General features: G+C 44.7%; 3 protein-coding genes and 1 pseudogene across 5 annotated transcripts; 1 reads left to right on the plus strand and 3 right to left on the minus strand.

The window, feature by feature from the left end:
• Window positions 1-12,084: 12,084 nt before the first annotated feature.
• LOC109196336 (uncharacterized) lies at window positions 12,085-30,411 on the minus strand. Of its 2 annotated transcripts, none has more exons than XM_025902099.1 (2): window positions 27,704-30,411; window positions 12,085-12,096 (listed from the first exon to the last, which is right to left on the minus strand). In XM_025902099.1, the coding sequence occupies exon 1, from the start codon at window positions 30,282-30,284 to the stop codon at window positions 27,972-27,974; it is 2,313 nt and encodes a 770-aa protein (XP_025757884.1). In that variant the 5' UTR covers window positions 30,285-30,411; the 3' UTR covers window positions 12,085-12,096; window positions 27,704-27,971. The 2 variants fall into 2 exon arrangements, with proteins under 2 accessions (XP_025757884.1, XP_019205860.1); XM_019350315.2 differs by lacking the exon at window positions 12,085-12,096 and adding an exon at window positions 26,487-27,073.
• A 467-nt stretch (window positions 30,412-30,878) lies between these two features.
• LOC102076650 (uncharacterized) lies at window positions 30,879-35,741 on the minus strand. Of its 2 annotated transcripts, XM_025902097.1 has the most exons (3): window positions 35,389-35,741; window positions 31,520-34,758; window positions 31,254-31,422 (listed from the first exon to the last, which is right to left on the minus strand). In XM_025902097.1, the coding sequence occupies exons 2-3, from the start codon at window positions 34,535-34,537 to the stop codon at window positions 31,369-31,371; spliced, it is 3,072 nt and encodes a 1,023-aa protein (XP_025757882.1). In that variant the 5' UTR covers window positions 34,538-34,758; window positions 35,389-35,741; the 3' UTR covers window positions 31,254-31,368. The 2 variants fall into 2 exon arrangements, with proteins under 2 accessions (XP_019205920.1, XP_025757882.1); XM_019350375.2 differs by having other exon boundaries at window positions 30,879-34,758.
• Window positions 35,742-41,260: 5,519 nt separating this feature from the next.
• LOC100706328 (toll-like receptor 13) lies at window positions 41,261-48,553 on the minus strand (annotated as a pseudogene).
• Window positions 48,554-69,536: 20,983 nt separating this feature from the next.
• Window positions 69,537-71,615, plus strand: LOC109196450 (uncharacterized). Its single transcript, XM_019350445.2, has 3 exons — window positions 69,537-70,071; window positions 70,153-70,435; window positions 70,550-71,615. Exons 1-3 carry the CDS (start codon window positions 69,815-69,817, stop codon window positions 71,207-71,209), a joined length of 1,200 nt encoding a protein of 399 aa, XP_019205990.2. The 5' UTR covers window positions 69,537-69,814; the 3' UTR covers window positions 71,210-71,615.
• Window positions 71,616-71,927: the final 312 nt, after the last annotated feature.

A 71,927-nucleotide genomic window follows, 5' to 3' on the forward strand; every position in this document is an offset into this window, starting at 1 on the left:
AGACAGGGCTGAGCACTGGGCGAGGCTCTGGGACACTTCCAGGCTATAAACAGGAGCGAACACACTGTTCCTGGATCTGCTGCTCCTACTCGCAGCACACATTTCACTGTCTGTGAGTGAGGATGAACAACATGCACAACATGGCCTCACAGCCGTGTGTGTGTGTGTGTCTGCACAGCACACATGCAAACACACAAACATACATCCATCTGAGTGTGAAGCTGCATCCGGGAATCACAACAATCACCACAACGTCTCACACACACACGTACACACACACACACACACACACACACACACACACACACACGTACACACACACACACACGTACACGCACACACACACAGTAACCCTCCTGACTGACAGGTGAGGATTCACTCAGACCAATCACAGCTGCTGTGGCTTATCACAGGACACCAGAAACAATCATCACTCACTTGGTTGAGTCAGACACGATTGGCCCACAGCTCCTAAACTCAAACAACCTGAGGACCACAAACCCTCCAGTTTCTTTCAGCTGCAGTAGAAATGGGCTGGCTGTTCTCCCGGGCACAACAAGCAAACTTCACGTCCCTGAAAACAGGATTTTGAGTTTAAAGTTGGTTGGCAGTTGTCTAAGGAGCTTCTGAGAAGCTTCTTCAGTTCTAAGAGAAACTGGTGGAGGGTCCCAGATTTGTATAGCATCAAATCACAACAACAGTGGCAACAACACAATTTTGAGTCCACCTCAGCCCCCCTTTCTTGTGGGGTGCCCCAGGGCTCAATCCTCGGCCCTCTTCTTTTTTCATTATACCTGCTCCCTTTGGGGTCTATTTTTAGGAAACACGAAATATCCTTTCACTGCTACGCAGACAACTGCCAAATTTATTTGCCTTTAGCACCAAATGGCCCAGGCTCCATCCAGATCCTTTTGAACTGCCTTGAAGATGTCAAAGCTTGGATGGCTCTGAACTTTCTGAGTTTCAATGAGAGTAAAATGGAGGTGATTGTATTTAGACCCAATAATATTTCATACAACCTGCTTGGGAATTGTGGTTGGCTAGGGTCTTATATCAAACAGCATGTGACAAATTTGGGAGTCATTATGGATTTTAAATTGGACAAACATATTAGTTTTGTGTTGCAAAAAAGCTTTTTCCAGTTGAGGCAAATAACAAAGCTGAAGCCAGTATTGTCAAGGTCCTGGGTCATGCGACCCAGTGTTTCTGAGTTTCATGTTGTTTTGATATTTCATTTGTATTCCAGTTTCTTTTCAGTTATCTAGTTATTCGGCCATGCCTAGTTTGCAGTTTAGTTCATGGTTTATCAGGTTCCCCTTGTGTCACGTCTACGTCTCTATGTTTCCTGTTTTACTTTGAAAGAGTCCAGTATGTTAATGTTCATTGTATTTAGTTTCACTTCCCCTGTCCTGTCATTAGGTTCATGTGTGTCAGCTGTGCTCCCATGTGTGTCCACTTCCCCTAATCATCCCTGTAGGTATTTAGTCTGTATGTTTCAGTTCAGTCTTTGTCAGATCGTCTGTTATCATCACCATAGTCACAGTCATAGTGTTTCATAGGTTTGCCTCTTTGTTTTGTTGTGTTCATAGTTTCTTCATGGTTTATTCACTGAGTTTCATAGTCTTTAGTTTACTCAGCGTTCTCAGTCTTCTTTGTTTCTTAGTTCCATGTTCTGCTATTGCTTACAGCCAAATAAAGGCTCGCTTTTTATTAACACCTGCAACTACTCTCTGTGTCTGCTTCTAGGTCTCATAACAAACACACCAGCGCACCCCGCCGTGACAAGTTTTGTCATGACGTGACATGGAGAAGGTAATACATGCCTTTATTTCAACTCGGCTTGACTACTGTAATGCACTTTATGTTGGAGTCAGCTAAGGATCTCTTGCATGTATTCAGCTCATTCAAAATGCTGCTGCCCGCCTCTTGACTGGTACCCACAGGCATGAACATGTAAAACCTATCCTGTCCTCTCTTCATTGGCTTCCTGTTCTTGACAGAATTAATTTCAAATCCTAATGCTGGTTTATAAATGCCTTAATGGTCTTGTTCCCCCATACCTTTCAGAGTTACTTTAGTCTTATATTTCTTTGCGGACCCTCAGATCAGCTGACCAGCTGCTGTTGGTTGTCCCAAAATCTAGGCTAAAACGTAGAGGAGAACGAGCCTTTTCAATTATGGCCCCCAAACTTTGGAATACGCTGCCTTTAAATATAAGACAGGTATCTCCATTTCCTGTTTTTATGTCGCTTTTCAAAACACACCTTTTTTCGATAGCCTTCAGACTGGTGTGAGTTGATAAGTTTATTATGTGTATTATTATGTTTTAATGTGAGTGTCAGTGGTTTTATCTTGTGTTTTACCCTTTAATTTCTGTACAGCACTTTGGGCAAACCTTCTGTTTTTAAATGTGCTATATAAATAAATTGGATTTGGATATATTACTTGGAGCCACACAGACTTTTCCCCTCTGTAAGACATGTTGTTTCCCAGAACATGCAAACCAAGTAAGACGGCCTTTGATAATTTTGCCTGTGGCTCCACTCACACATGCTGAAAGACAAAAAACTGTAACGTCCATGTCCAGAGCACTGACATGTTAGTGCGGTGCTGCTGCGGGTGGATGAACTGGAGAGTTTGAATCCAGAGCTCTGCAGCAGCAGGAAGTGACAGAAGAAAACAGAGGTGTCACATAAACATGGGCAGAGTTATTCCAAGAGCAAACAAAAGTATGACCAAAGTACCTGAGAAGTACCTGCCAGAAACAAGGAGACGTTCTCTTCACAGAAGGATGGAGGAACCTCCCCCACAAAGACAACAGAAGAAGCTACATCAGTGTCCTTGACTGCAGAGGGGATACAGGAAGCGTGGTGTTGACGCTGGCCAAAACATAAATCTGTGGAAACGGTAAAAGTGTAACATCCACCGGGGCAGTGGCCCAATGCCCCCGGGCCCCGCAGGTGGGTTGGGCCCCTCTTCTGCATTACACGGTAAAGAGGACTGGTTGTGGGAGGTGCTGTTGCTGTCACACTTCTCCTAATGGTGAAACTGCAGGGGAGGGGTGGAGCAGCGGCTTCAGGATGTGGTGTCGGGGGAGGCTGACCCACACAGAGCTACTTCATCATCTGGTCATGCCGTCGCTGTTTCAGTGGGCTGCTGGGACTGACGGGTTGTGGGTGGTGTGGCGTTAGGAAGGCAGCTGGAGAGCAGCAGCGGTCTGATGAGTGTGTGTCTGTTAAGGGCTGAAACACACCTTAAACACACACATACTGTAATGTGTGTGTGTGTGTGTTTGTGACACAATGGGAGCCACTCCGGCCGCAACACTCAGAGCACAGCCTTAACTTCACACAGGACTCTCACCTGAAAACAAACTGTTTGTGTCTCTAACAACAACACAATCTGACTAAACCTGCACACGTCAGGGTCCTTTTAAACATCCATCCATTCGCTTCCGCTTATCCTTTTCAGGGTCGCGGGGGGCGCTGGAGCCTATCCCAGCTGTCATAGGGCGAGAGGCGGGGTACACCCTGGACAGGTCGCCAGTCTGTCGCAGGGCTAACATACAGGGACAGACAACCATTCGCACTCACATTCACTCGCACATTTACACCTAGTGGCAATTTGGATTATCCAATTAACCTATCCCCACAAGCTGCATGTCTTTGGACGGTGGGAGAAAGCCGGAGTACCCGGAGAGAACCCACGCAAACACGGGGAGAACATGCAAACTCCACACAGAAAGACCCCGGCCTGATGGTGGAATTGAACTCAGGACCTTCTTGTTCTTCTTCCTTTTAAACAGTATCTGTTTATTTGGGGCATCACCTGGTGATGCCACAGGTTAATTAGCATATCTCACGTACACACGTGTGTGTGTGTGACTTGATCCAAGTGCTGCGGATCAGCAGCATCTGTGGGAGCCCACACATGAACTCTGTTACTGTCTGCTGGGAAAAGTCGGATTTGCTGACAGCCAGCTTCTGACAAATGAGCACTAAACAGTGTCGGGGCATTTGTGTGGCTGCAGCGAGTCGAGCTTCCTGTGCAGAGAAAAAACCCAACTGTGCTGCCAAATGAATTAAATCTGGAGTCAGTGCTGATTACAACAATGATACGCTGCTTTGTATGTGACTTACTGCAGTTATGGCTCACAACAAGCTACGTGCATGAGATTCATCGGTATTTGAGTTTGATACGAGCTCAAATTTGTTCCTTTATCAGAAAACTGAATAATATCATGGTTCACTTCCACTGCTATTAAATTCACTGATATTTGAATTGAGTCTGGTGCAGATCCAGGTTTCTCATTTGTGATCAATAAGAAAATATGTCAGATTCATGATCATGTTATTGATCAGTTTTCACATGAATCTGATCACTACAATAAACAGCATCAACAAACTGATATTAAATTAGCTTGTATTTGAACGGAGTCTTTATTGATTGATCAGAGAACATATGAAATGTTAGTGAGGTCGGTTTTCATGCAAAGTGATTTAAATGAGCAGGTTTTGACTGGAGTTTGGTGTGTTGATACTTCTGTCTTCTGGATTTGAAGAGTTATCAGTGCAAATGCACACACAAACACTCACACACACACACACACACACACACACACACACACACACACACACTGTGAAGGAAGGTGAATAAATGGCGCTGAGCTACAATCTGTTTCACAGATGACTCTCTCACACCTGTGTGTATTTGTGTGTCTGTGTGTGTGTGTGTGTGTTTTTCATGGCTGGTTAGGGACCTGGGATGGCATTATGTCATCAAGCGTCCTCACAGAGATAGAACGACAAACGTGTGTGCTCTGGCATCCAGACGGTGCCTGATGACTCATAGCAGCACTGATCAATTACAACCACAGATCAATAATCATTACTGCCCTGTGTGTGTGTGTGTGTGTGTGTGTGTGTGTGTGTGTGAGTGTGTAATGAAATGATGCTCCATCAATATCATCAGTGTCCAGATTATGCAACTATTACTGACTGCCGTTACTCTCTGCTACTGTCCAATAAAACTGTGTGTCTGAGAGTGAGTGTGCTGATGTCATAGGAGCATTGATCTGTTTCTTGTCACTTTTTGGAGAAAGACCCTTTAAAGTAAAACAACTTTCTGTGAAGTGAATATGAGTTATATGACCCCCTATGAGCAAGCACTTTGGCGACAGTGGGAAGGAAAAACTCCCTTTTAACAGGAAGAAACTTCCAGCAGAACCAGGCTCAGGGAGGGGCGGGGCCATCTGCTGTGACCAGTTGGGGTGAGAGAAGGAAGACAGGATAAAGACATGCTGTGGAAGAGAGACAGAGATTAATAACAGATATGATTCGATGCAGAGAGGTCTATTAACACATAGTGAGTGAAGAAGAAACACCCAGTGCATCATGGGAATCCCCCAGTAGCCTACACCTATTGCAGCATAACTAAGGACAGCTAATAAAGGAGAAATATGCTCTCTCTTTCTAGTCTAAGGATCAGGAGTCCTGATCAGACCTGCACACTGTTAGACCTCTGCCTCACCACCACATATTTTAATAAATACAACGAGGGATATTACAGCCAGAAACACAGCTGTGCCATGGCCTCCCCGGTGTCACCTACTGTAGCCAACCTTCACATGGAGGAAGTGGAAAGAAAGGCTCTTGGCTCTTTAGTTCACCAGGGAGACACAAAGGGCAAGTTTGCCATTCCTGGACTGCGCTGTGCGCATTGAAAACAATTGCAACCTCATCTCCGTTTACCGGAAGCCCACACACACGGACCAGTACCTCCTCTTTGTCTCCCATCACCCTCTGGAACACAAACTTGGAGTAATCAGGACCCTACACCACCGGGCAGAACATGTTCCCTCTAAGCCTGAAGGGAAAAAGAAGAAACGCACGTGTAAAGGAAGCTCTGAAAAAATGGTTTTCCAAGTAGTCAAAACTCCTAAACACAAACTTAACAACGTGGTGTATGCTGTACAGTGCAGCCAGGAATGCCCAGACCTCTACACTGGAGAGACCAAAAAGCCACTTCACAAACGCATGGCACAGCATAGAAGAGCCACCTCCACAGGACAAGACTCAGCGGTCCATCTGCATCTAAAGGATAAAGGTCACTGTTTCAAGGATGCCAATGTTCACATATTGGACAGAGAGGACAGATGGTTTGAAAGAGGAGTGAAAGAAGCCATTTACATCCACTGTGAGCGACCATCTTTGAACAGGGGGCGGGGCTTATGACACCAACTGTCTGCCATCTATAATCCAGTTTTGAGATCCTTCCCAGACGCCTTAACGCCCACTCACACCCTGGGCCATCTGACCTCACAGGGAAGGATCCCTGGGCCATCTGCCCCACCCTATCATGTGATTACATGATAGGGTGGGGCTAGGGTGGAGCTCACCCGAAATCCTGGCTGATTGTGAACTACACCCGTTTTCACACCTTGGCTCATGTGATTAGGTAGAGGATCAATAGGGGGTCCATGACCCTCTTGGGGGGACACTCCCACAGGGCTTAAATCTGGGAGGAAATGGTGGAGCAAAAGCTTCTCTGATGAGAGATGAAACATCTTCAAGAAACTTAACGCTTTTCTTTCTGAGCACCTTACACTATGATGACCTGGATGATTGAGAACCTTCACAGACTCTCTTTCTAGTCCCTGTCAGGACTCTTGCTGCAGCATTTTGGATTAACTGAAGGCTTTTCAGGGAGTTTTTAGGACATCCTGATAATAATGAATTACAGTAGTCCAGCCTGGAAGTAATAAATGCATAAACTAGTTTTTCAGCATCACTCTGAGACAGGATATTTCTAACTTTAGAGATGTTGCGCAAATGGAAGAAAGCAGTCTTACATATTTGTTTAATATGTGCGTTGAAGGACATGTCCTGGTCAAAAATGACTCCAAGGTTCCTCACAGTGTTACTGGAGGCCAAGGTAATGCCATCCAGAGTAAGAATCTGCTTAGATACCATATTTCCTTTTCATCTTTGGAGATTTCAATCATGTTTCCTTGTCCTCAACGCTCCCTACTTTCACTCAGTATGTGGATTGTTTTACCAGGGAAAACAAAAGACTGGACCTGCTGTATGCAAATACTAAGGATGCATATACATCATCACCCCTCCCCCCACTGGGTCGCTCAGACCATAACCTGTTCCATCTGGTTCCCTCATACATACCTTTGGTGTGTAAACAACCCCCCACCACAAGGTATGTGAGAGCATGGTCTGAAGAGGTGAGCATGGCACTGAAAGACTGCTTCCAAACTACAGACTGGGAGGTGCTATGTAGTCAACATGGGGAGGATATCGACACACTAACCACCTGCATAACAGACTATATCAACTTCTGCGTGGACAACACTGTACCGACCAGGAAAGTACGGTGTTACTCCAACAACAAGCCATGGCTGACTCCAGATCTGAGGACCCTGCTGGAGCAGAAAAGGAGGCCTTTCAGATCTGGAAACAGAGAGAAAATGAGGAGAGTCCAGAAGGAGCTAAGGAGAGAGATAAGGAGGGGAAAAGACAGCTACAGGAGGAAGCTGGAGGAGCAGCTCGAGCAGAGCAACACCAGAGGTGTGTGGAGAGGACTGAACACCATCGCTGGACCGAGCACTTTGAGCGGAGGAGGTCCAGAGTCTGGAGACCAGGTTTGGGCTAACAGATTGAACCAGTTTTTTAACAGGTTTGATTCAGAAGCCCTTCTCTCCCCCATCCACCAGAGCTCTTCACACCTCCTTCACACCTCACCTGCCCCCCTTTTCCTTTTCCTTCAACGACTCTACTGCCTCCTCCCTCCACGCCAGTCATCAGGAGACACCTACCCACACCCTACACTGCAGCCTCTCTGATAGGTTCATAGCATAAACCTATTCGCTGGAACGTTCAAGACAATTCAACTACACAGCAAAAGCATTGAACACCAAGCAGAGCTCTTTATGATTCTCGTATACGAGGGAGACCAACTGGACAAACGCCATTCCTTCGTTTGACCCCAGTTGCTCTCGTCCGCTCCCCCGTAACACTAATCTTTTATTGAAGTCACATGAATATGCATAGGTTCTTTAACATATGATGTCTTACATAGGTATACACGTGAACAAAGAGTACTGTCTGTGTGTGTGTAAGTATGCGTGTGTGTGTGTGTGTGTGTGGGGTCAGTTTGTGACCCCATAAACGACTTCCCTAAACCTGCTGGTCTGGAAGTCCAGCAGTTTATCTAAACAAAAGGCACTTATACTTAAACAGATATACGTGTTTGCTATACCATATATCAGTAAGAGCAGATATAACCTCTCTCCTTTTCTTAAGTTGTGTGTGCATGCCAGAGTGCTCTGGGAGGCACACAGAGTCTCCACAGACTACTAAGGATCAAACCTCTACCAACATGACATTGATTATAAAACTCTAAACATATATGAGTAGATATTTCTAAGCATAAATGACAATCAACAATACAACTCTAACATTCTCCATCACAACTGACCAGGTGTGAAGTCAGCTGAGGAAGTTGAAAACCAGGAAGGCCACGGGTCCGGATGGAATCAGCTCCAGACTATTGAGGGACTGTGCAGATCACCTCTGTGAGGTTATCACATACATGTTTAACCTCAGTCTCAGCCTGGAGAGGGTCCCCATTCTGTGGAAGACCTGCTTGGTGCCAGTCCCAAAGACAACGCATCCCAAGGAGCCGAACCACTTCAGACCCGTTGCCCTGACTTCACACCTGATCAAGACCATGGAGAGGATCATACTACACCACCTTCGCCCACTAGTCGGGAGAGATGCAGTTTGCCTACCTGCCGAACATCAGGGTGGATGACGCGGTCACCTACCTGCTGCATCGGGCCTTCTCTCATCTGGAGAGCACCAGTGCTAAGGGAGAAGATGCAGGGAGCGGGAGTGGACCATCAGCTGTCCTCGTGGATTATTGACTACCTCACCAGTAGACCCCAGTATGTGAGGCTGCAGGACTGTGTGTCTGAGGTGGTAGTCTGTAGCACGGGGGCCCCACAAGGAACAGTACTCACCCCTTTCCTCTTCACCCTGTACACTGCAGACTTCAGTTATAACACGGACACTTGCCATCTCCAGAAGTTCTCAGGCGACAACGCCATTGTGGGTCGGGTGTCGGAGGGAAACAGCTGGCACGAACAGAACCAACTTCGCATCAATGCCAGCAAAAAGAAGGAGCTGGTGACTGACATCAGCAAGAAGCCACCTCCTATTACACCAGTGAACATCCAGGGTTTGGAGATTGAAACGGTGGAGGAGTACAAACACCTGGGTGTTCACCTCAATAACAAACTGGACTGGTCCACAAACACAAATGCACTCTACAAAAAGGGTCTAAGTCGTCTCCACCTGCTACGGCGGCTGAGACCCTTCGGGGTGAACAGGACACTCCTAAGGATGTTTTACGACACCGTGGTGGCGTCTGCTATTTTCTATGCTGTGGTCTGCTGGAGTGGTGGAATGGCAGAGAGGGACGGGGAGAAACTCAACAGACTGGTCACCCCTGTCCTGGACTGTCCGCTGAAGTCCATCGAGCAGGTTGGGGAGGAGAGGATGTTGTCTAAGCTAACATCCATCATGGACAACACCTCCCACCCCCTGCATGAGACAGGGGGTGGGAGCTCCGTGACAGCTCGGACTTTTCCTTTCTCTCCCTCCCTCGCTCACAGACACATAACGTGTATGGCAGTCCATTCTCCCTGCAGCACGGACTACACTGCCCATGAGGCTACATTCTTTAGAGCTATGCCTGTAGCATTCTGCCTATTAGCTTAGCACAACAACAACAACAAAAAGGCGCTCTCTCACCCAAGAAACACGCAGAGAGAGAGCGCGTCACCCTGTAATCATGGCAACCGTAACGCTGCCGCCTGGAACAACAGAACAGCTGTCAAACAAAACCCAAACAGTCCTGACCCGCGACAATATGAAACAGGGAAGTACCGCCGTGTAATCCATTTATTTCAACAAAGTAACTGTATTCTGAATACCACCGTTTTAAACGGTAACTGTAACAGAATACAGTTACTCATATTTTGTATTCTGAATACGTAACGGCGGTACATGTATTCCGTTACTCCCCAACACTGTCAGCATAGCAGTGAAAATTTATGCTATGTCTTCTAATGATGCTGCCTAAGGGAAGCATGTATAATGTAAACAGAACTGGTCCTAGCACCGAACCCTGTGGAACAACATAATTGACCTCAGTGTGTGAAGAGGACTCTCCATTTACATGTACAAATTGGAGTCTATTAGATAGATATGATACAAACCTGCAAGACTGCAGAGTCCTGGCCTGATGAGGTAGCTCTTCTGTGTTGTAGCCAGAGGTTTTTTGGTTTCCCCGATGTATAAATCCTGCCAATCCTCCTGGCACTTAACAGCGTACACTATGTTACTCTGTTTGTGTCAGGGGACCCGATCCTTGGGGTGAACCAGTTTTTGGGGTTTAAAAGCCAGAGACGCGGTGTTTAGAAAAAATGTGTCTCAGCTGTTCCGATATTCCTGACACGTACAGGATCACTACAGGTTTTCTCTTAGGCAGCGGTTGTCCTTCTCTCCTGGATCGACTGGAGCTTTCTTTAGGAGCCTTTCCAGCTTTGACAAAAGTCCAGCTGGGATAACCACATTTACTCAGGGCCTTCTTGATGTGATGTTCTTCTGCTTCCCTGGCTGCTGTGTCAGTGGGGATGGTGTTCGCTCTGTGTTGTAGCGTCCTGATGACACCCAGTTTGTGCTCCAGTGGATGATGAGAGTCAAACCTTAAACACTGATCCGTATGCGTAGGTTTACGGTACACATCAGCTTTTAGATGTCCCCCATTACTGATGGAAATCTCACAGTCTAAGAAGGCTAACCTGCCACTTTTCATATCCTCCCTGGTGAACTTGATGTGTCGGTCCACCGAGTTAATGTAATCCATGAAATGTGGTCCTGAGATTTGATTTTCACCCAGGTGTCATCCACATACCTGAACCAATGACTTGGTGGTGTTCCAGGGTAGGATAACAAATCCTTGTTTACTCAAAATCCTGCTCCTCACATACAAGGTCTTAAATAATCAGGCCCCATCTTATCTTAATGACCTTGTAGTACCATATCACCCTATTAGAGCACTTCGCTCTCACTCTGCAGGCCTACTTGCTGTTCCTAGAGTATTTAAAAGTAGAATGGGAGGCAGAGCCTTCAGTTTTCAGGCCCCTCTTCTGTGGAACCAGCTTCCAGTTTGGATTCGGGAGACAGACACTATCTCTACTTTCAAGATTAGGCTTCAAACTTTCCTTTTTGCTAAAGCATATAGTTAGGGCTGGACCAGGTGACCCTGAATCCTCCCTTAGTTATGCTGCAATAGACGTAGGCTGCCGGGGATTCCCATGATGCATTGAGTTTTTCCTTTCCAGTCACCTTTCTCACTCACTATGTGTTAATAGACCTCTCTGCATCGAATCATATCTGTTATTAATCTCTGTCTCTCTTCCACAGCATGTCTTTATCCTGTTTTCCTTCTTTCACCCCAACCGGTCGCAGCAGGTGGCCCCGCCCCTCCCTGAGCCTGGTTCTGCCGGAGGTTTCTTCCTGTTAAAAGGGAGTTTTTCCTTCCCACTGTCGCCAAAGTGCTTGCTCATAGGGGGTCATATGATTGTTGGGGTTTTCTCTGTATGTATTATTGTGTGATCTACTGTACAATATAAAGCGCCTTGAGGCGACTTCTGTTGTGATTTGGCGCTATATAAATAAAATTGAATTGAATTGAATTGAATTGAAGATTGGGGAAACCTGCAGTCAGCTGAGACTGAAGAAGTCACTTGGATTAGTGACGAAACGTTTCTCCCACTGAAATCGTCCAGATGAACAGAATCAACCTTTGGAGACCTTCTTCTGTCGCTTTGAGAAAAGCTACTCTGTGTTTTTATTTTCTATCAGAGGAAGGTTTAAACAGCAGATGCTTTAAAGCAGTGCAGTCATCAAGGTGACCAAAAATAGGAAATCTTTATTTACGGTGCTATAAATAAGAAAAATACAACAGCAAATGTTTCCCAGCTTTCAACAGCAGCAACGCAACCACTGTATGTGTTTCCTAATGAGGAAAAGTGATTGTTGCCACAGCGATGCCCGACAGCTCGTCGATAAGCCATCTCAGCAGGTGGACGGCCGAGAGACCGTCACCGCCACAGAGAGCAAGGAGGAGGATGGGGCCCAACATGCAGATGTTCTCTTAGGTCCAGCTGTGCTTCACACTGCAGGCTGATCGTGGTGCTAATCATCGACACAAAGTCGTATCAGTGTGCGCAGACGTGGCAGCAGCACTCACTGGGCTCAAGAAAACAAGGGTAATGGAGGATAATGGCACAAACTCTCTGTGAAGTGAGTGGTTACAACAATTCATAATAGACTGAGCCTTCCCCACATGCTTCTTATAAATGGCTAAAAGCCTGTCTTGCAAACACCCTGAGAGTTTTCTGGCAGTTTCTACCAGACGTTCCAGCCAATTCGTGTTCTTCAGAGTCATGTTACCAAACCAAGCAACGTTTTAGACGAGACATTACAAGTTCTAATTTCCTTCAAAAAGAACAGACTGTACTGAATGTTTTGGTGCTGGCCTCAGTGTGAGGCTCAAAGCACAGTTTATGGAACAACGCCTAAATACCTGTCCACAGTCTGACTGTCTGCAGCGTTAAAGACAGCAGGTGGGGAACTATGACTTCCTGAAATCAATAATCATGTCCAGGTTTGAGAAGGTTTGTTTTTACAGACGAAAATAAGTCAGCTATTGAATAAAATCACTGTCAGGTTAATTCTAATGCACAGTATGCATCATCAGAACTGTTACAGTATGAACTGTGGCTAATGAGACATAGAGGTTAGAGGGTTTGTGCCTTGAACAGTCACACTTGCTTCAGTTTCATGAACTTTTCTTCAGGTTATCTGAGCCCTGCCTTCTCAGATCTGAATGTTTCCTTGTGTTTTTGTCACTCCCTCTGTTTGCAGATAATGACTTTGAATTCAGCTATTGGACCTGTTTATCCGTCTGCACATACACTTCATCTCACTTTATTTCAGCGCTGTAATTACTTTCTCTGTTTCTCATCTCCCTCCTGATGAAATTTGTCTCTCTGATAGCAGGAAGTGTTGCGCTGTCACTGCCCCTCTTCATATTTCAGGTTGATTGTGATTCTCTTGGATTAAACGCTGTTTTTGGGACCTGCACAGATTGAATCTGTCATCCAGTCTGGTGCTCCGTCTCAGCCACACCCGGCCCCCTCCACATCGAGTCCCTCTGTGCCCAGAACAGAGAAACTGTTTCTAATCCAACAGGTTTATTCAGTATGTGGGAAACCTGCTCTTACCGCCTATTTCTGCTCGTTTTCCATCTTTTACATTTTTTTATGTCTTTGAGGTCATCCTGCATCTCATGTTTTTCCTTTGTGTGAGAATGGGTCGTCTCCACATCCTTATTGTGTCTTTCTGTGTACAGTCCTGTGTTTTTGTGCTTGTTTGTTCATGTTTACTTTCTGCATTTCATGTCTGTGTGTTCTCTTACTTTACTGTTTTCCTCTTTACTGTTGGAGTGCGTCTCTAAGCTCTCTGTAACCCCTCCGTAATGTCTCTGTGACCCACCTGCATCTCCTCATTTTTTGGCTAATCTGTTAATGTCTCCCGTGAAAGGTGAGGAGGACCCAATAAAGAGAATTGCACTGAATCAGAATCAGTGCAAGTATAAAAATCTGTCCTGTTTCTGTGTCCATTTTTTTCTGAGTCTATTTCTGTGCGTCTGTTGTCTCAGAACTGTAATTAAATATAGATCTCACACATGGATCAGTTCATCTAAATATAAATGAAGTTAAAACAGGACGGTGTGGATATAAATATTCTGACAGCTCCTCTGTTCTGCCTCTGTCTCAGGTTGGTACTGAGCATGTGCAGTCCACACTCGGACTGTTTTTGGATGAAACACGTCGACAGATTTGGCGTCAGCATGGCTCACAGTCTGTTTTAACACTTTTGCTTCTGATGGTGTGAAAAACATTTTCATGCTGCACTTTCTTTAAACTTGTGATGGGAAGAGCTTCACACGTCAATCACAGCCTTTCATATGAAGTAAGCTCGACGGCGGTGTTGAGATTCAGACTCAGATCAGCTGATAAACATGTGAGCAAGAGGACAATCAGTTCAGTCCCAGAAACAGCTGATTCACTCTGAGCCTGGAGACGTCTTCACCATCACCGTGGCTTCAGCCAACTCCAACTCTTTGTCCCTTTGTGTCTTTGTCTTTTTGTTAGTGCTGTCAGTGTTAATCTTGTTAAAATGACGTTAACGCCATAACCGCATTAACGCGACAAATCACCATTAGGGAGTTAGCTCGGATCGCCCTGTGCTTGGAGCTGCGGGGCATCAACGTGTTAGCACGGTTAGCTCGTTAATGCAGCCCCACGCACGGGGCGGTCCGTAAATCCGAGATTAACGCTGACAGCACTACTTTTTGTCCCTTTGTGTCTTTCTCTCTTTTTCTTTTTGTATCTTTGTTCCTTTGTGTCTTTGTCTTTTTGTCTCTTTGTGTCTCTGTCTCATGTCAGCTCCTCCCTTTTCCTTGCTGTCACATTACGCCCCTCAGACTTTGCAGTGAAGTGTTTATTAAAGTCATGATTCTGTGACCTTTCCAACAAAACGAAATGCACAAAAATGTGCTTACCGTGTAAAAAAATATCACAATTACTTACAAATGCCAAGAAATGAATAGCAGTCACCCAAACTGATATACTTTATGGATTTCAGAGCAGCAGACATCTGCGGGCGTGTTTCTGCTCAGCCTTTAAAAATCCATCTCTTTGTGTTTGTATCTGAGTGAAACTTAAAAAGTGTTTTTTAAAAAGTCAAAAGTTTCACAGCTGCTGGTTAAAAATGTGTCTTTGGTGGTTTGGCAGCCACACAATGTTCACATTTGATTTAACTAGCAATAAAAGGACTGCTTCTTATGCTTATCTGAGCACTCAATACAGCTTGCCACGTTCACCCACTCATACAAGCACGTTTTCTGTGCTTTGTAGCTAACATTCACACACATGCATCAGAGAGCAGTCTGATGTAACATCTTAGCCAAGACATGGTGACTGGAGCAGACAGGAATCGAACCACCAACCTGCTGATTTGCAGATAACCTGCTCTTACACTAACAAGGTGCCCTGATGATGTGTCATGATCTCCCATCACACTTTCAAATCATAGCTGAGGTGAAGTGTGACCTTTGACCTTCAGTCCTGTGTTGTTTAGCTTCTGCTGTGATTGGTGCAGTTTAACTCTTTTGACACAATGTCACGGCTTCTCCACAAAGGTCAAAAAGGTCACAATGGTCATAAAGGTCATTTGACCCATCACTGCTGGGGTGGCTGTTCCAGTCCAGTTCTTCTGATCAGGTGTGTTGGTATCAGAGATGGGTGTGACTTCCTGTCCCCAGGTGATCAGTGTTCAATTAGTTTTATATGAGTAAGTGTATAAGTAAATAACTTACTCCTGCAGACATTCAGGAACTCTGTGCTGATGATGTAGTGATGATGTCACAGAGGCGTGGCTCTGATTCTGAGCACAGACCAGTTTCACTAAATGATGATTTTTAGGTATTAAATAGAGTTTCAGGTCTTTCTGTGTGCGAACGTTTGTGAATCTCTGTGAATTTATTTTAGATGCAAACTTCCTGTTCCCACAACGATCAGCTGATCAGAGCTCAGCTGACACCTTCATGATGAGTTTCTGGTCTCAGGTCCAACTGAATAAACCACAAAGGTCGAAGACTACGCTCCCATCAGAGTCACAAAGGAGCAGGAAGTGGGGTCACTACCCTATGAGCCTCTTAGTTTTTTTGCAATGATGGCAAAAGGATGATAGCCATTGTTTTTATACAGTCTATGGTTTACATCAGTGAGTCAAAGCCTCCCCTGGTGGCCATTGAAGGCACTGCAGGAAGGTCTGTTGGTATGTGTAACATATACTTTTTCCTTCTTTGACTAGTTGTTGATCCTCAGCTTGTTGCGTCTCGTCGTTAGCTTGAAACTTAATTTGGAGGTAAAGCTGCGAATGAAAGGAAACGCTTCTTTTTCCGCTCGCGCGATGATCACCGGCACGTCTGAATGTTTGGGTCACAGAAGGTGTGAAGTTTAGAAATGGGCGGGTTTGAAACATTTGCCTAACAGGCCGACGGCTGTGTCTGTGATCAGTGTCTGTGATCAGTCAGGTCTGCTGCCATTAACTCAAACAGAGCTGCAAACGAGGGCGAGAGAGCAGCACCCACCTGTAGCTGCCATTATAAAGGCACAGTCAAAAGACCACAGACGCACACACACACACACACACACCCCTCTGCTCTCCACTTTCCAGGTCTGTGGGTCTGAATGGTCTTGGGGATCAAACCTGACCATGGTGGGCTCCTCGGGGGTCCCGGCCCCTCGAGGTGAAACCTTAAACTAAACATATGAAATGGTTGCTATCACACGGAGACATCGTTGCTACGATGTCACAGAAATTAGAAGCTGATGTTTTGTGCCGATGGAAACGACACGGCGAGGTCTACGACACAGCTCACCTCGCTGCACCACACTGAACCCTGCTGCTCTGCACCCACAGGATGCCTGACAGGCACGATTCAGGTAGAATGAGATTGACAGGAAGTTGGACTCACCCTGCAGCGGCAGCAGGTGATGTCGGCACTCTCTTGCTCGGCGGCAGCAGGTTTGGCATCGGGGTCACTGCCTGCACTGAACAGACACTTTCCTGCATGAACAAGTTGTCGCCATCCTCTTGTTGCACTCCGAGACGCAGACGGCAGAATGCGGCCGTCTGATTGGATGCCTGATGTCTTTATTTTGCTTTTTGGGTTTTATTCCGGTGGCAAGGAGAGGAAAGTGTCTTTCTTCTTCTCTCGTCTCTGCTGCTCTGCACGCGCCGCGCCTTCTCTCCCCTCTGCCTGCCTGCCTCTCACAACAACTGCGAGGAGGAGGAGGATGCTGACTGGCGCTGGCTGTGTCTCGTTGCCCATGGCAACCCGTTGCTATAGCAATGGACCCGAGCTCATTGGGAGACGGAGCTGACGATGGAGACTGGGGGAGACCTACAGAGGGTCGGAGAGGAGCCGGGTTTGTTTACATTTTAGTTCAGACTCTGTTAACGACCTGCGAGCTCAGGCAGTCTGACACAGAGAGTCCGCTCAGGCTGAACCCATCAGTGGGAGCAGGAGGACGGTTAAAGGGTCTCTTATGGGCGGAGACTAACGCCACCATGTGACAGGAAGAAGACACTGGAAACAGACTTCAACTGAGCAAACTTCTGCTGTGACACGTCCACAGCTCAAAGTCCCTCACTGACCTGCTGCTGTAGTCTGGAAACGTCCTGATGTTCACTCTCAGCCACCAATGAGCTGCAGCCACGCCACGTGACGACCTTTGAACTCTGAGCTTACTGACATCCTGTTAGCACGGCTCTCCTGGATCCATCTCTGCCTGCCTCTGGCTCATGCTCACTCACACACACACACAGATGAGACAAACTTTCTGCTCTCTGTACTCAAAGAGTGCACAGCTGAAGAACCTTTAACTCGTGAACGCCCTCTGGTGGAGGAACGCTGCAATCACACTTAAACATCCAATCACTGTGCAGCATTTCTCTGTCAGTAATCAGCTGACTGTAATGGGTGGAACACACAGACACACAAAGCTAACCCAGGATCTAAGCCTTAACCTCCCACACCTGCTGCACATGCACTCAGGTAATCAGCAATGACACAGAAGCGCCACCCGGTGGTCTGAGATGGAAACTCAAACCAGATCTCTTAATCTGCTAGAGCAGACATGCTCACTAAACTCTGTCCCCAGCTGAAGCAGTGTGAGCGTGCTCAGAAAACACAGTTCTGTGGTGATGATCGACCGTTTAAACCTGCCAGACACTTCCTGTTTAGCTGTCCGGGTTCACCGTACTTGGATGCAGTGCTGTCACCATCAGCTCTGACCACACACGTGTGTGCACGCCCCCTGCTGAGCCTTGATGATATCATAGAGCGTAACTTCTGCAACTGAGGTGTTCTCAGGAATGACTCAAACACATGAGGGCGGGCGCCGGTTTGTGGAGCCGCCATGATGTCTCACTATGTTTGGCTAAAGTGGATGGACATCGCCCTTCCATATGTGGCTAAGGACAGGAAACATACGTGTTTCAGGTCCTGGAGGGACATTTGGATTCATGTCAGCACCTTCAGACTGAAGCAATGAAGGATCATACCTGTTACATCATCAGGGAAAGGCTCAGCGCCGCCACCATCTTTACAAAACCTCCTCCTCACCTCAAGCTTCTTCTCCTGAGCTGAAGTCAGCGCTCCAACATGAAAATGTGCTCATTCATTCATTGTCACAGTTGCTGATGCAAACGGTTTTATTCATAGACATGTTCCAGACACAACATCATGTCATGCAGCTCAGCATGTTTATTTATTAATAAGGGTTCAGGTGTGTCAGGGAGAGAGCTGCAGTAGGTGCCGGCCAATCATCATACAGCACAGCTGAAGTGTTCAAGTTTTCTTTATTTGGTGAGGACAAATCCTCAGAAAAGACAAAACACTAATAATTCGTTTGGCAGGAAACAGAGAATGTTAATAATAATATTAAAGAGGAAAAAGTTGTTTTTTAAACAATGACTGTAGCAAATAGCTGCACGGAGCTCCTCACTGTGAGCAGCCGATTGGCTTCAACTTTCGCCGACACGCTTGCCGCCTCACTCATATAGCGTTCTGTTTACACAGAGGCCGTCAGCTGACCTGGAGTCAGTCTGTGTGTCGAGGCGGGCTGAGCGGCAGCTTCAGCGCTCGGTTCAGCCTCACGGAGGTTTCAGTCATCACCACGAGCAGTGCAGCACATCAGGTTTAGTCCAATCATCTGTGACGCAGATGACCACACACACACAGGGAGTTTCAGTGTTCACAGGTTGGTTTGAGCATGAAGTGCAGTTTCTGCTTTCTTCCACCAGGTGGCAGCGCTGACTCAGTCTGAGCCTCTCCCTCTACAGAGGGGAGAGGTATAACAGAAACAATGACAGCAGCACACATCAGGTTAGAGAGTGTGGAGGAGAGGGTGGAGGAGAGGGTGGGGGACTTGTGATGGCTGTGGTTGCAGTCAGCCTGATTGGGAGTAAGTAACTAAGTAAAAGTAAAATTATAGCACATTTCACAGACAAAAATCACAAGGTGCTTCACAATAAAACCAGAAATACAAATAAAATAATATTAAACAATGAAAAACTTAATCAAAAGCTTGTATAAAAATTTATTCAGCTGCTTTTTAAAGGAGTCAGTGGAGTCTGGACAGCGTAAAGACAACGGCAGGGAGTCCCACAGCCTTGGTGCCTGAAGAGCCCGATCCCCACGTGTTTTGAACCTAGTACATGGGAGCAACAGTGACCTCTGACCTGACGACCTAAGTGCTCGGAATGAAGCACGAGGTTTCAACAGGTCACAGATATACTGGGGAGCTTCATCGTGAACAACTCTAAAAGTTACAACTCAAATTTTAAAATGAACCCTAAAATTTACTGGCAACCAATGAAGAGAAGCCAAAACTGGAGTAATGTGTGACCTCTTGTGCCAGTTAAGTCTTGCCGCGGCATTCTGTACAGACTGAAGGCAATCCAGAGCTGATTTGTTGAGACAAGTAAAAAGACCGTTACAATAATCCAAACGAGAAGAGATAAAAGCATGAATCATCATCTCAAGTTCTGCCTTTGACACCAGCAGTCTGAGTTTAGAAATGTTTCTTAGATGATAAAACAGTTCCGGACAAGTTGTCTAGAGTGTTTCTCAAGAGACATTGAACTGTCAAATATAACACCTAAGTTTCTGAGACTCGACTGAAATGAAGGGTCTAAAAAACTGATATGCTGCTTAATTTCTGAGAGCATGTGATCAGGTGCAATAATCAAGGTTTCTGTTTTATCTGCATTTAACTGGAGGAAATTGTCATTTAACCATTGTTTGATTTCTGACAGACAATTATTTAAACACAACAATTTATAAAACTCAGAAGCTTTGAAAGAACAGTATAACTGAATGTCATCAGCATAGAGATGATAAGAGATATTATTGTAGCGTCTGATCATTTGGCCTAGAGGGAGTATATACAGCAAAAAGAGAATCGGACCTAAAACAGATCCTTGAGGTGCCCCAGAAGGCAGAACTGATGTTTCAGACAACACATGATTGATACAGACAGTAAAGGATCTCTCAGACAGATACGACATAAACCATTTTAAAACAACACCAGTAATCCCAAACAAGTCCTTCAGCCTATTCATCATGATGCTGTGATCAACAGTATCAAAAGCAGAGCTGAGATTCAACAGAACCAGAACGGTGTACTCTCCAGAGTCTGCTGCCATCAACATGTCACTAGACACTTTAAGCAAAGCGGTTTCAGTGGAGTGCAATTTGCGGAAACCAGACTGGAAAATGTCCAGAACATTGTTCTTCTCCAAAAAGTTGTTAAGTTGTTCTGCAACTGTGTTTTTCCAAGATCTTTGACACCAATGGTAATTTTGATATTGGCCTGTAACTGCTTGGAAGAGATGGGTCCAAATTTGGTTTCTTTAATATTAGTTCAACAATAGCTTGTTTAAAATAGCTGGGAACTGAGCCAGTAGAGTATTAGACACAGGGGCCAATAGAGTCAAACACACTAATGAAAAATGGTGGAGGAAGTACATCAAGGTGGCTTGAAGTCAGTTTCATCTGACCAAGCAGAGCACTGATGTCCTGTAAGGTAACAGGAGTAAAAGAGGACCAGGTGTCAGAGGTAAGCAACGTGTCAGTGTGATACTGGGAGGATGATGGAGAAATATTAGACCTGATGGCAGCGATCTTATTAACAAAACAATCAGATTTAGTGTAGAGGAACATCAAGTGAGACAATGTTCTTTATTGTATCAAACAACACTTTGGGATTGTTCTTTTTTGAAGCTATTAGATTGGCAAAATATTCAGTTCTGGCATTTTTTTATCATGTCTTTAGTGAGAAAATTGATTCCTTGAGATGTACCCTATGGACCTCAAGCTTGGAAGCCTTCCATGAACATTCTAATTTGCAACAATATCTCCTAAAATTTCAAATATTTTCATTTATCCAGGGACAAAAGTTTGAAGAATGGACAACATTTTATTTCAGAGATGCCACCGTATCTAAAATAGATTTACATTGATTGTTAAAAGACAAAATAAGTGAATCCATATCATTATGAGCCATGGGAGGGTCAAACATGGCAGAGAACCTTCCAGCAGCATCCTGGTTTATAATCCGCCTTTGAATCATCAGTTTAGGAGGTGAAGGATCCATGTAAAATGACAAATTAAAGATTCAGCTATGGTCACTCACATCCTCCACACATACATCATGTATATTTAAACCCAGGGAGAAAACAAGGTCCAGTGTGTGGCCCTTTGTATGAGTGTGGCCAGAAACATGCTGCTTAAAGTTAAAAGACTCAGTGATAGTGATGAGCTCAGCAGCAGTGTTACAGGAAGCGTCATCAATATGAAGGTTGAAGTCTCCCAATATTACAACCTTCTCCAGTTTAATGATCGAAGTCAGAAGGTCGTTAAATTCAGTTAGAAAGACCCCAGCAGGTCCAGGAGATTAAAATACAGTAAAAGGTTTTCAGAGAACCGACCTTCATCATCTGTGACTCAAATGAAGAAAAGGCGTCCGAGGTCATCAGTCTGCATGTGAGTCTGTCCTGGTAAACAGCAGCAAGTCCCAATGACGGAGCAGCCAGCCGGGCAGACTTCATTCAAGTGGACATAATCCTTATTTTGCTGCCACGTCTCAGTCTGACATATAAAATCTAGAGACTCTTTAACAAAAAGATCATTTAGAATAAATGATTTGTTCGTTATAGAGCGAAGGTTAAGCAGGGCCAAACGAATTGATGACGGTTTATTTGCAAAATCTACAGCTGACTGCAGCGGCGCTTGAATTAAACACCAGTGCACACCTGTGGACCTGCCGGGCAGGGCGGTGACTCCAGAGCTGGGAAAAACCTTGATCGAGGAGCAGACATAGCTGTCATCAGCAGAACGGAGAATAGATGACGGACACAGAGTGAGCAAACTGCTTTCGAGCCACGGGGCTCGGGTCTCGGGCGGCGGCGTAACATCCCCAGCAAACGACAGGAGAGGAACTGGCCGCAGGCACCGAGAGTCACCCCACAGCCAAGCAGCTAGCCTCCGGTACCTTCTCTGTTTCACCTGGACGCCGGCCCTCGTTCCCCTTTTTCGTCTCTTGAGGGTGGAAGTCCCGCGGGTTGTGCACAGTAGCACGCACTCAGGTGAGGGACACACCAGAGGAGGAGGAAAGGTTTTCTATAGCTGTCACAGTAGCTCTCCATTGAGTCTCTGATGTTTCACAGTGTACCCCGATCATAAATTAGAGTAGCAGAAGCAAAGTCAGAATACAAAAGAGCAAAAGTTATAGTGCAAACGACAAGTGACGACAGTGAAAAACTAGACTGTCGCCTCCAGCGAGCTGTAGCAGCAGCAAAGCCAAACAGGCGCCATCTTCAAACAAGTTTAAGATCTGACTGAAGAGTGCTGCAGGGACATCTGTCCCACACAGAGGGAGGTTCCTGCTGGCATACTGAGACATCCCATAATGGTAACTGAGTTTAGTAAATAAATGATCTGGATAACTTTCTTTAAACCGATGTTGTGATGACCCATCAGTGTGAATGACCTGCAGCACTGGTACCAGATGTTTGACTGCAGGAACGGTGCATATGTAACAGCCACATGTACCCTCAGATCCACACACCAGTTGCCTGGAAGATTTTGCTTTAATGCTCCGAGACCACATTTTAAATCCACGGAGGAAAAAATGTAAAAGTCTGAAAATGAAACATTTTTAGATCAAAAGTAAAAACTATTTAAAATAAGTGAAAAAGAAAAATCAGCGACACGCACAAAATAAGCAGATTTTCATATTTATGGCGTAAACACTGGACCGACGTGCGGATCATGTCTATACTCGGTCCATGAACAAGCCTGGACGTCGTATGATGTTCAACATTTGAACTTTGGACAGGGTACGGTGTACATTTTAGGACATCGTCAGGTCTCAGGAAAAAAGTTGTCAGGTCTCAGGAAAAAAGGTGTCAGGTATCAGTCTCACACGAAAAATTGTCAGGTCTCAGACTCAGACGGAAAAATGTCAGGTCTCAGAATCACACGAAAAAATGTCAGGTCTCAGACTCACACGAAAAATTGTCAGGTCTCAGAATCACACGAAAAATTGTCAGGTCTCAGAATCACACGAAAAAATGTCAGGTCTCAGTCTCAGATGGAGGCTGCCATCTTGCAAATTTGGAGTAGTGACTTGAGGTTGAGCGAATGTGTAACGCTCCCGCCCACACACCCGCTGGTGACCGCAAACACGCCCCCCTACACTTTTTACTTAGCCCGGCTGCTCGAGTTCTTTTGCTGGTTTACCGCGACTGACGACTCCTTTAATTAAGGTAAATACAACCATGTCACTGTTATAAAAAAAAAAGACGCACAGCTTATCATCTTATAGTTCTAAAATCACTCTGTTGTTAATTCGTTTGCTAGATTAGCCGCTAGCATACGCACTGTGTTGGAGGCTTGTTGCTAGCTAGTTAGCGATGCTACACACCTGCTACTCTAATAGTCTGTGTTATTGAAGGATTCAGCACTCCTTGGTTTTGTTATACATTTTTAGACAGCGATGAGATCATCTGCACACTCTACAGAGGCCCAGAGTTACTGTTAATATCAAAAATATAATGCTGTCCTTTGAGATTTTAACATAAGACTGTGAGTGTAATGGATCTAAAACTGTTTAAATCTTCAGAGCCCTCTACAGCCTGGTAACATGGAGACTTTAAAAACATCAGCAGAACGTTTCAGTAGTGTAGTCTAATTTGTTCTTTTCATTTAATAATAGAGTCCATATTATATCAACAGCTACATTCACCCTGGAGAGAAACTAGTGAGGGAGACCATCAGGACCAAGCTGGGTTTCCTGGGTCCAGAGGTTTGGAGAAACTTCTTCCTTTTCTTTCATCACAGCTGTCCTGTGCCAGAAGTTCTGTTGACCTACTGAGAGAGGCTTCATTTAAGAAACACCAGGAAGACTGAAGCTCATCGCATTGATCAAGCAGGACTCATGATCATCACCAGCAGCTCCCTCACAGGGAAATCTTCAGCACTCCTCCGTAGGCCCGATCCAGGAGATGGATAAACCCAGCATTTCATGAACACTGTGATGGAGACCTTTGGTTTGTGTAATGTTATAAATACTCGGATACTCCCCAGAGGCTCCAGACTTTTACATAAAGATATTATATTCAGTCCTGTAGAAAGTTATATATTTAAAAATATATGATCCTCTCTGGTTACTCTGGTATGAACAACTCTGAATCACTTTATGGTAAATAACACACTATCTGCAAAAAACTGTGAAAGAATTCCAGATGACAAGTTTGTAGTTCAACATACAAGTGACGACCTTTGACCTTCATCAGGTTTTATTTAATTGTGTTAGACAAAATCTCATATGCTCTTCATGCAGCTGAGTACATCAAGTGTTTAAAACAGAAGCTGTGCAGGTCTGAGATCAGCAGCTTTGTGAAACACCAAACTGAGGTCCTGTTAATGCTGATATATAGTGACACAGTTACAGGGACGATTAATCCTTTTGTTTTTATGTCTTTAACTTTATCAATAAAGCTGCAGCTTTCACTACAGCACATGTGATACTTTAACCTTTGTACTGTTTTCATCAGTTCATTTTGCAGTTAACATGTTGGATGATCTGTCTGCTGTCACTGGGTGGTGCTGAGGTCTGAATCTGAGGGCAGCTCCTGTAATCACAAAGAGAACAGAACCATCAAACTCAGATATAAATTTTATCCCTCAAAATTGAAATAAAGCTGATTCTTCTGTCCTCACACACTCAGGATCTGAAGTTCTTCTCTTACATTTTTTCAGTATTACAGTACACTACAGTACTTTAATCCATAGTTCCTGATTAATGAGGAGTTACTGAAGTACAAGCTTTTAAAAAAGATGTTACTGTCTTTACAGATGTGGCAAGAGACTGAAAACATGCTGTTGTTTGCACATATTTAATAATCAGCTCTGCACAGGAGCTGCAGCAGGGTGCAGCCTGTTGCTTTTACAGTATAATAATAAAAGTACAGTAACAGTAATTAGTGACTGAGCAGCCCGGGGCGTTTCTCTTGATTTCTTTAGTAAGTTCATTCACCTGCACAGATTAGCTAAACGAACCCCGACAGCCGAGTGCTCATCTTAGCTAGCTAGGTCTCAGGAGCTAAGGACGGTAGTTACGGATTAGCTTACAAAAACGTTTAACTTACCGAAAAAGTGCAGCGGGGCCTCGGGTCCTTCTGTCGGGTAGTCCAGTTTACTGAAGAACACCTCAGGCTATCAGGTTAAAACACTGGTCGTGTCCAAATTCATGGGCTGCATCCTCCTGAGGCCGCATTTGTAGACCGATTACGTCACAGCGACGCGCCGAAGGCTGTCCAAATTCGTGGACTCCTCCGAATGCAGCCGACAAATGCGTCCTCCTTTTCCCCGAATTTGAGGATGGGTCAGGTGTATCCTTCTTGGCCCACCATATCCCAGAATTCATAGCGCGGCCCAGCCAAACTCTAGTTTCCGGCAATGGCGGCCGCTACTACGTGTTAAAATTACTTTTATTAATTTTTCTGGGTCACAAAATAAACTTTTAACATATTTTCAGATGAGAAAGTAGCTGTGTAAACATCAAATATCTGCTCGGTTTATCAAGATATCGCATATTTGGAAAAGTGCTTCGACATTTTCGGAGACGCCTGCTACCCACCAGCTCGATAGCTAGCCGATAGCTCGAGGGTCACTGAAGCCACCGAGAACGGCACAACTCCCGGCACATCATTTTCAGATCACCGCGGACTCTCGCTACTCCAGTTAGATGTAGTATATAAGTATCTGAGACAACCTAAAAATGTTATTGTTGGGCTTTTTCAGTGTTTTGTTTGTTCGTGAGTAAATCGGTTTGGCTGAGATTAAAGTGATTAGATTAGATTAGATAAAATAAAACTTTATTAATCCCCCGAGTGGGTTCCTCCTTGGTTTTCACACAGCTAACTAAACGTCAAACAGAAAACTGATTAAACAGAAGTGTGAGGCGGTCGGGAATTTACGCCAGTGTCCTGTTATATTTTACATAGCAAGGAGCAGACGGCCAAGTTTATTAAACTCCACCGAGACAGCGGTGACGTTAATCAGAAGGCTAGACCGTCCAATTTCACAGCCGTTTACTTCCAGCCTACCCGACCTTCTGAGGACCCGGCCCACGTAGACCGCAAAGGCCGGGTCCTCAGGAGGATGCAGCCCATGAATTTGGACACGACAACTAGGTCGTGTTTTCGTAGCGTAAACGCTGGCCCTCCTCTCAGAGCCTACGCTCTATCTGCTATTCCCGAACAGAGATACGCAAGTTTCTCCGTGACTGCAGCTGTCACTACAGTCATTGGTGGGACGTGACAACAGCGCCACCTGCAGGAAGATTTTCTCTCTGTCTGATAGCTCGTGTTCTGAGACCTGACAATTTTTCGTGTGAGTCTGAGACCTGACAACTTTTTTCCTGAGACCTGACGATGTCCTAAAATGTACACCGTACCCGAGGTGCACGTGTTCAGTCACACGTCAGCCTGGAAGCTTCATTTCTCACTGTGATAAACAAAGGCAGCACCAGGGGGCGCTGATGGCCTTCCAGTGTTACTGTAGTATAGTGGAGATATCAAAGATCGGCACGGCTGTGGCACTGATTCAACCTTGGAGCACTACGGTCACCCCGGTGTGTCGGCCAGAAAACCACTTGAGGCCAAATTGTCCCAGAGCGGGAAAGAAGAAGGGAGCTTGAGGTTCAGTTTGCGGCACTTTATTGTCGCCACTCAATTCCTGGGGCTGTAAACACAGCAGGTGTACATAGGTGTGTATGTGTGGTTTCCTACAAAAGAAATACACAAGGGAAATAATGGATAAATAAAGAGAATAGACAAGTAAAACACTCAAATATAAACATGATCCAACATAGTTAACATAATCACATATATAGAAATAAGACAATACAATACACTTCAAACTGCTCACACTATGCAACTAAACCGCATTAGTGCGAGGTTAAGTTACCGTCAGTACACAGGAACTACTTCCGGTAGTTGTACAAAATAAAAGCTTCCCCATTATAATCAGCCGTAATGCTCTTATTGTGAAGGGCAAGCGGGAACGCGATCCTTCCGGTCAAACTACGATCGCTATTTTATTAATCCTCGTACCTAATTGTACACTACAAACTCCGCTACTTTAAGGTAAACAATCACAAGCATCACATACAACATACAGAGAAGGTTTGATAACACAGGAATGACGTTATGGACATACGAGCGACCGTACATGTGTCAACAAAGCTAAACCAGGATAAGCTAACGACATAGGTTAGCATATGAAACGAGGGTGAACTCACGCGTTGCGTGCGTGGCCTACCACTCCGACTACGGACTACATTAGCTCCTAAATGGTAAACATACTACAGTACTGACACAAACAAAGGCAAAATACAACACAGGTCAATACTCACTTGTCATTTACGCACACATAACATTCCCCAGGAATTAGTGCAACCCCTCCAGACCAACACTGCTCATCCGACATTAAACTGCCCACCTTACTAACCGGATGATGTCACTAGAAGGTGGGCTGGCCCAAACTGACAGAAGACTGAATATTAAATGAACTTATATAAACTTATAAACACCAGTAAACTATTCTATGAACTTTGGGGCCTTTTATACAGCCGCCCCCAAATGTATGTAAGACATTTGCTCATCAATAAGGCAACAAAGGTTCTAGGGTTGTGGTGAGTTCGACGCAGAGCTGTCCTCATCTTCTCCAGAGGGCAGCGCAGGGAGGACAACCAGTCTGGCAACTGGCCGAGTGTAGACTCTCCCCTTCACCTTCACGTCAGCCGACCTGATGCGTCCATCAGGGCTAGGATGAGTTTTAATCACCCTCCCCACAGGCCAGAGACCCCTGGGAAGCTGTGGATCAGCGATCATCACCACAGAGTCCTCAGCCAAATCAGCTGCTGTCGATTGCCACTTCTGGCGAGTCTGCAGACTGGGAATGTACTGATGGATGAAACGTGACCAGAAATGGTCAGCCAACACCTGGGAATGCTTCCAGCGACGGCGACTGAGGAGCTCATTCTCTGGGTATACTATCTGAGGTAGGGATCCATCCGGCCGCCCCATCAGAAGAACATTGGGAGTCACTGGATCTGCATCTCTGGCATCGGAAGACACATACCCCAGGGGTTTACTATTGAGTATCCCTTCCACCTCAATGAGTACAGTGCGAAGCACTTCTTCTGGAACTGACTGAGCACCAACCGTGGCATAGAGGGCATACTTAACCGACCGGATCTCCCTTTCCCATGCTCCCCCAAAGTGTGGGGCACCTGGAGGGTTAAAGCGGAAGCTGATCTTCTGGGGTGCTAGAAGCTGTTGTAGTTCCGGGCACATCTTCAGAAAGGTCTCACGCAGTTCCCTCTCACCTCCCCTGAAGTTGGTCCCCTGGTCTGAAAACAGCTCGGCAGGTGTACCTCTACGAGCAACAAATCGCCAAAGAGCCATCAGGAATGCGTCTGCATCAATGGTGTTAAAAACATCCAAGTGGACTGCCCTGGTGGTAAGGCACTTGAATATGATTCCCCATCTCTTCTCAATATGCCGTCCAACCTTGACCTCAAACGGCCCGAAGCAGTCCATTCCCGTAGAGTAGAAAGCTGGTTTATATAGACGTAGCCGGGCTGCTGGCAGGTCTGCCATCTTCAGCACTGTAGGTCTAGCTCTCCACCTTTGACAATCAGCACAAAGGTGTTGGTAGCGCCGGACAGCTTCACGCCCTCGCAGAATCCAGTAGGAGCGCCGAAGCTCTGCGAACACCCGCTCTGGGCCAGGATGATGGAGGCGGCTGTCAAAGTCTTGGACCAGGAGTTTGGTCACTGGGTGGCTTGGGTCTAGGATAATCGGATGGAGTGTCTCCAGTGCCAAATCTTCAGATCGACGAAGTCGTCCTCCAACACAAATGAGCTGTCTGGTCTCATCCACCTCGGGTGACAGAGAGAGAAGACGACTGCTCCTGGGAACTGGCTTACCGACTTTCAACAGATTGTACTCCTCCGGAAAACTATCCATCTGGGCCCTCTGTAGGATTAGCCTCTCTGCCCTGCGATAGTCCTCAGCAGTGGGACGACCATCTGGTTGGGCCGCCCCATGTAGCTCCTGCGCTGTAACCTCTAACATCTCACTCCAGGTGCTGTAGCGGCTCAAATCTGAAGTTGGCTGACCTGACGGAGCAGCTGCAGTGGTCCCACAGAACACAGCTTTGCGCAGCTCCGCGGCATCATCTGCTTGGTCAACCGTGAGATCTTCTGGCCAGGAGTCTGGACTGTGCAGGAGAAAGGATGGTCCTTGGCTCCATCTATTTGGTACAGCGAGCTCCTTCAGCTTCTTCCCACGTGTCACATCATTGGCTGGATTCCTTCCAGAGTCGACGTATCTCCAGGAGTGCCTGTCTGTCAGCTCTTGTATCTCGGCTACACGAGTGCCAACGAAGACCTTGAATCGGCAGGATTCAGACCTCAGCCATGTCAGCACTGTTGTAGAATCAGACCATAGGACCGTCTGGTCGATTCTAAGGGTGAGCTCCCTTTCCAGCACTTGTGAGAGCTGGGCCCCAGTGAGTGCAGCACAGAGCTCCAATCCGGGCATAGAGTGAAACCGCTTGGGGGCAACCCTGGACCGGGCCACCAAGAACGACAGATGCACTTCTCCATTTCTGCCAGTGGTCCGGAGGTAAGCTACTGAGCCATAAGCTTCCTCGGAGGCATCACAAAATATGTGTACCTCTCTCTGACAGCTGAAGGTGTCCACTTGCTTAGGCACATATGGTCGAGGAAGAGTAACTTCAGGCAGAAACTGCAACTCTTCCTCCCAGGCTGTCCACTGCTGCATGAGCTCCTGAGGTAGATGTGGGTCATCCCAACCCCTTTGCTTGTCCCAAAGATGGCGGATGATTACCTTCGCTCTGGTTGTGTAGGGTAAGATGAACCCTAGGGGGTCGTACTGGCTGGCCAGGACCTTGTAGATATTGCGCATCGTGGGAACTGCATATGGAACTTGACGATGCTTGTAGCCTAGGACATCTGTGTGGAATAGCCAGCTCAATCCCAGGGTAGATTCTGGGGTATCTACCTTGTTCTGGGCCAGCCATAGCTCCACACTAGCAGAGCACCTAAAAGTTTTTTAGCTTGAACCTATTCGCTGGAACGTTGAAGGCAATGTAATCACACAACAAGCAAGACCCGAGTAGGCAACATTCTTTATGTTTCACGTGCACGGGAGAGAACTGGACAGGCGCCGTTCCTTCGCTTGACCCCAGTTGCTCTCGTCCGTTCCCCCGTAACACTGCTCTTTTATTGTGGTTACATGAATATGCATAGGTTCATTAACATATGACATAGGTATACATGTGAACAAAGAATACCTTGTGTGTGGGGGTCAAACTGTGACCCCAGGAAGACTCCCCAGAGCCGTCCATCTAAACAAAAGGCACTTAGACTAAAACAGACATAGATACGTTTATCCTACCATAAAACAATAAGACAAGGTACGACCTCTCCCATGCTCCTAAAATGTGGGTGTGAAAGTCAGAGAGCTCTGGAATGCACACAAAGCTTGCAGACTATTAAGGATCAAACCTCTACCAATCTACACCTAATTATAAAACTCTAAGAATATATAAGTAGATATTTCTAAGCATAAATGACAATTACAATACAAATCTAACAGCAGCTCTCTTCTGGTAAATGACTGATGACGTCACGTTCATTGCTGGCCCACTGTCGTAGGTCAAACCCTGCTGGGGCTAGGATGGCCCGTAACTTGTCGACAAGGTTCCTTGCCTCTTCCACGGTGGGGAAACTCTGAAGGCAGTTGTCCACATAAAAACACCTTTCGACTGAGAGTCTCACGTCATCACCTGGCTGGCTGTTGTCCACGATGTGACACTGCAGGGCGAATGTGGCACAGCAGGGGCTACACGTGGTTCCGAACGGGAGCACCCGCCACTCGTAGACTGCTGGAGGGCTCTCGTCACTGATGTCACGCCAGACAAATCTGAGCAGGGCACAATCTTCTGGTAAGAGACGAACCTGGTTGAACATGCCTTTAATGTCCCCACTCACTGCAACTGCATGCTCTCTGAAGCGTAATAGAACTCCCAGAAGCGACGCACCTAAGGTGGGCCCAGGCAGCAGGTAGTCGTTCAAGTTCTGTCCTCTGTACTGAAATGAGCAGTTGAAACCCAAGCGGTTCTTACCATTATGGCTCACCATGTGATGAGGGATGTACCACGCCTCCTGAGCTTCTGTCGCAGGTGTCCCAGAGCCACACTTAACGATGGAGCCAGCCTTGATAAGCTTCTCCATCTCCACCTTGTAGGCTTCAGCTCGTTCTGGGTCTTTAGCCAGCCTTCTCTCCACACCCCGTAGACTTGGCATGACAGCGTCTTTGGTGGCCTGTATAGGCATCCCCTTCCGGCGAAGCAGTGGGGTGGCATAGCGAAGTATGCCTTCAACCTCTACTCGGACAATTCTGGTCTCCAGAATGCGTATGGCCTCTTGGTCTTGCCTTGAACGAGTAACAACCTTCTCGTTTCGGAACGGGATGATGTCAACCTGCCATAGTTTCCCCACATGTTTCATTAATTGACTGACCTGAGGTGCCACAGTTGTCAGCAAGCACTGCTGTGGTTGGGCAAGCTGGCCGACTATACTTGCTGGCCCTTGTAGCGCCCAACCTAGCCTGGTGCGAATAGCAGCAGGCCCTCCTGGAGGTCCCAGCCTGACTGGTTCAACGGGGGTAACCAGATGGGGATGGTCACTGCCAATGAGTAGCAAGGGTTTCACATTTATCAAGGTGTGGATCGGAAGGCCAATCAGGTGTTTATACCTTTCTCTGAGTTGCTCCATGGGATAAGTGTGGCCTGCAAGTCCGATGCGTGCAGCAGTGAAGGCCCCAGCAATCTTGAACCTGGTCCTGGGCCTTGAGGGAGAGGAAACAGAGAACAACACTGACTCACCTCTGAGAGTCTGCACGTCCTGCCTAATCGTGCGCAGTGGGACATCCTCTGTGACCCCTTGCATGCCTAACTTCTCGGCAGCCTCTGGCAGAAGCATTGTCCTCTCTGACCCGTCATCCAAGACGGCATAAGTGCTGATTGTTCGCTTGCCATAATGAATGCAGACTTTGACGATCTTTAGAAGGACTCTGCAGCCTTCAGTGGGTCTGTCTAGATACAGGACGTCGGTCGCCGCCTTCGAGTCACCGCTCACCATCGCTGTTGTTGGTGACCCTTTCAGTGTTCTAACGTTGACATCATGCAGTACCTGCAGGTGCTTCCCTTGGCAGAGGCTGCACGTCTTCCTCAGATTACACTGGGCTGCCTGGTGTGACTGTGTGCAGCGCCAGCACCTCTTGTTACTCTTTATCCACTCTGTTAGCTGGTCCTTTGTCAACTTGGATACCACTGTGCACTGGCTGAGATAGTGCTCTTCTGTGTTACAGAATGGACAGTATGGTTTGTTCTTACTGGCCACACCACCTAGCCTCACTGCCTGTGGCTTTGTCATTACCTCCTTTGCACCATGAAGGACTGTGATGGATCTCTTACCCTGGCGCACCTCAGGCCTGGACCACTGTTTCTCCTTTGTCACTTTCGCTGCTAGTTGCCCTTCAGAGTCTTGGCACCAGGACTCATACTTAAGCCACCCTGCGAGATCTGCCAAGGTATGCATCCTCACACCTTGTTGGAACATGCAGCAGCGGAACTCTGCTCTCTGCTCGGGGGGTAGTTTACTAAGCAGGCGAGCAACATGTGAACCACAGTGTAGTTCCACTTCTCCTTCTTGGCCTAGTGTCCTTAACATCCCCACTAGTGACTGTATCTGGAGGGCAAATCTCTCAAATGCCGAGACGTCTCCACGCCTGATGTCAGGTGAGTCCATCATCGCAGCAATACGCCTCAGCACTATCTGATGTGGCTGGCCGAATTTGTCATTGAGGGCCTCCATAGTATCAGTGAAGGGTGTGGTAGAGTTGAGGTAAGCATCGGCTATTAATCTGGCCTCCTCTAGGTGCAGGTGATCAACCAACACTTGATACTTGAACAGCTCAGTCGCGTCCTCAGGTAGAAGATTCCCCAATGCCATCTTAAGCCTAGCAAACTCACTAGGGTCTCGACTTGAGAAGTTGGGAATTGTTGGGCGGGGACCATGGTAAACTGTCTCTGAGGCGATAGAAGTCCTGCCCAGATTCGATCTGTCCGGCAGTGGCTGTGCAGAGGACAGATTGAACTGCTGCTCAGGGGATGCTGCATTACAGTCATGCTCAGTCTTACTGTCCCCATAGGCGGCGCGCGGATGCTTGGACCCTCCCAGTGGGAAATTGCCTGAGCGAGGTGGAAGATAAACCGGCTTAAACCAAGGAGGTGGATTATGGGAGGCTTTATCTGGAAACCTGGGAGCAGGGGGAGGATCTGGTGACAGACTCTGTCCTGGGTGGTCCACAAACTTATTGAAAGGTGGGATTGCCATTGCCTCTGTCCTAATGGCTGGAAAAGCACATGCATTTATGTGATGGGGGTTCAACCCTGGCAGTGGTGCTTCCTCAACTGGATCTGGCCACGGTGGTGGAGCAGGCCAGTCATCATCCTCCTCAATCTCTGCTGCATCACCCGGTAGCGGTGACTGCATTAACTTACTGGTTTGGAGAGAAGATGGGCCCTGCATGCTCTGGACAGCTTCCACTAACTGTCTCATTTCTGCTCGCAGTGCCTTGAGTTCGACCAGATCTGATGACATACGTTGCTGGGTCTGCTGGATGAGGTGGCGCTCCTGACGGATATCCTCTAACTCTGCACTTATTTGCTTATTTGGATGTGTATAGGGGAGCACGAAGGGTAGAGGAGTAGAGTGATCATAGGCTTGTTCCCCACGACTTCTCTCTGGATACAGCTGGGGGGCTAGCTGATTCTCCTGGATGTGCTGTTGGCTCTGAGCTCCATAGCGCGAGGCCGTTTCATGGAGAATAGCATCCCGCCTCCACTGAGGGCTGGCTAGGTTGTAGCTAAAGGGGGAAGCGAGGGAGGTCATCCTGGCCTTGTCCTCTTGGTGTGTGAGCTCTACATCCTCTCTATGTGCCTGGCTAATGTAGCCTGGGTACTCCAACTCATAATCTGCGTAGCGCACAGGTGGGCGAGCATGTCGTTTGGGGCGTGCGCCGCGAGCTTTATACTCAGGGACTGATTCCATCTCTGAGGCAAACCTAGTGCATCCGGCTCGAAGGACCATTAGTGGAGATATCAAAGATCGGCACGGCTGTGGCACTGATTCAACCTTTGAGCACTACGGTCACCCTGGTGTGTCGGCCAGAAAACCACTTGAGGCCAAATTGTCCCAGAGCGGGAAAGAAGAAGGGAGCTTGAGGTTCAGTTTGCGGCACTTTATTGTCGCCACTCAATTCCTGGGGCTGTAAACACAGCAGGTGTACATAGGTGTGTATGTGTGGTTTCCTACAAAAGAAATACACAAGGGAAATAACGGATAAATAAAGAGAATAGACAAGTAAAACACTCAAATATAAACATGATCCAACATAGTTAACATAATCACATATATAGAAATAAGACAATACAATACACTTCAAACTGCTCACACTATGCAACTAAACCGCATTAGTGCGAGGTTAAGTTACCGTCAGTACACAGGAACTACTTCCGGTAGTTGTACAAAATAAAAGCTTCCCCATTATAATCAGCCGTAATGCTCTTATTGTGAAGGGCAAGCGGGAACGCGATCCTTCCGGTCAAACTACGATCGCTATTTTATTAATCCTCGTACCTAATTGTACACTACAAACTCCGCTACTTTAAGGTAAACAATCACAAGCATCACATACAACATACAGAGAAGGTTTGATAACACAGGAATGACGTTATGGACATACGAGCGACCGTACATGTGTCAACAAAGCTAAACCAGGATAAGCTAACGACATAGGTTAGCATATGAAACGAGGGTGAACTCACGCGTTGCGTGCGTGGCCTACCACTCCGACTACGGACTACATTAGCTCCTAAATGGTAAACATACTACAGTACTGACACAAACAAAGGCAAAATACAACACAGGTCAATACTCACTTGTCATTTACGCACACATAACATTCCCCAGGAATTAGTGCACCCCCTCCAGACCAACACTGCTCATCCGACATTAAACTGCCCACCTTACTAACCGGATGATGTCACTAGAAGGTGGGCTGGCCCAAACTGACAGAAGACTGAATATTAAATGAACTTATATAAACTTATAAACACCAGTAAACTATTCTATGAACTTTGGGGCCTTTTATACATGTAGACTGATGGCAGACGGGAGCCACGTGTGGGACATGTGGGCAGGTTAACCAGTGATAAGGAGCTTTTATTGGCTGATAAAACACAATAGGACATATGAGAAAACAACCTTTCAAAATAAAACGGGAAGTAACTCAAATACAAATGACTAACCAGTGACACATGATGACATCACAGAGAAAGAAACCAATAAAATCAAGGAGGACCCAACTCGCAGTCACGAACGTGCTGCAGCAGCTAAAAGATCAGGAAAGAAGCTCCCGCTGCTCGCCTTCAGCTCTGCCGGCGTCTTCCTTCCTGGAGCATTTTGGAAAGAGTGAGCTCTCACCAAGCGAGCAGGAAATACACTTTTCTCCACCTGGACCAGACCGGAGGCCTACATCAAAGTGCTAACTCTTCTAAGAGTCTGACTGTAGGAATATTCACAGGATCCTAAACAGTTGTGGGCAGCCAATGAGAGGAGAGCAGGAGTGAAAAGGGAGGAGTTAAAGCAGCAGAGGATGGCGAGGGCCGGAGAGGAGAGGAAGATTATTCAGAAAATCTGCTGTAGGATGGTCCAGCATGTCAAACATGAGGCCCGGGGGCCAGAATCGGCCTGCCAGAACCTCCGATCCGGCCCGCTGGAAGGCTGTGGAAAATAATTTTAAACAGATGTCTTGTAAGCATCTGTCTGCACTGCAGCACTGTTTCAGATACCCCCCACTCCCCGGTTACAGGATGAAAGTGGCCGGTGAGCTCCTGCTGGTCGCTGACTTGAGTCACGCTGAGCAGCTTTATTAGAAATCTTTCACACAGACAAACAGGAAGCCAGATCCTTCTGGTTAGACAGAAAAACACAGACTAAAACTGAGAGTCCAGAAAAGTCAGACGATGCAAACTGAACACAAAGAAATGAAGAAAACAAAGAGGAGCAGGAAGAGGACATAGCGAGACGTCACCCGCCCGTGACCTAGCAACACAGATGTGAATGTGATTCGCTGTGAGGAAAAACTAACACAATGCTCAATGCTCAACGCACAATGGTCAAAGCTGAGGGTAAGGATGGAGACATGACTGCATCATCTGTCCATCTCCTCACCTTCAGTCCTTCCATACCAGAGCCCACAAACACTCCAGAAGAACAGAGACAGCGGACTACCAGGCGGAAGCTCGACTCCCCGTACTTTACATTTAATCCTGTATATCGTATGATATCACATCACTGTCACAGGAGCACAGCCCACCTAACCTGCAGTTCCTCTGACATCCAGCAGAGGTAGCAGGGAGTCACTCCTCACAAACATGTTCACACAAACTAGACGCGGAGAGGATATCTCTATAACTCACCTGTTTAAAGTTTGGTATTATTAGGGGCGTGGCCTCTTTGACTGACAGGCGGCTGTAGCTGCTAGCTGTCTGCGCCGTGTTTGCGCTGTTGGAGCATTTGTAATTATCTGACCCATGGCCTGGCCACTGTGAAGCTAATGTGCTAACAGAGCGTCCAAGAGGTGTGAGCTCCAGGTTCAGGATTCTGATTGGATGTTAGTGGTCAGCAGGTGTGATCTCTAATAAGAGCCTGAGATTTAAAATCACTCCCACTGACCTGCTGATCCGTCCACGGCTCGCTGATTATCCCATCAGAAGCTGCCCAAGTGTTTGTGGAGAAGTCAGAGGAAACACTTCCTGGTTGTTTCTGTTGAACTTTTACAGACATGAGGAAGAAAATGGACTTACTGCTTCCTTTAAAGACGGATATTAAATCCATAAATTTGGACTGCTGTGAATTTATTGGGTTTAATATGAACTGCAGTGAAACTGAACTGAGCTGAGGTTAATCAGCTGCTTCTGCAGAGCAGCAGGACCTCGAGCACAACGACACGACGCATCTGATTCGTTAATGCCGATGGGAAGGTGGAGCACGAGGGGCCGGTGAACTGGTGTGATGTCAGCAGTAATCGTCACTTGCTGGCCTGCTCAGAGCAGAGATGCCATCTGATCCCCGTCCCTCGTGGGCTCCATTTGGAGGTTTTCCAGGCGTGCCCAGCTGGAAGTGGACCCCAGAGAGGAGCCAGAGATCCCTGAACATAATTTCTGTGATGAGGGGGCGTGTCTGAGAAAAGCAGGTTGTGTTGTGGGAAACTTAACAAGTGAGCGAGGATGATGAGGGTGAAGCCCAGCAGTGAAATTTCTCAGTGAAGCAGCCGTCAGTAAATCCTGATGGTGTCTCTCTGGGACGGTCCGGCTTTATCTCCCTCTCAGTTTTCCCTGGAAACCAGACTCGGGAAGCTTCGGAGCAGCGTCTCTGCTTTCTCACTGAAATCGGCCGCTCGACGTTTGAGCCGCTGCTGTGTGAACGTGTTTTCAGTTTGTGTGTCTGTACCGCAACATTAATGAAGTCTGGATGTAATAAAGTCGAGCTTTTCCTTCAGGAGTCGGCAGTAAATAATCTCACCGTCCCCACAACAATAACAGCTGGCCTCAGATATTACACAGAGCCGACCTCCGAGCTAACATCGAAGAAATAATCGATGACATCAGCACGTCGGGGTTTCTGTATATGCAGAACATTAATCAACACGTTCTCAGAGTCTTTCTATCCCGTGTTTTTATCCCGGCCCTGCAGAGAGGAAAGGTGAGAACAGATATGGAAGTATGACGCACAGTTTACCAAAGACGCTTTCTCCAGGCTGTCTGCCTGACCTGGTGTCTGCAGGATGTGAGGGTGTCTTCGGCACTTTGGGGCGGCTGAAAGCGTAAAGGTCTCGCCGGTCGCTCTCTGGATGTTTCCTGACAGCACAGGTGAGCTTCTGGGCGAGCTCGAGGTCAGCTCAGGTGCAACAGCGGCAGATTTCTCTGCACGTCTCAGTCTGAAGGTTTCCTCTTTGCACTCTAACGCCTCGGGAGGAAGAGCTGCTGACGGGTTGCCAGGTAACAGCCTCATTAAAGCTGTGTTCACTTAATGTGTCTCGGTGGGTTTGTTTTAATGTGATTCCAGTTTTATTGTTGGGCTTTAACTTTATGAGCTTTAATTTCCTTTTTTATGTTTTAATCTCCGTCATTGTAAAGCAGTTTTATTGCCTCTGTAAACTCAGTGTGAGAGAGCGCCTGATAAATAAATCAGAAAATTATGGGATGCCATCGAGGAGTCCACAGAACGTCTTTGAAAGATTCGATAATTTAGATGCTGAGTGTCTTTCGATGGGACTGCTAATCCAGAGCGCTCTCATACCAGGTCGTCAGACTCCGCCTCCGTGCTACACGCCATTTTAACTTCCTGTTTAGAGACCGCGCCAACGTTGGGGGGCTGGGAGGGTGGAATCAGCATAAGTTACATGTTTTTAATAAGGCTGCTGCAGAAGTGAGACAACGACCACAGGAAATGATCCAGAAGGTGATTAGTCAGGGATAAGAAGTGGGTGGGGACAGGCAACATGTTCTCACTCCCAAAGCGTAACATTTTATGCTAGGTGACAAATCATCAATATATTACGCTTCCAGGCACCCCACACGTCCCTATAGAGATTGAAAATGTGACGTCATTCTGGGGTAAAAACGCAAAGGATTCTGGGAACGCGTGGCAGGCAGTACTAGCACACAGGCTTTCACATGAAAACAGTCACACGGTGATAAAAACAAACACACAATGGCAGGAAACTGTTGTATTGTTAACTGCAATAGCCGGTCGCATGACAGCCACGGGAAGCCGACGGGTAAAGAGATCGGTTTTTATCGGATTACGTTGTTGAAGAGAAATTGTTCAAGCCATGTTTCCGAAGTAACAAAGAGCCGACGGATGGCCTGGATTGCAGCCTTGCCTGTACAGGAGATAAAGGAAAAAAATGTAACAGCAGCTGTGAAATGGAATAGTCCAAATCACCAAAGTAAACTGGACCTGGGCTTGTTGCAGGGATCTGAAGTTAATAAACATCTTGTGAGTGTCTGCACTCACACTTAGGACCATATAATAATAAATATGTGCGTGATGAAAGTTGGGCAGCACGCTGACGTCCTTACTCCACTCTGTATGCTCGTACGGGTCTGACCCTTTCACTCCTTTGATTTTTTTCCTCGTACTTTTTTTTGCCTTTTCGTCACGTCTGTCTTTGTACGGACCTGCCGTGTTCTCCGTCGTTTTGTACGTAACTGTTTTTGGGGCAAATAAAATGCAAGTAGGGATTAAAACCGCAGAATTAATGATTACCGGTGCTGGAAATGCTACCGCTTGATGCAGTGTTTTGATTTTGTTGCCACGGGTACCCACAAAGCAATGCACGAAAGTCACGTGGTCTGTCAAGCTCTATATTACGAGATTGGAAAAATGAGGAAACATGAGAACCGTTTGGAATGAATCTACACATGCACGTTTGTTTTACTTAAACCGCTTTGGAAAACACTATCTAACATCATTAAAGTGCTGGTTAAGGTTAGGGATAAGGTTATGGTTAGGAATACATGGCTGGGACGTGTGACGTGGGAGCGTCATTCTACTGGATTTCATCCATAACCCGGCATGTAGCATAAGAACGCGGACGGTCACCTTTTGCGTTCCTCAGGAATGCCGCGGGACGTGACAAATCGTCAGTATATTATGCCTCAGGAGTGAGAACGGGCTGGGACAGGTGAGGGCGGAGAGAACTCAGAACAATCAGAAGGTAAAATCACCCGCGTTTACTGTGTGAAAGCTCCGTGGTTACAGACGGTGGTTTGGCTTAAAACAGACTGATGAATCACCGCCACCATGTCTCCGTGTCCCAAACAAAACAGGAAGTCCCGTCAGTTTCTCCTTATCATCAGCGTGAGGACATAAAGTCTTTGAAAAGGACAAACATCGGCGAGCTTCAAACTGTCTGAGTGATGAGAAGTGTCACAGCAGAGCTCAGATGATGGCCCTTCCTGTCATGCTACCCGACTCCTCAGGACGACTAGTGATGGTGACTTGCGAGCAGTATTTCTTGTCAGTATTAGTTAGCAGCACTGGTTAGTCGTAGTTATCAGTAATTAAGCATCAGTTTCCTGATCGGGGGGTTTGTTGGTCGTCTGCAGCTGCAGAAGGATTTTCATACAACATGAAACACAAAGAGCAAAGTCAGATTATAAATGAGTCCAATAAAGTATCTCTCACTTTAATCTGAGTTTGATTAATTAGACTGAGCCCTGCTCACTAGTCCTGTATGAGGAACACAGCCACACTGCCTTGTCTGATCAATACTGACACATTAAGGAGGCTTTGTTTGAGGAAATTAAAAGTATAATTAATCAGTGATGGTCTGGGATTTTTTTCTGTTCTGAACCAGATTAATGTTCCTGATCAATAACACAGTGATGCTGCAGTTAAATATGCAGCAGCTTTATGCTCCGGATCAATAAAACACCGATGCTGCTGCCTGCTGAACACGCTGTAAACACAAAGACACAGAGACGCTCTGAAACGGCAGACGACCAATCATCACTGTGGATATGAAAGTATTCTCACACAGATTGCTCTTAACTGAGATTAAATAATCATCTGAGTCATAATTTAAAATGTCATTTTAAAGATTTGATTAAAACAAGCCAATGAATGAGAACCACAAAGAAACAACAATTTCATGAACAAAAGGTTGATCAGCAGAGCCACCATATTTATTATTAATGCAGACACAGGTCATCATCATTCATGTAACTGAAACATGAGCACGAGTCTGTGGATTAGAGCGTCTTCGAGCCAAAGACACGGAGCTGCAGGCTGGCTTTCAACAAAAACGTTCCCAAAGCTCTTCAAACAGACTTCGTCTCTCCAGCTTTGACATTCCTCATCTCAGTCCGTGTGGACGAGCTGCTTTAACCTAACAAACCATTTCTCCCAGTCACTGACGTTTTACTCAGACCAATGTTAGCCCAGCAGTATTCAGTGAATCCTATCACCTATTTGAACCAAATATTCTGCAGTACAGCTGTTATAGGTGACATTTTAGCCCAGTGTTGCTCAGTGACTGCTCTGAACATCAAAGGTCTGCTCTTATTCTCAGCATCCTGCTGGTCCCCTCAGCAGCTCGGGATTCTCATTCCTGGTCTCCAGAGCTCTCCGGACGTTCTGCCAGAAGACTCCCGGGTGTTGGCCGGCCTGAGGCCAGCTCAGGTAGGTGCGTTTCTTCACCAGCTTCCTCATGCGGTAGTATGGAGACAGCTGCCGGGCTGGGATCTTCTCCGGGAACAACAGGATCAACACGTCCTTCTTCTCGTCAAACAGCCGGAAGCTGCAGCAGCACAGGACACATGTTTCCTCTCATGTTTAACCTGGACCACACTAACTTAACAAGACAGCTTCAAATAATTATGTTTTTGAATGCATGTCAGTCAGAGGTGGCAAGTAGCAAGTACAAATACTGGAAAAGATGTCAAAGAAAATAAAACAGTCAAGCCAAGCAGACAGGATAATAGCAGCCAGCAGGGTTATTATGTTAACTGTAGCAAACCAAATGAAAAACTAAACTCTGTGAGACAAAAACATCTCAGATCACTGAAAAAGGAAAAAAACTACCTGAAATGTGTTAGCTCACAAAGCAAACAAAAGTACAGAAGAAATAATCTTAGTTTCAGTATTAATTTGGTAAATGTTCTGTCAAAGGTTGGGTGATGAGGCTTTGAGCGATGTAGTTATTGCGACTTGTCTACAAGAGTCGAAAACTTCTGTGTTTTTATTGAAATACCTGAAAGCTTGCCTGTTACAAATGCCCTGCATATAATAATCATTAACAAGATTGACACTAAAACTAATGAAAAGTCAAATTGACATTTAATTAAAAACAGAAACCTGGTTGCAGCAGGATGATTATGTTAGTTTAAATGAATCAACACCCCCGAGTCATTCTAACTACCAGAAACCTCGAAGCACAGGCCGAGGGGGCGGTGTGGCAGCAATTTTTCACACCAGCCTATTAATTAACGAAAGACCAAGACAGACTTTTAATTCATTTGAAAGCCTGATGCTTAGCCTCGTCCACCCCAGCTGTAAAACTCAGAAACCAGTCTTACTTGTTATCATCTATCGTCCACCTGGGCCTTACACAGAGTTTCTCTCTGATTTCTCAGACTTTTTATCTGATTTAGTGCTCAGCTCAGATAAAATAATTATTGTGGGTGATTTTAACATCCATGTAGATGCTAAAAATGACAGCCTCAACATGGCATTTAATCTGTTATTAGACTCAATTGGCTTCTCTCAAAATGTAAAAGAACCCACCCACCACTTTAATCACACTCTAGATCTTGTTTTAACATATGGCATAGAAACTGAACATTTAACAGTGTTTCCTGAAAACCCTCTGCTGTCTGATCATTTCCTGATAACATTCACATTTACAATAATTGATTACACAGCAGTGGAGAGTAGACTTTATCAAAGTAGATGTCTTTCTGAAAGTGCTGTAACTAAGTTTAAGAATATAATCCACCCACTGTTATCATCTTCAATGCCCTGTACCAACATAGAGCAGAGCAGCTATCTGAACGCTACTCCAACAGAGATCGATTATCTTGTTAATAATTTTACCTCCTCACTACGTACGACTCTGGATACTGTAGCTCCTGTGAAAACTAAGGTCTCAAATCAGAAGTACCTGACTCTGTGGTATAATTCTCAAACACGTAGCCTAAAGCAGATAACTCGTAAGCTGGAGAGGAAATGGCGTGTCACAAATTTAGAGGATCATCATTTAGCCTGGAGAAATAGTTTGCTGCTTTATAAGAAAGCCCTCCGCAAAGCCAGAACATCTTACTATTCGTCACTGATTGAAGAAAATAAGAACAACCCCAGGTTTCTCTTCAGCACTGTAGCCAGGCTGACAAAAAGTCAGAGCTCTACTGAGCCAACCATCCCTTTAACGTTAACTAGTAATGACTTCATGAACTTCTTCACAAATAAAATTTTTATCATTAGAAAAAAAATTACCAATAATCATCCCACAGATGTAATATTATCTACAGCTACTCTTAGTACCATCAATGTTAAGTTAGACTCTTTTTCTCCAATTGATCTTTCTGAGTTAACTTCAATAATTAATTCCTCCAAACCATCAACGTGTCTTTTAGACCCCATTCCTACAAAACTGCTCAAAGAAGTCCTGCCATTAATTAATTCTTCGATCTTAAATATGATCAACCTATCTCTAATAATCGGCTATGTACCACAGGCCTTCAAGCTGGCTGTAGTTAAACCTTTACTTAAAAAGCCATCTCTAGACCCAGCTGTCTTAGCTAATTATAGGCCAATCTCCAACCTTCCTTTCATATCAAAAATCCTTGAAAGAGTAGTTGTCAAACAGCTAACTGATCATCTGCAGAGGAATGGCTTATTTGAAGAGTTTCAGTCAGGTTTCAGAGCTCATCACAGCACAGAAACAGCTTTAGTGAAGGTTACAAATGATCTTCTTATGGCCTCTGACAGTGGACTCATCTCTGTGCTTGTCCTGCTAGACCTCAGTGCTGCATTCGATACTGTTGATCATAATATCCTATTAGAGCGATTAGAACATGCTGTAGGTATTACAGGTACTGCACTGCAGTGGTTTGTATCATACCTATCTAATAGACTCCAATTTGTACATGTAAATGGAGAGTCCTCTTCAGACACTAAGGTCAGTTATGGTGTTCCACAGGGTTCAGTGCTAGGACCAATTCTGTTTACATTATACATGCTTCCCCTAGGCAACATCATTAGAAGACATAGCATAAATTTTCACTGCTATGCAGATGACACGCAGCTCTATCTATCCATGAAGCCAGGTAACACACACCAATTAGTTAAACTGCAGGAATGTCTTAAAGACATAAAGACCTGGATGGCCGCTAACTTTCTGCTTCTTAATTCAGATCAAACTGAGGTTATTGTACTCGGCCCTGAAAATCTTAGAAATATGGTATCTAAGCAGATTCTTACTCTGGATGGCATTACCTTGGCCTCCAGTAACACTGTGAGGAACCTTGGAGTCATTTTTGACCAGGACATGTCCTTCAACGCACATATTAAACAAATATGTAAGACTGCTTTCTTCCATTTGCGCAACATCTCTAAAATTAGAAATATCCTGTCTCAGAGTGATGCTGAAAAACTAGTTCATGCATTTATTACTTCCAGGCTGGACTACTGTAATTCACTATTATCAGGAAGTCCTAAAAACTCGCTGAAAAGCCTTCAGCTAATCCAAAATGCTGCAGCAAGAGTACTGACAGGGACTAGAAAGAGAGAGCATATTTCTCCTGTTTTGGCTTCCCTTCATTGGCTTCCTGTTAAATCCAGAATTGAATTCAAAATCCTGCTCCTCACATACAAGGTCTTAAATAATCAGGCCCCATCTTATCTTAATGACCTTGTAGTACCATATCACCCTATTAGAGCACTTCGCTCTTGCACTGCAGGCCTACTTGTTGTTCCTAGAGTATTTAAAAGTAGAATGGGAGGCAGAGCCTTCAGTTTTCAGGCCCCTCTTCTGTGGAACCAACTTCCAGTTTGGATTCGGGAGACAGACACTATCTCTACTTTCAAGATTAGGCTTAAAACTTTCCTTTTTGCTAAAGCATATAGTTAGGGCTGGACCAGGTGACCCTGAATCCTCCCTTAGTTATGCTGCAATAGACGTAGGCTGCCGGGGATTCCCATGATGCATTGAGTTTTTCCCTTCCAGTCACCTTTCTCACTCACTATGTGCTAATAGACCTCTCTGCATCGAATCATATCTGTTATTAATCTCTGTCTCTCTTCCACAGCATGTCTTTCATCCTGTTTTCCTTCTTTCACCCCAACCGGTCGCAGCAGATGGCCCCGCCCCTCCCTGAGCCTGGTTCTGCCGGAGGTTTCTTCCTGTTAAAAGGGAGTTTTTCCTTCCCACTGTCGCCAAAGTGCTTGCTCATAGGGGGTCATATGATTGTTGGGTTTTTCTCTGTATTTATTATTGTGCTATCTACTGTACAATATAAAGCGCCTTGAGGCGACTTTTGTTGTGATTTGGCGCTGTATAAATAAAAAATTGAATTGAATTGAACTAATTAGAAAATTATTATTATTACTTCCAAAACATATAGCATATGCTGCATTAGTATAAATGAGCTCATCTTTGTTATGCAGTCCTTTAGTTAAGCTAATCAGAAAGTGATCCATATCCTGAACAACAGATAGAAAATGGAAGACAGCGCCCCCACCTGGCCATCTGGATCTCTCTGGAGCACCACTCGCTCTGCAGGTAGCTCCCGCTGATCACACAGATGGTCTTCCTGCTGCTGTAGATGGCGTCTGTGATGTTCTTTATGATGGGTTTACCTGTGGATGGAGAAGGGTTAACGTAGATGTAGCCATTAGATGTTCCTGTCATTGGTTCTGCTGGTGACACTTGTCAAAAAGGTGAAATTGACATCAATGCCAAAATCTTCACAGCCCTTTTTTTTTGTAGTGAGAAGGCCTCATCGAAGTCTGCAACAAAGGCCGCACAGAACCAAGCTTCTGAAGGGCCCATAGGGCTCACTCAGAGGGAGTGTAGTGTGCTCTGGGGTTTCAAAGCCACAACTGTGTTTGGAAAAAAACTGCATCTCAGTTATTACGATAGTCCTGACAAATGAGGGGTCACCAAAGGTTGTCGGTGGTTGTCCTCCTTTTCTCCTCACTGTTGTTTAGGCAACTTCTGAGCTTTGAACAATGTCCACATTTATTTATTCCTCATACCCAACTAGTCACTGCAGATGGCTGCCTCTCCATGAACCTGGAGATTTCTTTCTGTTAAAAAGGAGTTTTTCCTTTCCACTGTCGCCAAGTGTTTGCTTATTGGGAGTCATTGGATTTTTGCAGTTTTCTATGTATTATTTTACATTTTTTGTCTTACAATATAAAGTACCTCAAGGCACTGGATCCTGTGCTTCTTACAGGTTTGATTATGCCGTATGAATTGATGGCTGTTAGGGTTCATGTGTGATAAACACCTAAGAAAACCTGTGTGGTGGGACAGGTGGTGGGGATGGACACACCTGCATGGCATCTGCAATCATGCCTCGCCAGCACAAAAAGCGGTGCTCTGCTCTGTGGCTGGCAGCTGGGAAGCTGCAGCCGAGTATTAAGTAACAGCAACTGTACTTAACAATAAAGTATGCTAAAAAAGTATAAAAATGTGGACTAGTGTGCCGTGTGTCATTCACAACCTGAAAAAGGTCTAAATCAGTTATTCAGAGAATTCCTCTGGGATCTGTGTTGGTCCACTTTATTTATTAGACATCTTTCTGCCTTTAGAAATGTTATTTACCATAAAGTGAAATACACTTTAAGTGATATGCTGACAGCACAGAGTTGTACATGTCCTAACTTTCATGCTCCCACTTGACCAACAAAATTTGTCAGGACATGGACGTTGGCTTCGAGGACCACACTGACTTTTGATGATGACCAAATTAAAAGTCTTTCTGCACACTTGTGATTTGACCCAGACATGTTTAACCAAAAATCCCAAATGACATGAGGGAATATAAATAGGAATTGACAAAAAAGGTTTACCTGATTGGAAGCAATATATTGCATATATACATCATTGTTGAATATGCAACATTTCCAAACGTCAACCTTCTTACTTCATCATAGCACTCAAATCCTGACACCTTACTGAGATCTACTACAAACTGTTCCACCATTTATCAAACTTCAGATGTGTCCAGATTTGTTTTACCAGCTGTATTTTAATGTATTTTATGACTAAATAGCCCCTGTTATTTTTATAGGTTTTGAAGAAAAATGCAATGGTTAGGGACAAATGCAATCGCATGGCAGGATGCTGTAAACGGACCAAACTTCAGTCAGGAGAACAACTGAGATAATCCATCCACAATACGAGGTTAGTCATTAATATACTGCTGCATGGGCAATTCAGATGTAGAATAAAACTGAATGCACGTGCACTCGATGTAAAGACACGTATATCTAGGCAGAAGGACAGTTGCAACCTACAGCCTCCACAGAGGATACAAAAACCCAACATGTTAGCTGAACTGACTGAAGAGAAGAAAACCTTCAGCGTGTTGTTTAAACAAAATGAAACAATGGCCCAGAATTCTACCTGTTATTTTTATAGCAAAAACTGAGAATTGATTTTAAAGAGCAAACAAACAACAGATGAAAACAGGCAGATTTACCTGGTTGGAAGTCTCTGTGGTGCAGACAAAGTCTCCATCCCTGCTCACCTTCCAGCACTGGAAGGATCTCTCGGTAAACCCAGTCCTCGTCGCGGACATTGTAGGAGATAAAGGCATCGTAGTGATGAGGAGCTCCCCTCTTCCTCTTCATGCTGTCATAGATGAAGGCTTGGAGTAGTTGAAAGGCATAGACTAGCTGCCACCTCAGGAAGTGGTAGATGAAGGATGTGAGGAGAGTTAGAAGAACCACACACATGCTGGAAATGAAGAAAAGGAAGATAGTGTCCATCCAACAGGCATGGATGTCAAAGTCAAGCAGCATATTGCCTTGTTCAGTGACAGGAAATGAACAGGTGTACTGGTGGGCATTTACGACCTGAGTTTGCTTGTTGCTCTTCACCCACTCAATGAAGCTGGCATTCGTGCAGTCACAGGTGAAAGGGTTATTGTCCAAGTCCAGGTATGTCAGTGCAGGGAGAAACTGAAGACCTTCTCACTAACTACTGTCAACTTGTTGTCACTGAGTTTGAGAAATCTGAGTGCAGACAGGTTGGCTTGCATCAGAAAATCCAAAGATTTAAGATTACTGTTAGAAAGATCCAGGACCTGCAGGTTTGGGATTGGAAATAGTTCAGGGTCCAGATCTGACAGATCAGTGTTCTTGATGGTCAGATGCTTTATTTGGGGATTGAACTGAAACGTGTCTACATGAGGAGCAGAGATATAGATGTTCACTGCTGTAAAGTCCTCTAAGTGTTTCATAGCCTGAAACATTTCACTTGGTACATCTAAGGGGAAGCTGGTGTGATCACTTTCACAAATTACTGTGAACCTTTTCAAAGATGATAAATAAAAGAAGTCTTTGTAACGGTTTGGATGAGGACTTCTGAAACTGCTTAGAACCTTAAAACTGATTGTAAGATTTTCCAAGTTCTGTAATTCACTGAAGGAAGTTTCATAATAGAGTGGAAGAGATAAAATAAGACTTTCAAGGTTCTCCAGCCCCCAAAAGGCCATTTCTCTCACCCTCCAAATCTGCCCTGATAACACATTCAAACTCTTCAGGGAATGTAAGCCTTGAAATTGTCCTTTTTTAACAATAGACAAAATTTTTTTGCTCAAATCCAAAAACTCAAGCTTCTGCAAGCCACTTCTGAAAGTCTCTCCAACTGTGAACAACTTGTTGTGACTGAGGTCTAAAACCTTCAGGTCATTAAGATTTTCAAAGACACACCCATCCAGTTTGGTAATGCAATTAGAGTTTAGGTCAAGTTCTGAGAGTTGTGTTGTGTTCACAAAGTCCTCACAATGCACCTCAGAGATGAGATTGTGATACATAATAGGGCTGGGTATCGTCACTGATTTCTAGAATCGATTCGTTTCCGATTCACAAGGTCCCGAATCGATTCGATCCACGATTCGATTCGATTCAATTCAATTCGATTCGATTCAATTAAATTCTATTTGAATCTGGGAAATTTTGACAGTCAGAAATATTATAATTCAGATCAGTACATTGACATATTTTTGTATCTATAAAAAGGAAGCTGACACAGCAAGACTTTATCAAAGGTGTGAGCGTCACAGCAGATGCCTTTGTGTCAAAGTAGCTGAAGATAAAACACAGAAAAACATGAAGGTGGTTTTCCTGGCCTGGGATTTTATAAAAATATTCTGCAGTACATCAAAAATGAAAGAAAACCATTAATCATCATATGAACGTTACCTCTGACGTTACAGCGGTTTTATTAGAGACACTAAGCGTTTTGCATTTTGCATAATTTTAAAAAGTTTAAATTTGTTCAGTATTGAACGGCAGAAATTAGGTTTTCTTTTCAGAAGTATGTAAAAGGAAAAAAAGGAAAAAAACAGCGGCGGACGGCGCTGTAAACAACGGTAGACTTGTACGTAACAAGCAAGCGAATAATGCAGAAAACAGATTTTTAGACGGGAAACTGTTCTTGAAGTACAGAGAGAGAGAGGGAGAAAGAGAGGGAGAGAGGGAGAGAGAGCTGTGCATGAAGTGTGATTTTATCATGGTGGAACCAAAACAGTAAAAGTCAGAGTGATTTCATGACGATGTTTATGTGAAGCGTAGTTTGGATCTTCTTGTGCTGCTGGTTCAGTCAATATTGTTTGGAGAGAGATCAAACTAACAGCTTTAGAATCAGCGCAAAAAGGGCGTGAACACAAAGCGCGGACCCGCCGAAACATCAGAATCAGCGAGCAGTCGGCTTTCAGCCCCGACCGTGTCCGTGCAGTTGTTGTGCCAAAAAGTGATTGTCTGCCAGAAAGTGATTGCCGTCCGCGGGAGCGCGCACAGCCGCTTAAAGCTGCAGCGCCCGTCGGGTGAGAAAGGTGACATCTCACTGATTCTGATCCGCGGGTCTGCGCTGTGTGTTTACGTCCTTGTGCAGAATCCGTGTACCTGCTCTCATTTACTGTTTTGGCTGTTTGGTGGTTGTTGAAATTTTGTGAGGTTTCACCTGAGATTCAAATAAATTTATATTAAAAAATCGATTCAGGATTTTAATGAATCGATTTCACGTTATCCAAGCCAGAATCGATTTTAATCGATGAATCGATTATTAAAACCCACCCCTAACACATACTTAACACCTCGAGGGAGATAAGGCTCCGGATGTCATCTGGCACCTTGGTGAGCATGTTGGTATGTAAAGTCAGAGATTTCAGTTGCTTCATGGAGTCTATGGAGCCTTTAGGCAGTATGATAATGTTTGTGTTGGACAGATCAAGCTCAGTGAGCTGAGACCAATTTAAGAGCTCTCCAGTTGAATTGGTGAGATGGTTGTTAAACAGATCAAGTATTCTCAGGGTTGGTATTTGACAGACCATAGATAAAAGATCTTTCTCATTCCACTTTTCCATGTAATTCAATCTCAGATCCATCAGTGAATTGAGATTCTGCGAGATTTTCTGGAACTCTCCAAAGGAATTTAGAGGACAACTAAGATACAGGTGAGTATCTGCCTATCTGCCCCGTGAGTTCAACTCGGTCATCACCACGGCAGTCTACATCCCACCCCAAGCGGACACAGGTATGGCTTTGTCCGAACTACATGATGTGCTGAGTTCGCTTCAAAACACAGATCCGGGCGCAGCCCTCATTGTAGCAGGAGAATTTAATAAAGCGAACCTCAGACAAGTCATGCCAAACTTTTACCAGCATGTCTCGTGTCCAACGAGGGGGGACCGAATTTTGGATCACTGCTACACACCATACAAGCAGGGCTACAAAGCCGTCTCACACCCGGCTTTTGGGAAGTCTGACCAGAACGCCATCTTCCTCATCCCCCAGTATAAACAAAACATACGGAGGGAAGAAGTAACCACAAGGGAGGTGAAACGGTGGTCTGCCCAATCAGAAGCTACGCTACAGGACGCACTCGACGACGTCGACTGGGACATGTTCAGAGCATGCGCAGTCAACATCAACGAGTTTACGGAAGTAGTAGTAAGCTTCGTCAACATGCTAGCGGAGGAGATTATCCCCACTGCGAGAGTCACCACATTCCCAAACCAGAAACCGTGGATGGACAGATCGATCCGCGCTGCGGTAAACGCCAGGACCGCCACCTACAACGCGGGTCTCGCCACTGGCGATATGAGCGCCTACAAAGCGGCATCATACGGCGTCCGGCGCGCGGTGAGAGATGCCAAACGCCGGTACCGGGAGCGTGTGGAGTCCCGCTTCCACCAGGGCGACACACGGAGTATGTGGCACGGACTACGCACCATTACGGACTACAAACCCAGGGACACTGCGCTGATCAACGCCGACTCTGCATTCACCAATGAGCTGAACCAGTTCTACGCCCGTTTCGAGGTTAGCCAGGCGGCTAATGCTATCTACCGCTGGACTACCGAGGACAATGACGTCATCAACGAGAGACCGGTGACCAGCTTCGCGGAGCATGACGTCCGAGCGGCATTGAGGAGAGTGAACACAAGGAAAGCGGCGGGGCCAGACGGCATCACCGGCCGTCTGCTGCGCTGCTGTGCTGACCAGCTAGCAGGTGTGTTCACTTACATCTTCAACGAGTCTCTGGCGAAGTCTGTGGTCCCCACATGCTTCAAAAGATCCACCATCATCCCAGTGCCCAAGAACAGCAAACCCTCATCCCTGAACGATTACCGGCCAGTTGCGCTGACCTCGGTAGTCATGAAGGTGTTTGAGAGGCTGCTGAAGAACATCATCTCCTCCTCCATCCCAGACTCCACAGATCCGCTCCAGTTCGCCTACCGACCCAACAGATCCACTGAAGACGCCATCGCCCATGTCCTGCACACCACCCTCAGCCACGTGGACAAGAAACAGGGTAACTATGTGAGAATGCTGTTTGTTGATTACAGTTCAGCGTTTAACACAATAGTGCCCAGCAGACTGTTCACAAAGCTGAGGGATCTGGGACTCAACAGCCGTCTGTGTGCATGGGTGTTGGACTTCCTCACCGGCAGAACTCAGGTGGTGAGGGTGAGTGGGTGTGTCTCCGACAGCATCACCATCAACACAGGAGCACCACAGGGGTGTGTCCTCTCGCCACTGCTCTACTCCCTCTACACTTCGGACTGTGTGGCCACCCATGGCTCCAACACCATTGTGAAGTTTGCTGACGACACAGTGGTGCTGGGCGCCATCTCCAACAGCGATGAGGCGGCCTACATGGACGAAGTGAAGAATTTGGCATCATGGTGCCAGGACAACCACCTCCAGCTGAACGTCAGCAAGACCAAGGAGCTGGTGGTGGACTTCAGAAGGAGTCAGCACAGAGACTACAAGCCCATTTTCATCAATGGAGCTCCAGTGGAGAGGGTGCAGTCCTTCAAATATCTTGGTGTCCACATCTCCTCAGACCTTACATGGGCTGCCCACATTCAGGTCCAGACCAAGAAGGCTAGGCAGCGCCTGTATCACCTCCGACAACTAAGGAAGTTCAGGGTCTCTACAAAGATCCTCAGGATCTTCTATACAGGCGCTGTGGAGAGTATCCTCACACAGAACATGACAGCGTGGTTCGGGAACAGCTGTGTGAAGGACCAAAAAGCTCTCCAGAGAGTGATCCGTACAGCAGAACGCTGCTGCAGGATTGCTCTCCCCCCACTTCAGGACACCTACACCAGGAGATGCCGGACTAGAGCAGCGCCGATACTGAAGGACCCGTCCCATCCTGGCAACAAACTGTTCCAACTTCTACAATCTGGTAGAAGGTTCCGCATCATCCGGGCAAGGACAGAGAGACTCAAGAAGAGCTTCTATCCTCAAGCCATTCTATCCCTAAACCAACACCCCCCCCCCACCCCCCGACCCCCCCCCCCACACACACACACCCGCCATCTCACATCATCTATAATTGACTGAGACTCTCCTCCAGACACTCAATTCCTTTAACTTCCTTTAACTTTAAATATGTTTATAGTGTCCATTCTGTAAAATAGTCAGATGTCTATTCATATTAATGTACAGAATTCACCTGCTGCTGCTTCTACTGCACATTCACCCAATGTATATACTATATATATATATATATTTATAATGTTATTCCTCTAACCCCCCCCCCATGTTTTTGCACATGTCGAGGATCGTGTCAGGATACATTTCACTGTGTGTTATACTTGTATAACTATGCATGTGACAAATAAAGAACCTTGAACCTTGAACCTTGAAGTTATGTTGCTTAGTAACATTTTGTCAGGTATGTCCCACCTCAGATCATCATTGTGCGATAGCCCTATTAAGTAAAGATCATGAAAGATGGGTGTTGTGATGCTAAACCTTTTCAGTTTGTTAGAAGACAGATCCAAAAACTTTAGACCGGAGGACATATTGGATGGCAGATCTTTGGTCTGAAAAGAGGAAAACAGATTTGATGCAATGCTCAGATTCTGTATGTGAGCTAGCTGCAGGATGGACTGAATGTCAGTCACTTGTTGAAGCCTGTTGGAGGCCAGCGACACAGTTTCTAAGCTGATCAGGTGCTGGAAGGTTGTCGGATGAATGAACTCGATCAGGTTGTCACTGAGGTCAAGCTTGATGAGGCTGGACAGTCCCTGAAAGAGGCTGCCTGTTAGGTTGGTGAGTGTTATTCTGCATGGAGAGTGTTTTCAATGCCACCAGATGGATGAACGCTCCATTGGCAACATGAACAATTTGATTAAGGCCAAGGCTCAGACTTCTCAACTTTGGCATGTCACCAAAATCTCCTCTGTGAATCTTCTGAAGCTGGTTGTAGAAGAGGCTGATGGTGGCAGCATCTCTGGGGATGTCATCAGGGACAGTCACAAGTTCACGGTTTGAACAGTCCAAAGAAACATCAGCGGAGGGGTTCTCGAAATAATCGATGCTGCAGTTTTTCAGCGAGTAACACAGTGAAGGGTTAACATGAAGCACAAGCAAGACAAGGTATCTCAGAATAACCTTTGAAGAAAAGCCTTCCATTCTGACCGTGTTTGTGGACTGATGACAGTGTTTGTTAATGTTCTGTAGAGGAGACACAAACAGACAAACGAAGAATAAAACATTATATAATTATTATATTCTGGGGGCTGGAGCCTACCCAGCTATCACAGGGTCATTGGCCAATCAAGAATCTGATGAAGGGCTAACACAGGGAGATATTCACACTCACACATCATTTACACTAAAGGGCAATTTAGAATCACCAATTACCCAAACCCCACTAACTACATGTCTTGAGGAAGCCGAGTACCCACGAAACTACAAAAGCTGATTATGTTCTTCAGATGAAGAGGATCAGCTTTCTGGAGTTTCCTTACCTGGATGACTGAGCATTCAACAATACGGTTGTGCTAGTTTGCTGCATGAAGTATAATACTACAACATATCAAGTCTACCGTTGTTTACAGCGCTGTCTTTTTCTTTTTTCACGTAAATGACCTCGGACAAGAAAGCCTAATTTCTGCTGTTCAATACTGAAGAAATTTAAACTTCTTAAAATTATGCAAAATTGCAGAATATTTTTAAGGTTATCTGCTATAAAACGCCAGAGCAGGAAAATCTCCTTCATGTTTTTCTGTGTTTTATTCTCAGTTACTTTGACACAAAGGCATCTGCTGTGATGCTCACAACTCTGATGAAGTCTCACATGTGTCAGTACTGATAAATGATCAGAATTGGGCAAGGATTTCAGTCTGTAGATGTGCAAAGCTGGTAGAGACATACCCTAAAAGACTGGCAGCTGTAATTGCAGCAAAAGGTGGTTCTACAAAGTATTGACTCAGGGGGCTGAATAATTACGCACACCCCACTTTGCAGTTATTTATTTGTAAAAAATGTTTGGAATCATGTATGATTTTTGTTCCACTTCTCACGTGTACACCACTTTGTATTGGTCTTTCACCTGGAATTCCAATAAAATTGATACATGTTTGTGGCTGTAATGTGACCAAGTGTCAAAGTGCCCAAGTGTCCCCTCTCCCCACTGCCTTTCTGCAGCAGGCAGCAGCAAACAGGTCGTCAGAGGAGCCAAGATGATGATTAAGTTTAACATTTTCTACAATATTGACAAAGCAATTTAAGCACAAGTTTGTTAGTTAATAATTTAGAAATGAATATTATCTGTATGGACTTCCCCCCAAAGAAAGTGCACATGTAAAACTGCGGTGTTAAGCGATGCCGTTGAAAAATCTGAGTGCGCCTAACTTTTGTGCCGGTACGCCTAAATTTGCACACCGGTGCGCCCATCTAGAGCCCTGACTCTAGTGCTGTTGCTGCCAGAGCGATGGTGGCTGAGACGCAGCGGAGCGGAGGTGTGAGTGCCTGTCTTAAAACATATTAGCTGCATTTAACCTTCAGTTACTCTTATATCGTTAGGTAGGAGTCAGACCATGTTTGTTTTTAGCTGAAAAACCTTACACCCAGGTAACCTGCAGTGTTGAAAACGTGTTTTCCAACGATGTTTGCTACCCTACAATCCGTCCTGCTCTGTAGTAAATGCAGCGACATTTGACCGTCCTGTTGCTCCCATTGAAATGTATACAGCCTATTTAAAATCTGAAACTTAAAATTGTCTGTAGCTTCTGTTGTTACCACTGTCCTGTTTGAAATGGATACTAACTAGCTAACTGACTGAATGCCCATTAACCTTATAACTCCTGTTGTGTGTGTGTGTGTGTGTGTGTGTGTGTGTGTGTGTGTGTGTTTGTGTACAGAGAGACAGCCAGGTTCATAATGGATATAAGGAAGTTTTTTCAAAAACAGGAGCCACATTCAGGTAAAAGTGTAAGAACAAATGATCCGTCAATAAAGGATAATGTTGGATCAGTGTTTCAATATTTGCCTTTTGGTTGAAAGTACACTGAGAGAGGACTTTTTGTTAGTGATCTTAATAGTATTTTTTCATATTAATGTAATTTTTTCATCTAATTGAATCCAATCTATTTGTGTATGATTGTCAGTCCAAAGAGGGAAAGAGGAAAGAGGGGAACGTGAGGAGAAAGTACAAGGTCAGGAAGAACCAGGTAAGAAAACAGACAGGGAACAGTGACAGGCAAAACAAACTGTTAAACTGATGAAGAGAAAAAACCTGATTTTACTCAGACAGTCTGGAAGTTGCGTCCTCCCTATATTAAAGCTGCTATACAGAATCTGCAAAACAAACTGGGTTGAAACATTTTGACCCTCTTTAACAACATTCCAACATAACATTATCATTGATTGGGGAGATTAAAATTAATGATATATTTTTATGGGGTTCAGCCACAACTCTACTAAAACCTCAGTCAGTAATAGGTAGGCTAACTTTTGGACTGTCCAGTTGTCTGTATGACTGCCGCAGTACAGTATCAGAAAGTGCCAAACAGCCCTGGTGGAGTGAGGAGCTGTAAAGAGAAGCAGATGCTCTGTTTATATTCTAAAAATGTTTTAAGCTTGTTTCAAAGATTCTGTACTGCAGCTTTAAATGTTTTCCAAAAGCACACATACACTTATCAGTGTTTCTCAAACTTTTTACAGTGTGTACCACCTGATAAAATGTCAAGCTCTCCCAAGCACCACTATGAAAGCATGAAACTGATCAATCTTACAAAACAAAATTAGTATTATTAAATTAATTAAATTAGTATCTGCAGTAAGTATTTTTATTTGTAATAATTTATTCTGTTTTGGGAGTGTTTTTTATGTATCTGTATTATATTATACATACACATTAAAAGTGAATCTCTGTCCAAATGCACTCAGTTTACTTCTTACTCACTATGAGCATCATTCATTATTCTTCCCCAGTAATTAAGGTTAGGACACTTAAAATCGTCGCTCCCTTCATGCTCGCTCCTCTTCTGTAGAGCTAGCTAGATGCTGAACTGGACCACAGCCTATGACACCTGCAGTCATTCTGCTGTTGTGCCAAAACACAAAACACAAAAAATCACTTTAACTGCAGCTAACTGCACCACACGATTTTGCCTTTTTCATCTGTTTTTATGCCACATGTATTAATAATATTTATTACAAATATATGAACAGGATTTCCTCTCATGTGTTTCTGCTTCGGTTTAAATCAGTTTGATGTTTGAAGCTCACGGTGACGTGAAATAATAACTTCCCTCAAATGTGTTAAACCAAAAGTAATGAGCCTGCTTTGAAAATGTGAGGAGTAAAAAGTGCAAACATTACTGTAAAATGTAGGAATTAAAAGTAAAAAGTCAAAAAATAATTACTCCAGTGAAGTACACACACCTGAAAATGCTACTCAAGTACAGTAACAGAGTATTTGTACTTTGTTACTTCCCACCTGTGGCCATCTTTGACGTATAGCCTGAGTCCATATTTGAACCATGTCATCAGAGATGATGAAGAGCATCACTGCTGAACATAAACACAACCAAACACCGTCCACGTTGTTGTTTTAAATAAAGTTACGCTCCTGTGGGGGTTGGCTTTGAGTGGAGGTTTGGAAAAGCTGCATGACTGCAGAGTGTTGGAGGGTTTGGCAGAAAATGGATGTGCTCCCTCTCTCTTTGGATGGCTCTTCATGTCGTTTCTCCTGCTTCATCTCCATCTGAGCAAGGCCACCCTGGCAGCTGGTAATTATGACTTCCTGTCAGGCTTTCTTCTTTCCGTGTCTCCATCATTAAAGCCAGACCTGACAATTAGCCTTCAGTCCTCCCACAGCTTTCATCCTTCCTCGAACCTTATTTCTGTCAGAGAGGCTTCTTCTGTTGCTGGATTCCATATTTTGGATGTGAAAATGAGCCTTGCTGTCACATCCACCCACAGAGGGCTTCTGGGTAACGCAGTTCAAAGAGGACTGACAGGACTCAGATCTGCTGAACAGGAAACACCCTCTGTCTGTGTGTGACTGCTTCATGAGTTTGTATCAATCAAACAGTCATGTTTTAATATTCAAAATAATGCCACACTGCTCAAAATCAACCTTTATTACAAGACTACATATGAGAGATGTCTGCCTACCTTATGTCAAACCAATGATTCATGGCAGAAGAAGCAACAGGAATAGGAACGGAAGGAAGCAATACAAGTTAATGGCAGTCATACTTTTTTATGAAATATCATAAAATTATGATATTCATAACATAATAATCAATAATCATATGACCCCCAAAAAGATCATGAAAATATGCAACGGGAGGATGAATTGTTAGGGTGCCTGGGTCGTTGACCCAGTGTTTTCATTTTTGTACCTATATTTGTGTTCTCCTCTTGGTTTATTATTGTGAAGGTTTTGGTTTCTATTTCCCCCGGTTCTTCTTGGTTTATGATTTTCTAGTTCTTAAGTGTTGGTTTCCATACTCCAGTCTGTGTCTGCTTGTGAGTCTGTGTGTGTAAGTCCAGTCTTTGTTTCCTGTTTTACTTTGAAGTCTGTGTCTCATGTTATTGTATCAGGTTTTGCTTCCCGTCTCGTCAGCCCTGGTTTGTCCCAGCTGTGTTTCCCTCCTGTCTCCCATTCCCTGATTGCTCCCTCTGTGTATTTAAGCCCTGGCCGTTTATCAATGCCCAAGTACGCGAGTACGTACTCGTGTTCTCGGTGAGTACATACTTGCCGAGAACGCACGGGAGTACGTACCCGCCGAGAACGCGAGCACGGACTCGCGATATGTACAATTGGAACACCTGCGTACGTGATGATGTCACAGGTCCGGAGTTTTTACTGCCGTCCCCTCTTAATTTAACTGTGAGTAACATGTTATGAAGCTTAACTGTAATCACAGCCAAACCAGTTTACTCAGGAACAAATAAAACACTGAAATAAACCAAACATTAACATTTAGAAGTGATCTAAGTGACTTATATATCATTTTTAACCTCAGTAGTGAAACCTCTATTAATAAAAATAGTGTACATGTACATACGTGTACATACCTTAATAAAAACAAGCAGGTGAGATGTTAGAACGCTTTTATTTCTATTCTAGTGGACACTCAATACTATAGACAGCTGCTGGGGTTTCTTTAACCTGAGTATCTTGATGCATTCTCAACCATCCAGGAAAGTAAATCTCCAAAAGTTGAATCTGTTCATCTGGACGTAGCGTTTTGTGGGAGAAACGTTTCGTCACTCATCCAAGTGACTTCTTCAGTAGAAGAAGTCACTTTTGGGTTTTGGATGAAATGCATTCTGGGATATATAGCTGTCCCAAGTCCACACCGATGCATGCTCGATAAAACAGGCGGATCGAGAACACATCCGGGACTTTTTCGCGTTCTCGGCTTGATGCGTACTTCGAATTGGAACAGTACTTGGTCTCCGACTGATGACGTATCACGAGTACACGAGAACGCAAGTACGCACAAGTACGCATATTGATAAACGCCCCCTGTGTTTTCCTTTGTCTGTGTTGCGATCTCCATCGTCCCACGCTGTGTGTTCTGCCCGCCCACCCGCCATAGTGCAGCCAGTTTTCTGTTTTACCGTCCAGCATTAAAGCTGTATTTAAGTTCACCTTTTGTTTCCGTGACTCTGCATTTTGGGTCCACCATACCTGCACACAGGCTAAACATGACATGAATGGGATGTTTGAGATTTGAGAACTGTGGAATAATAATTCCTAACGGTGTGCTCTGATCATTGTTTGTTTTTGGGGACAACACAGGGGTTTATAACACCTACAATACATTTTTAAATATATAAAGACTTAAGGTTAAGAATGCTGAAACTTCATACAGCACCCGTAGGTCCACATCAAATAACATGGCTTCCTCTGTGTCATAGCATTTTTGTTCATGTGTTATTTTTCTTTTTTCTTCATCCTGTTTTAGACTCTGTTCATTTAAGACATCGGTGAGTTTGTAATTGCTCTGATGAACCTCTACAGTTTTTAAACAATAATAACATTTAATGTTTATGTGGTTTTTTGAAACTGTTCAGACTTCTCAGATTTGGATTTCTTTTTGGTCATCCTTCACCATCCTGCTGTCCTGAGGAGCAGGTCCAGCCACCAGCCCCCATCATAGGACACAAAAATATTCACCTAACGGACTCAGAAAGTGAGCGACTACTGGAGGAGTCAGGCCGCCCGACTCTCTGCGGTTCTCAGCACTCTGACCACGTAACGAGCCGTGAGAGCGGCGTCAGCCGGGGGTAGCGACGCTCAGAGGCCGAGATAGGCGATCCCCAGTCCAGGGTGGAGCAGCGTAGGCGTGAGGGCACATGGTGAGCTCTCAGTGCTTCGTATTTTGATTTTTAAACTACACTTTTTACCTCTGCTTACTGACTTATTTTTGCTCTTCACTGTGTATTTAGGGGGGAGGTTTAACCGTCTCAGGACGCTGAACAACAGGAAAAAGGAGGCGGAGGAACGACAGACGTCAGTACGTCTGTTTGTTTCGTACAGTCTGTGTTACGGCTGAAATTATGTCAATGTTAAAATCAATTATCTGTTTTTAAACGTTTTGTTTTACATTTCTGAGTGACTATGGAGAGCGAATGAGAGGAGATCAGTCATCCTGCACTCTTAGCGAGAAACTTGGCTCTAGCCACGATAAACTCAAATAGCACCAATGATTCTGAACACACACAAAACACTGAGCACCCTGCTGTGAACAGTCGTAATGGCCTCTAACAGACCTGAATTTAGCCCTAGCCCAGGTAGCATGTGGTGAACTTGTTTTGCAAAATAACAGTCACTGATCAGGTGTGGAGACAGAAGTAGCCCAGACACCGTCAAAGGGTAATGAGGCTCAAAACCCCGTTTCACAAAACATTTCCACTGATCCTTTCCAGGCCATTCATCAAGCTTTAGCAGAGCTCGCACAAACAGAAGGGACGTTCAAAAACCCCCTGAGTTTTTTAAGCCAGATAAATATTACAAATGAAAATTCAGAAATCCAAAACTGTTTAAATGACTCTCATTGCCGACCCTCTGCTCGTTTTTCCCGACACTGTGTGGAAGTGTCACATGATGCATCAATCCATGATGCAATAATGATTTGTCTGAATTTGTCTGAATCTCATTGGTCAATAATGTGTGACGGGTTGCTTGAAGTCACAGCTCAGATCCTTAGACAACCTTCTGGTATCGGTAACCATCTGCTGAGAGAGATACTTTACAATGAAGCCGTGCTACATTACAGTAACATAGTGTACGCTGTTAAGTGCAGGAGGATTGCCAGGATTTATACATCAGGGAAACCAAACAACCTCTGGCTACAACACAGGAGAGCCACCTCGTCAGGCCAGGACTCTGCAGTCTATTTACACCTACAGGCCAGTGGACACTCTTTCAATGATGAGGATGTACACATCCTGGACAGGGAGGAACGCTGGTTTGAGGGCCGAGTCAAGGAGGGGGCCTAAGGGTACATCTGTCACCATCTTATAATGCTGTGATTGCAGCCATTCCCCAACTCTCTGTGAATGGGACTCATGGTTATTGATCAGTGGTTGTTGATCCCAGCCCATTGTTCCTTCAGTGGTACTGGTTTCAGTCATTGTGCAAATGTCCTGTTTATAAGGTTGGAAACCTGCAGTCAGCTGAGACTGAAGACGTCACCTGATGATGAAACGTTTCTCCCACTGAAACATCCAGATGAACAGAATCAACTTTTTGGGGAAGTGTAGCCACTGTTGCTACCATAATATTACTTGGATGTTACATGGTTATTACTTTGGTATTTGCATATCAATAACTTAGAGAAAGCCCTCCGCAAAGCCAGAACATCTTACTATTCATCACTGATTGAAGAAAATAAGAACAACCCCAGGTTTCTCTTCAGCACTGTAGCCAGGCTGACAAACAGTCAGAGCTCTACTGAGCCAACAATCCCTTTAACGTTAACTAGTAATGACTTCATGAACTTCTTCACAAATAAAATTCTTATCATTAGAGAAAAAATTACCAATAATCATCCCACAGATGTAATATTATCTACAGCTACTTTTAGTACCATCGATGTTAAGTTAGACTCTTTTTCTCCAATTGATCTTTCTGAGTTAACTTCAATAATTACTTCCTCCAAACCATCAACGTGTCTTTTAGACCCCATTCCTACAAAACTGCTCAAAGAAGTCCTGCCATTAATTAATGCTTCAATCTTAAATATGATCAACCTATCTCTAATAATCAGCTATGTACCACAGGCCTTCAAGCTGGCTGTAGTTAAACCTTTACTTAAAAAGCATCTCTAGACCCAGCTGTCTTAGCTAATTATAGGCCAATCTCCAACCTTCCTTTCATATCAAACATCCTTGAAAGAGTAGTTGTCAAACAGCTAACAGATCATCTGCAGAGGAATGGCTTATTTGAAGAGTTTCAGTCAGGTTTCAGAGCTCATCACAGCACAGAAACAGCTTTAGTGAAGGTTACAAATGATCTTCTTATGGCCTCTGACAGTGGACTCATCTCTGTGCTTGTCCTGCTAGACCTCAGTGCAGCGTTCGATACTGTTGACCATAATATCCTATTAGAGCGATTAGAACATGCTGTAGGTGTTACAGGTACTGTGCTGCTTTCCACTCAGACTGGACCTGATTGTGTTTTAGAGACAGGCTCAGGTGTGTCATTAACAGGAGTTACCTGTTGTGACTGTTTGTTGTTCATTTGTCTCAAATAATGAGTAACGTCTGGTTCTGCCAATGAAAAAAGGTTTACAGCACCTTTAAGATTCACTCACAGATTATAAGGCTATATTTTCATTTGCACTTTATTTAAATTTTATAACAGTTTATTTATTTATTCATTCATTTAATTAGAAAATTATTTTGAATGTATTATTTATCCAATTTCTATTTCCCCCTTTCTTTGCCTCTTTTGCTGTAGTAAAATTGAATTATTCATTACTTCTGTGTTGCTAAGCCTGACATGAGCCGTTCAGTTTCTACTTGCAGTAATTTGTTCCATGAATTGTTTGAACCTGTTTGGCATTTTGTGTGATGTGTGATTCACATTGTATGTGAACACTGATGTTATCAGGACCTGGCTGTTGTTCACATTAACTGTATGAAAGACCTTTTGCACATCACTGAGTATCTCTCAGTTTCTGTTTCAGTTCCAAAACATCCTCACTAAAATCAGAAGAACTATAACGAACATAAAACATATTTAAGGCGTTTGCAAAGTCTCTGTCTGGATTAAAACCGTCTAAAGCGATGTGACTGCTGCTCTGGGGATTTTGAAACCAAGATTTTTTGCAGTAAATTTGATTTCAAGAAAGTTTTTGTAACTCTGAATGTCAATTTCCACATCTTTGGCTTTGTGAGAGTCAGAATCCGGAGCCTGTTTCTTTTTCCTCAAACAGGATTTGACATGTTTGGTGACCCGTGGCTTATTGTTAGCATACACTTTAATACGCTTACAGGGTATAATCATGTCTTTACATAAAACTGCATAGGAGCTAGAGTGTGAAGATCATCTGCACAAGGCTGGATAAAAACTTCCCAACCTGCACATTTAACACATTCCTGCGAGGGACGCACAGATTCTTCTGACCATGTGTCAGCATCCTTGGTCCTTGTCCTCTCTCGTTATAAAACAGCATAGTCCCCTCTTTGGGATTTCCCTGTTAGCCCCGCGTCCCCATCCCGGAGAAATGGAGCTCCAAATCAGTTGAAGAATCGACATCCTGGTCGCGCTCCGTCAGCCATGTCTTGGAAAAAGCCATCACACAGCTGTCCCTGAAGTCTTTCTGGAACCTAACGTTCCTGGAGTTTAATAAAACAAACACAGAAAAACAAACTTAGGACTCCAAGCTCTCATTCACTGCCGGTGTGATGGCCATACCATCATGTGACCTCATTAACTGTATGGGGTCACATGATTGTTGGGTTTTCTCTGTTCCTTTGTGTTATCGTAGGGTTTCAAGCACCCTGAGGGAACTGTTGTTTGTGTTGTGATTGTACAAATCAAACTGAAATGTAAACTCAGGCTTCAGGAAAGTTGCTTTTGTTTTTCTGAACAATTAGGAGCGAGCGGAGCCTTCACGATGCCCTCAGCAGGCTCCACAAGAACAAGACATCGTTTTCTTTACGGAAAGAACAAACACAGAGCGGAGAAGACGTTCTCCTCACTTTGACTAAAACAGAAACATCTTTACACAAAACAGCTGATCTGACACATCACGAGTAAAGAGAAATAAAACAGAATCCTCTCTTTGCTCTGACTCGCTGCCTGCGGTGATTTCATCAATCTGCATCACGTCTGCTCTGCTTCACTGCTGCAGTGAAGTCAGTGCAACATACCTGACGTGTCCTTATCTGAGCTCACTCACCCGCACATCAGCAGTCAGGGTCAGAGGTCACCAGCAGCTGGTTATCACCTGGCAGGGCCAGCAGTAACTGACCAATCACTAACAAGGTTAAATGTGCTGACAGCTGATAAAGCTGTAATATCCGACAGATATGAAGAGACAACAGAATACAGACTGAAGCTAACTCCGCGGTGTGACCAGCTGTCAAAGGTCCCGTCAACATGAACAAAATCCAAATCCAATTTATTTATATAGCACATTTAAAAACAGAAAGTTTGCCCAAAGTGCTGTACAGAAACATAGGAGTAAAACCCAGCCAATCGGCCAAAATCACACCTCACCGCATAGACCATGCATCCTTCACCTCAATGAAAACATCATCAAGGTCAAGGAAAAGTGGGATTTCTAAGGACGTAGGAAAAGAGAAGAGCTGAGAACTGGAACTGCCTTTCAGTCATGTCACCTTAAAGATGTGACACTGGATGTCCACCATGTTGAAACTCACCACGTGTTGAACCTCGTTGTTTTATGGAGGTCAAGTAAACGAGAACAGGCTCTGAAAAACATCCTTGATCGCTGACAAGAAGAAGGAACATTCAGCGTCAGGTTTACTGCAGAGGCTCAGAGTCAGTTTGTGCCTGAACGCTGTGAACAGTACAAGGATTTCTGCTCACAGCAGAGTATTTAAATGAGTTATGTTATAAGAACGGACGCGTGGATGCTCAGAGTTGTCCTAAAATTCAGTGAGTACAGCGAGCCCACTTATTGCATATAAAGCATACAATTGATCTGATTTTCTGATATTTCACTTTTTGACCTCATTTCCTCCTGTTTAGGATTTCTGTGACTGCAGTCTCTCCGTTCATCAGATCAAACAGCTGTTATTATGGCCACCACGTGATACTTCCTGGTCTCTCAGTGAGGAACCCAAACTGGGCTGTTGGAGCGCACCCCCTGCACGCACCTGGGAAGCAGGTGAAGCTCTGTCAGCAGTCTCTGCTGTTACCCAGAGGCAGCTGGCTTTTTGCAGGTTGAAAGCCCTCGTCACATGCTTTCATGCTGCTTCTTTACTGCATGGCTCTTTGTTGGAGTAAAATGTTCACTCCTTTGGCTCCAAACATCCCTCAAACTTACAAGAATATAAAACAGACTGAGAAACATGTAATGTGACCCCATAAATGAAAAAGAAAACTGGCGTAAACTGCAATAACATGAGTAACATGCACATGAAGCCATGAAGCAATGACTCCTAACATGAAATGATGAAAAACAGGAAACAGAATGACCATAAATCACGTGTATCTCTGAACAGCGAGACCTTCAGAGAAGATCATTAAAGTAATAATTAGCTGCAGCTCATCTGGGTTTGGATTTCACTGAAAGCTTGGGCTGTAAGTGAGGTTTAGTCTCACAAATCTGAGGCCGCTCCTCCGGGACTCGCAGCCCTCATCATCATCTCCATCTGGAATATAACCACCTATTTGTGCAGCGTTGGTGATCCTGGTGCAAATAAAGCAGCCAGGCTCTGTTTGGATGCTGGCAGTCCTTAGCAGCTGCCCCCACAGTGCTGCTGGTCCCCTCACCACATGCAGCCATTTTTCCACTTGTAACATCGCTCTTTCGATATTTTTTGATGAACTGACAAAAAGCCGTTTTTACCCCCCAGTGAAGAAGACTCTGCAGTTAGATCTGATCCAGCACACCTGAGGAGGGCAGTGGACACAAATGATTGTGAAGAAGCGACGGAGATTTGATGGCAGTTCTTAGATACATCGTGAGTTACTGTGTCTGATGGTGAAAAGTGTGGGAAGAAGCACAAAGGCACTGTGGAAAAGTAACATCATGGTCTGCTGACGTGAGTGTTTCGAGTGGCGTGTGTGACTGTTGTTGCCATTCCCCGCCCTGGGATCCCTGGACCCCCTCTCCCCTGCACATTCTGTATATATATATATGTATATGTGTTTGTATCACTTGGTGTGACTTTTGTAAATAAACTGTTCAACGTGCTTCCTGAGTCCTGTGCTTCAGTTCCTGCACTGTGAAAAGTAAAGCTGTGTAAGTTCTCTAAAACTGTTTCTGTGAACACTTTTTAAGTTTGACATCAAAGAATATGATTTCTATAAAACTTTTATTTGACAGTGTCAGATGTTCATAAAACATTTATTACTATGTTATAACAACACACAAAGCATTCATATTTGCCAAATAAAGCTACAACATGAGGCTACAGATGATAATAAATTAGGAGCCATTTGGAGCCAAAAGAGCCGAACTTCCCATCACTTCCTTTAACATATGATGTCTGCATGATTTACTTCTATAATCTCCACATATCAAGGAGTTTGTCCCTTAGAAACTTCACAATATGTGAAGTTACAGCACAGTTTCTCCAAATGTATTTGTCTCTTTGTCAGTCAGGGTGATTTTACAGCTCAGGTATAAAAAATCATCACACGGACAGGAAGTGAACTTTAACAGTCGAGGTTCTGTTTGAGTCTTGCTTAGATGATGTGAACCACCTCATGGATCTTCTTTCTTGTATTATGGATTGACCTTATTGTAAATCACTTGTACTTTTATTCTTACAAATGTATGCAGAAGCAGCTTCTGTGATGCATTTACTTCTCACACCTTAAACTACATGGTGCTGCAGCAATCTCAAAAAATAATTATTCTGGGATTTGATGGTCAAACTTTTCAAATGTGTGGAGTAAAAGACCTTTTCTGTGATGATGCAAATGTTGTGAATCTGTCAGGATTAACAACACAGACTGCTTTGATAGTAGTAACAGTGTCTTATAGTTCTCAGACGTTAACGCTAGTTTTACAAACACATTCTTCTTCATGTCTGTTTACGTGCTTTTTATGGATAAAGTGATTTTAAATCATACAACCATCATCTAACTTTGCTCTGTCTTGATGCATGTTCAATCATTCAGGTAGGTAAATCCAGGTAGGTTCGAGGTTTGGTATAATCAGAATATAGCTATCTACCCCCAGCAAATTTTATAGTGGTTTATTTCTAATAATAGACATTAAATATTCTAATATGCTGTTTTGGGCAGAAAAGGAAAAAGATGAATTAATTATTTTTACTTTATAAACAAGATATAATGGTGCATGTTTTCAATAGGACAGTCTGTATCTGTGAAACTGTTGCTGGAAGAACTGCTCATTACAGAACACTTTAACATTGTTTTTCTTTCAGAACTTCTATTATTAACCTCCAGTTTTGGCGCTGTTATTATCCTGTTACATAAGTTTCAGAGTAATATTACTCAACTGTAACCACTGTTGCTACCATGATATTACTTGGTATTACTTTGGTAACTGCATAGTAACAACTTAGAAATGACCACATTATTACACTCTTGTTTCCCCTTGTTACCCTTCTATTACCCCTTTATTACCGAGCTGTAATACAAAGTGCTAGTGTAAATGTAAAAGTAGATGACCAGCTGTTTTTGGGGTGACTCTTCATCACGCTTGTGGTTGCAGCACCAGCTCATCACTTCATGGACTGTATAAGGACGTTTGGAGAGACACTCCAGAGTCGTGAGCAGAGACAGGCCGATTGTCCTGATTTTAGATGCAGAGGCGGCGCATCCACACCGGCCTTTCCATCCAAACGGACAGACTTTTATCGCTCTGGTTTTGACTTTTGACACGAAGCGCGCTAATTTGGTCTTTTAACTCGGCTCTTCCTGTTGGGCTGAAGGAAAACCAGAAAAGTGAGCTGGGTTTGATGTTCTCGCTGAATCGAGGCTTTAATCCCTTCTCTCCTCTAACCCACGAACTCAAGTCACAGATATGTGAAAACCCTGAAGTTGGCTTTAGTAACTCCAGTTTTCACTCAGAAATAGCAAAACGTAGAGAAGAATGGAGGGATTACTGATGATTAAGAAGCCGGCGAGTAATCCACCGATGGGCCACGACTCCATCGCTCTGCTTGCCCGACAAAAGCCTCCAAAATCCCCCCGAAAAAGAAAAAAACAACTTCACTTCAAACAGCTGCTGTGAATGGCAGCAGAAAGCCTCCTCCTCCTTCAAAACCGCTTAGCAGGAAGCCTGAAAATAAACTGGGCCATGTGAACACGAGGCCTCAAATTCCCCGCGTATCTCAGCTGCCTCCCGATTGAGCGTAGATGTGATAATAACGCAGATCTTTCACGGCGCCGGTGTCCTGGAGATAAATCTTCAGAGGCGCAGGTGCTGACGGCACTGCTGAAAACAGCATTGTGTTTCTGTCAGATGCTTTCTGCTCACGAGCAGCTTCAGCTTTTTCCAGCTGCTCGTGCAGCTGCAAACGAGCAGGTGACGGCTGCAGGGCGCCGCTCCTCCATCACCACGTTTATACTCACTGTCCTCCGCACTTATAATGAGTTTGATTTATAGCTGCTCAGTTTTCTTGGACTTTCCTAAAGCAGCTCTTCATCATTGGCTGAAAGAGGCTGTATTAGCTCCTCCCCCTTGAAAGAAGCTTACTTCTGATTGGCTGCCCTTCACAAACAGGACTCACAGCAGTGAGGGGGCGATTGCAGCAGTCAGCACCAGCCTCTGCAGTTTAAATAAATACTACTCACATAGTTACTGTGATGATATGAATGTGTGTTTGTGGTTCCTCTGACTCAGACCGTGACACAAATATGGCAGGATTATCCTCTAAAGCAGAGACTGTGAGGCAATAATAAAACACAATCACAGGTAAAACTACAAGCAGACATCTCCCATGACGCCTGAAGGTGGCGCTGTAAAACCAGAGTTTGTTTTTGACATTATAAGATTATAATATTAAGAATCTGTTTCCTGAGTCACAGCGATTACCTGACATCATCATGAACTCTGCTGATCCAGGATCTGTTTTCCTGATCTGACCAGCAGGTGTCCCCACAGTGAAACCTGAACTCCTTCAGCGTGACTTTACAGTTTTTTACAGACGCATTGAGGTTTAGTGGAGGACACATTTCGCAATACTTAGGTCACTTTTGCAAAACTCCTCACACAGTGAGCACAACAGAAGTCTATGTGGGCTAAACTGAGGATCAGTTATCATTGTTTTGGCTCAAAATGCATTCAATGACTACATCTCTCAAATTTCACGAGTTATTTTCTCACTCAGACACAACAACTGCCAAAAATCTTTGTACGTACAGGACATTTTGCATGTACTTACATACTGTTTTCAAAACTGTTAAACTTATGGTCAAAACAATAACATAATGCAAAACTGAATAAGACAGCAAAATTCAACAGCAATATGTTATTGAAACATATGTTAAATCTAAAAATGCAGTTTAACCAGCCACAGCTGATTCTCATTGTAGATGAACATCTACACAGGTGTTACTCCTTCAATTTCATTACAAAAGGAGACAACTGCTGAATAGGTTTGTTTTGTGATGTAAACATGGACCCAGCCAGAAATGGAGAAGTGGCTGAAAGAGGAAGAAGAGTGGCTGGGAGGGGGCGAGGAATACGTATGCGTGGTGGAAGAAGAATACGAGGAAGATCAAGAGCTGTAGTCTCAGATGAGATCAGAGCTACTGTAATTGATCATGTAGTAAATCATGGTCACTCGATGAGAGAGGCTGGTCAGAGAGTGCAGCCAAATCTGCAACGCTCTACAGTGGCATCTATTGTTAGAGTTTTCCGGCAAACCAACAGGTAACTTGTATTCTGCAAGGGCATTTGCACATTTCAGACGTAAATAAGCTTTTGTGTAATTGTTGTTGGATTTCTGCTTAGGACTCAACGGTTACCTCACACAGGAGGGAGAGGACGGATGTTCACTGATGTGCAGGAAACTGCCATTGTTGATATGGTCATCAGAAACAATGGGATAAAACTCACTGAAATTAGACACAGAGTCTTGGCAGACAACGTTACTTTTGGAAATATTCACAGTGTAAGCATAACAACAATTTCTAGAGTCCTGAAAAAACATCAGGTCAGGATGAAACAGTGGTACACTGTGCCTTTTGAGAGGAACTCTGAACATGTCAAGCAACTCAGGAACCAGTATGTCCAGGTAAGATCACAATAAAATACAGATCTGTTTTTGAACAAAACCAAACACACACAAAGACAATTTTTACAAATTTACTACTGTAACAGCTTATGTTGCCTTGTGGATTTATGTTAGAGAGTCATGGAGATTGAAGGCAGGCAAACACACCACATTTTCATCTTTGTGGATGAGGCAGGTTTCAACTTGGCCAAAGCACGGAGACGAGGGAGGAATGTGATTGGGAAGAGAGCCACAGTGAATGTCCCGGGCCAGAGGGGTGCCAACATCACAATGTGCGTAGCAATATCCACTGATGGACTGCTGTTACACAGACCACTAATTGGGCCATACAACACTGAATGGCTCCTTGCGTTCCTGCATGATCTCTATGGAAGGGTTGTGCTAGGTGAGGAAAGGGATGCGGAGAGAAGGAATCAGCCAACATTTATAATTGTATGGGACAATGTGGCATTTCATCACTCCCGTGCAGTCACCGAGTGGTTTGCAGCCCATCCCAGAATGGAGTCTCTTTTCCTCCCACCTTACTCTCCATTCCTCAACCCCATAGAGGAATTCTTTTCCTCATGGCGGTGGAAGGTTTACGACCATCATCCACATGATCAAATGTCCCTCCTGGATGCAATGAATGCTGGATGCCTGGAGATATCAGCAGAAGATTGCCAGGGATGGATCAGGCATGCCAGAAGATTCTTTCCTAGGTGTATTGCCCTAGATGACATAAGATGTGATGTGGATGAGAACCTGTGGCCAAATGGAGAAGACCGAGTAGATTAGCATTACTATTGTATGTGTATCAGTGGATGGTGTGTATACAAATTCTTGTATTTTGGGATTACTCAGTGCAAAAAAATAAGAATACATAAACAAATATTAACGAATTCTGCATGATGTCTGATTCATTCCAGTAACATATATTGAAATTATGAACAGAGATGTGTCCTTGTTTTACACAAGAAAACACTGTGTGATGCTACATGTTGTTAGTGTTTTTTAGGTCATTGTTTTGTGGGTGACAAAGTGTGTTTGTCGGCTGTCAACCTTTGCTAGTGTTCTGGAAGAATGAGTTCATTTGAGACCTGAATAAAGTGTTTTGGTAGTTGTAGTGCATTTTGAATGTGAAATGAACTGCTTTGCCAAGCTGAGGGTCAGTTAGGAGAATTGTGTGAAGAGTTTTGCAAAAGTGACCTAAGTACTGAGAAATGTGTCCTAGGGGCTGTAAAAAAAAAAAAAACTGTAACGTGACGTAAAACATTTGTTTGAATTTGCTGCTCGTGCTTTGACCCGCTCGCCTCAACATCTCACTCGTTTGAGTGAAGTTTCTATCTGAGAGCAGCCGAGCCAATCAGCTGAATGCAAACAGAGCGAGAGATAAAGGAGGAGGAGGAAGAAGAGGAGGTGAATCTAATTTACTTGTCTGAGCAGCAGCACGGTGAACACACAGACGAACGGCCGACAGAGCGGACGAAGGCCGTCTGAGGTCTAATCAGCCTCG

The sequence above is a fragment of the Oreochromis niloticus genome, linkage group LG22 (assembly GCF_001858045.2).
Source record: "Oreochromis niloticus isolate F11D_XX linkage group LG22, O_niloticus_UMD_NMBU, whole genome shotgun sequence".
Lineage (NCBI taxonomy): Eukaryota > Metazoa > Chordata > Actinopteri > Cichliformes > Cichlidae > Oreochromis > Oreochromis niloticus.

Bases quoted from the DNA above. Each gene is read 5' to 3' on its own strand.
- LOC109196336 (XM_025902099.1), bottom strand. From the start codon at position 30,284: ATGCGCAATATCTACAAGGTCCTGGCCAGCCAGTACGACCCCCTAGGG.
- LOC102076650 (XM_019350375.2), bottom strand. From the start codon at position 34,537: ATGGTCCTTCGAGCCGGATGCACTAGGTTTGCCTCAGAGATGGAATCA.
- LOC109196450 (XM_019350445.2), top strand. From the start codon at position 69,815: ATGGACCCAGCCAGAAATGGAGAAGTGGCTGAAAGAGGAAGAAGAGTG. The intron at 70,072-70,152 runs GTAACTTGTATT...ATTTCTGCTTAG, and splicing joins GTTTTCCGGCAAACCAACAG to GACTCAACGGTTACCTCACA. The intron at 70,436-70,549 runs GTAAGATCACAA...GATTTATGTTAG, and splicing joins TCAGGAACCAGTATGTCCAG to AGAGTCATGGAGATTGAAGG.